This window comes from Protopterus annectens, chromosome 10.part0, assembly GCF_019279795.1.
Source record: "Protopterus annectens isolate FY-2018-M chromosome 10.part0, PAN1.0, whole genome shotgun sequence".
Lineage (NCBI taxonomy): Eukaryota > Metazoa > Chordata > Ceratodontiformes > Protopteridae > Protopterus > Protopterus annectens.
In genome coordinates this window covers 162,228,967-162,301,055 of record NC_056744.1, presented here as the reverse complement: position 1 = coordinate 162,301,055, position 72,089 = coordinate 162,228,967, and positions in this window count along the sequence as shown.

Genomic DNA, 72,089 nt, shown 5'->3' with positions numbered 1-72,089 from the left:
GTGCCAGAGCCATGGCTTGAAGTTAAACGCCAAAAATGCATAGTCATACCCTTCGGGAAAAACAAGGTTACCCCTAGCTACCATATAGGTGACAATCCACTGAGCACAGAAAAAGTCATCAGGGATCTGGGGACCCAAGTTGACAGTAGTCTTTCGTTTGACACTCATGTTGCTAAAGTAGTTAGGAAAACCTTCTATATCGCCCACCTGATCATGAAGGGATTCACATCTAGATCAAGGGAGGTCATCGTCCCCTGTACTCATCACTCATTAGACCTATGATTGAGTACAATGCCCGTTCGAATGTATCTGACCAGACACCTGATGCAGCTTGAAAGGCCCCAAAAGTTCCTCACCAAAAGGATAAAGGGTCTCAAAAATATGTCTTATGCTGCCCGACTGAAAGAACTCCAGCTTTATTCAGTCTCATACCGCTTGCTCAGAGGTGACCTGTGCCTGACATATAAGGCCATGTCAAACCCAGATTTGATGAATATGCTTCACCTCAAAAATCTAGATCCCTCAGAACCACAAGGCGGGAGACTTAAACCTTGACACGGTTATAAATAGAACGTGCTGGAGGGACAGATTCATCACCCAGAGACTCCCTATGCTGTGGAACAAAATTCCGGTACATGTGAGGCAGAGCACCTCGCTGGCCTTGTTCAAGAGGAATCTTGACCAATGGATGGGAGATCACAGATATACCCCAGGGATTACTTCAGTGTCACTGCTTGACAGAGGCACAGAAAAATGATAGGCATAGTTTTTATTCAAACTAAAGGGGTGGCGAAAGCCACATAACTATGGGCTAGGCTTATAAATGCCCTTGGGCAGATAGCCTAGTATGAACCTATGAACCTATGAACCTATAAAGTGATAACTTCATGAATTTAGCCCTTCTGGCTACTCCTTACTATATTATAGTAACTGAAAATTAAGACCTTGTTATTTAGGTAATTATTGTGAGAATGTTCTCAAAGTTCATTGATTCTGAGAACACATTAAAAGGTACATACACATTTACCATAAACAACATGTTACAACAACCATCCTCCCAGAACAACACTAATGGGGTTGGAATCATAACAGTGGATTATAGGCCCTAGAAAAATCCATTAGCATTCTTGTTGACTTGGTGAGGTTTGTGTGTCACTATATACTAAAAGGGTTGGAAGGACAATGTCCTGTGTCATGACTTGGTTTTACCACCATTTTGCCTACTTAACCATTGCAAAGGGGCATGATATGTTACAAAGTGAAGTGCATGCCTACCAAATAGCACTTCAAGGCATGTAACTCACTCTCTGCCAGACACACTCTTTCGGTAGCTGAGTATCTCCATTTTACATGGCTCAGCTTTCAAATATAGCACAAAGGGTGTTCCCTTCCCCTTGTATGTCATACAATAGTACTACCCCAAAGGTACCTCTTATGCATATACAGGGTAAGTTCTTTAATAAAATCAGTCATTATTAGCAGGGGGTCAAAAGAAAGATTACTTTTGAGATCATTAATTACTTAACCTACCACAAGGAAGCATTCCACCTAAATTATAACTTTCCCTTTCATGAGATTATCAAAGGACAAGCAAAAGTCACAAAATGAGGGTCAAACTTTCCAAACCCAACTAGTCCATGAAAAGCCTTCACCTGTCACTAACTAGAAGGCACAGGTGAAATTTTATGGCTTTTCATGTTGTAGTTGTAGTCTTACCACTTCTCTTTCTATAAGCTTGCAAACAATCTGCAGCATTCTCTGCTTCCTTCCATTGATTCAGTACATTGATGTGGTACATTTGCTCTACCTCTCTCTTTCCTGGCTAACTTCTATTATATACAATTTACTGTTCATAGCCCTTACACTCAAACCTGCCTGCCTGCTTTATGGATGTTAATACAATGTCCACTTTAGGTAAGTAAGACTTAACGTGCTCTGAATGGACGACCACGTAATTCAAGGATTCTTTAGCACAGCAGGAGTGTGGCTTCAGTGTTTTTACATTAATCTTTGAAAGGTAGCTGGGTTCCATGTAAGCCACATGTTACTGCTGCATCCAGGATTAGATGGCCAAAGTTTGCAAAAGCTGTTTTTTTTCCCTTAGGGGGATACATGTTATCTGCCAGCTCTCTTTTGTCAAGTCGAATATCAACTCCACAGTTTTGCCTTTCTGGCAGTGTATCAGTTCTAGGCATGGAATAGTTATCAACTTTTTAAATACTGCTCAGTTTCCTGAAGTTGTTACAGCATCTGTTACTTTCATCTGATTTAGGAAAAAAAACCCTTCTGGGCTACTCTAGCCACTCTCTGACTCTTCAGTCATGTCTAAAATAAGTATCCAAACTTCTCATAATGACTGCTTTTGTGACTCTGGTAGTCTAAAAGGTCTTAGTCTTTCACTCCACATGTCTTTATGTTTATGCTAAGTTTTATCAGGTTAGGCGTCACAAGCATTTCTGGAAACACTCCTTTATTTCTTAACATATCTTCTCTTACTTCCTGCATTTGTACTTTTGATAAGGATTCCTCAACCGGTATTTCAAGAAGCGACTTCCTAGTTTGTCCCACAGGAAGTTCAGCTTCCTTCCATGGTTTTAGTACAGCAATGTGATAAATTGGGTCTAAATTTCTCTTTCTTTCCTGTTTAACTTTATACTGCACTGCATTTATACTTTCCACCAAATCAAATGTTCCCTGCCATTTGGTCACAAATGTGTTTCCCATAGAGGGCACAAGCACTATTTTATGGTTACCTGAAATTTTCTAAGACAAACATTTTTATCAAAAAGTGCTGTTACATTTCCTGTACTCTCTGCATGTGATCCCTTAATATGGACATTACTAGCTTTAATCTGTCCCTCAAAATAACGTAGTGTTCTTTTTCTTTCACCTTGTTTCCTTGGCAATGTCGAGCAGACCTCTTAGATGCCTGCCGTACAAATGTCCAAATGGGATTAACACAGCTAAAGTTTGCAGCACTGTTCCGATTGTAAATAATAGGGTAAAAGTATGTTGTAATTTTCACTATCTACATGTAGCATTTTATTAAACCTCTGCTCTACTAATTAATCAGTCTGTTGTTGGTAGACTGTTATATTAAACCTTTTGTTTTAAACCACTGACATAACTGATGTAGTACCCTTGATATACAGCGAGTTCCTAGGGCAGTAAGTATCTCCCGTCCTTGGGAACAACTAGAAGATAATAATACCCATTATTTGGAACTAGCCTTAAAGCATTAGGTTTGAACATTAACACTGTTTCAGCAAATTTGGTAGTATAGTCCTCAGGTTACACTCTGGATGCTAGTCCTAACTGAGTCCTCTCTTATCCCATACTTCAGGTCTACCTTTCAGATGATCCATCAGTGAGACACTAACATAGAAGTTTAGCCCACCAGGCTTCTCTTTTACATCCTTTCGTAACTAAGTCTTTGTTATTTAATTGTTGTGAGAATATTCTCAGACATACATTCTGAAATTTACATGTTACACAGCATAAAACATCACTGTATGTTCATTCGAATACATATAATTAAAACCAAAGAAAAAGTCAAGAATACCTTTTCTTGGTTTGCAAAGGAGCACTTTTCTTCTTTAATCTTGAATAATAGTATACAAGTAAGTTACAGATGTTAGGAAATGCTGCAAATAAACAAAAATAACATTCCCACTTTACAGTATGACACAGCAGTAAACTCTGAGATGGATGACTGCAAGACCTTTTAAAGGTATGCATTATATGCTTTGTTGACAGACAGCTGTACAACTGATTAGCAAATTTTCTCACTTCAGGTAGGCCACTTCTCTAACTTTGTCCTCAAGGTTATTTGAAAACGGAGCCTTTCTGTGATGGGATACACTGCTCAGTCATGACTGTCTGACAAGTAATATATGTTCTAGCTATGCCAGGGTCTGAGCTATGGAGTGAAACTGCAATCCAGGACAGGGATAATGTAGTTTCTAAAATGTATTTAAAATGCATGGCTCATGACCAGGGGCAGTACCCTCATTTATGAAAACGAATGTACCCAACGCTTCAGGAACTTCACAGCTAAACTGACATATATGCAGGCATCATCTATATAATTTGTTACAAAAGGGAACAAAAAGATTAAATGGACACTGCCACTCTCAGGGGGAGTCAGTACCATGATTTACAGTTAATGCATGAAGGACATTTCATTTGTATCTTCATTATTATTATAGTTTCAGTCTTTCCAAGGATAGATCCAGCACTATGCAGCTGCCTGAGGCCCAGTGCTAGCTGATGGGCCAAGCCACAACATTACATTGAAAAAAAAAAACTTTTCCTGCTCATTTCCAAATAGCAATTCTGCTACTTTAAGGAGGGTTTTCTTTTTCCTACTTTGTGTATGAGTGTGACAGCTCCAGACAGCATCTTTCATCAGCTTAACCACCAATAAGTAGCAGCACTTATGCCAAATAAATGAACTCTTGCATGATATTAAATCTTGCTGGGCATATTAACTGCTCAAACAGGGGAAATGGAGCAGCAAGAAAGTACAGTTGTATAAAATCTTGCCAAACAGTAGATGTCCTTGCCTTCACTGCTGTAGTATTCTTAACTATATGGGATTCCCTGCTGCCGAACCCCAACATCTGGCCAGTCTTCCAACGACTTCTGAATTCAAAAGGTATGCAAAACATCATCATATGCATCCTGCATAACACTGGATATAAAGGTGACGTTCAGGCTTACCAAAAACAGAACTGTTTGCCCCAGGAGGAACACCAGTCCAAGGAACCCAAGAGGTAATGTGTACATCCAGAAAGGCAAAGAAGTAGGGGGATGGAGGGAGGGAGGGAGTGAATACTGTAGCAGTTATGGTAAGATTTTACACAAATATACTATGTCCTTACATTCTCTGCTGCAGTATTTTTAATTAACTATATGAGAGAGTGCCAAAGCTCAAGAGGAAACTGGGGAGGAGGAAGGGGCAGAGGAATCCCCTAAAAACATGAAGAACTGAACTGGCAATACCAGCTCTAGCTCTGGAGATACCATCCAACTTGTAGTGTTTGATAAAGGTATGCAAAGAAGTCCAGATAGCTGCTTCAAGAATAGAATTAGTATCTAAACCTTTGGGAAAAGCACCAGAAGAAGCCACAGCTCTAGCAGAATGAGCCTTAATTGAAAAAGGAAGGATCTTGCACTGAAAAGTGTAACAAAAGGAAATAGCCTTATAAATCCAAGTAGAAATAGTCTGCATGGATACAGCAAGCCCCAAAGATCTAGGATGAAAAGAAACAAATAACTGATCAGATTTTCTGATAGCTTTGGTCATATCCAAATAAACTCTCTAAGCTGCCAATACGTGTCCAAAGTATGCAACACTATCTCACTGTCATTTTGTGGAGAGGGGAAAGAAGTAGGCAGATTAATAGACTGATTAATAAATAGCTCATTAACCACCTTTGTCGTAAAAGAATGGTTAATGCGTAAGGACACTCTGTTCTCATGAAAAATCAAAAAAGGAGGACAAGCCATAATGGCCTGCAACTCAGACGCCCATCTGGCAGAAGTAAGTACTAACAAAAAAACAATCTTCCAGTAACAATGTCGCAAGGAAGATGAAGCAGCAGGCTCAAAGGGAGCCTGAGTCAACTTCTCCAAAACAAATTCAAGATCTCAGGAAGAAGAACAGGCTTCCTGGGAGGTCTAATATTAAGGACACCTTTAAGCAATTATTTCACCTCAAATTTAGCCGCTAAAGTAGGAGAAAAAGGCAGGCAAGCAGAGATAGCTGATAGGTCTGCCTTTATAGAAGAATTGGACAAACCAGCATTGAGCACCCCACACAAATAAGACAGAAACAAAGGAGCATCCACAGTAAGTGGGTCCATGTTACAACAGAGACACCAAAAAGAAAACCTCTTCCATTTGGAAAAGTAGAATTTCATAGTCCTAGGTTTCCTGGCCTCCTGCAAGACTTACTGCACATCCTCAGAAAAAATGTGTCTATGAAGAATCAAAATGCTATCACCCACAGTGTGAGTTGAAGCTTGGACATTTGGGGATGGATAAGAGTCCCCTTTTCTTGTGTGATTAGATCCACCCTGTGAGGTAATTTGTGATGAGTGCCCTTGGATAGATGCAGAAGAGGGAATCAATGCTGTCGAGGCCGAAAGGGAGTTACTAATAAGATTTTAGGAGCATTCTGTTGAATTTTTGAAGAGGACATTTGGAATGAGAGAAAGGGGAGAGAATGCATAAAGAAACATCCCCTTCCAAGAGAATGAGATGGCATCCACCTTCCATATCAAAGGACCCGGAACTCTGGCACAAAACAGAGGAAGTTGTCTGCTCAGAGGGGAGACAAAATGATCCACTTGAGGAGTACCCCACTGATGCATAATGTCCAGAAACACATCCCTGTGAAGCATCCATTCATGGGACTGAGTTAAGGACGTGCTCAGAGTGTCTGCCACAAGGTTCTGACTGAAAGGGATATAAACTGCCTGAAGAGTCACTTGACACTTGACAGCAAGATCCCATACCAGAAGTGACAACTGGCAAAGAAGATAAGATCTCGCTCCTCTCTGTTTCTTGATATACCACATCACTGAGACATTGTCTGTGAATACCTTGAGAGGCCCTGGAGAAAAGAGAGACTGAAAGGCCTAAAGATCCAGCAGAAGAGCTCTCATCTCTTTGACATTGATGTACTCCTTCTGATGACAAGGTGACCATCCCCCTGTACCTTTAGGAGCCAAAAGACACCCCCCATCCTATGTCTGGGATGTCTTTGAACAGCTCCTGACAGGGATGAGAGGATGAAAAGAGATCACTGGATTCAGAGACAACTGCTGAATCCACCAGAGAAGTTCCTGTCTGAGGCAAGGAAGAAAAGGAACTACAAATTCTAGATGGTGAACATGTAAGAAACCATGGAAACTTAAGTTTGGCCAGAGGGAGCATTGGAATGGTGGAAGCCATGAAACCCAGAACTCTCAGAAACTCCCTGGTGGAAAAAGGAAGCCAGAGGAAGAAGAGTGTAAAAGAAAGAAATGAGAGTTACGGCCTTTGAAGGGGGCACTGATGCAAGCACTGGCACCACCTGAATCTTGCAACATGGAAAAACATGATCCTGAGAAGGAGTCAAAGAAGACATTTTGAAATTTATAGTGAACCCCAGGCTCTGAGAAGGGATACGACAAAATTAAGATTTTGAAAAAGGGTCTCTGAAGGGGATGCCTGAATCAACAGGTTGTCCAAGTAAGGAAATATTTGGATGCCTTGAAGTCAGTAAAAAGCAATCACAGGAGCAAGGCATTTGGTGAATGCCCTTGTGGCAGTAGAAAGACCAAAGGACAAAGCAGGGACTGAAAATGCCAGGAAGCTACAGAGAAACAAAAACTTCCTAAAAAGAGAACAGATTGGAATATGGAGATAAGCATCCTTGAGATCCAGAGACATCATATAGACCTGAGGGAGCAAGAGAGGAAACAGAATCTGAAAGGATAACATCCAAAAGGAAGGTACCTTTAGAAAAGTGTTTAGATGAGAAAGGTCTAGAATAGGTCTCCAAGTACCCTCTTTTCTGGGCACTAGAAACAGTCTGGAGTAGAACCCTCTCCCCCTTTGGGACACATGCATCTCTTGAATAGTACCCTGAGACAACAGATCTTGAAGAACCTCTGGTAAAAAGGGATGATGTTCCCAAGGAGGCTAAGGAATGCCCAGAAACAGATGATGGGATTTCCACACCATGAAGTACCATTGACAAATGACTGGCAAAGCCCAAGAATCCTGAGTGATCTGAAGCCAAACTGGAAAAGAAAGAGAAAGGCAAAGAGGAAGAGGAATGTGGATGGGAAGGGATGAATAGTTACACAGTGCCTGGTTTGTCCAGAAAGGAAGGCTTTGGAGTCCCCAAAAATTGAGTAGCCTTAGCAGGAGGAGTCCATTTGCTACTCTTCTTACCTTTAGCAGAAGGACATGATTGCCTATGAACAAAACTAGGCTTAGCAGGGTAGTTTCTCTGAAATTTAGGCACAGGAGAAACAAACAAATGTTTAGGTTCCGGTAAAACCTTACCCTTATCCTGAAGGGACTTAAACAAACCAGAAGCAGCTTCCCCAAACAAAAGTTTAGAATTCAGAGGAGCATCCATCAGCTTAGCTTTAATATCATCAGTTAGAGGTTGAAGCCTAAGCCAAGAATACCTCCTCATAATTGAACCAAAAACAGCATCCCTAGAATAGGCATCCATTGCATCATAACTACATTTAATAGAATGATGAATGACTTGAGAGGAAATCCCTAGCAAGGAAAGAACAGAAGTTTTACCCTCAGAGTCTGGAAAATCAGAAATAAGTTGACTGGCTTGAGAAAGAAGAATCAACACATACCTAGACATTTGGGTCTGATAATAGTCCTAAAAGCGAAGGTAGTAGAAGTGTAAACCTTTTTGCCCAGCCTGTCCATAGTTCTGCTGTCCTTGTCAGAAGGCAATAACTTGGACGAAGGAAGCAATTGAGATGGTTTATTAGAGGCTACATACACTAATGAAGGGTCAGCAGCAGGACTTTTACATAAAAAAGAACAATCCTCAGGAACCCCATAAAACCTATCAGGCTTTTTGGGAGCAGGGGGAAGAGAATCAGGGGTCTGAGACACATTGGAAAAAGCATCCAGTAAAGCAGCCAAGACAGGAGGAATAGCTTTAGGTTTAAGAGAGTCCAACTACAACAACTCATAGTACCGCTTATGGATATCAGAGACCTGAATACAGTCCCACTAAAACAAAATCCATCATCCTAGAGAGTGTGTCCCCAAAGAAAATTCCTCCAAAGGAACATCAGGACTAATAGATTCCTCCTCCTCTGACCCATAGCACAAAGGAGAAGGAATTTGAGTAGAATATGTTAAGGATTAATCAGCAGAATCTGACTCATCCTCAGAAGAATCCTGGTCTCTAGGCCTTTTAAGTGGAGGAGAGGATTAAGCAGGAGTAACAACTGAAAACCCACGAGGAGGCTTTAAGAATATTAAGGCATAAAATGACCTCTGAGTAAAAGTCTGCCACTCACTTTGTGGATCCCTAGAAGCAGAAGAAACATGTTTATTTTTTGTTTCTTTTTTAAGGGAACATCCTGAGAAGGCTCAGATCCAGGATGACAGTTGAGAACTGTAGCAAGAACTTCTTCCCCAACTAGAAACTGAGGAACTCCCCTAGGCCCCTCAGAAAGAAATCAACCTTAGTTCCCTCTGAATGTCCAAGACACATGCCTGCAACGCCTTTTCAGACATGCCGTATGCATTTTCAATGAATGTGGGATTGAATGTCTTTTCAATGAATGTGAGTTTTAATGCATTTTCAATTAATGTGAATTTCAAAGGGAGCAGAAGTTTATTGTAGCTCACTCTAAGTCTGTTTTCAATCTACAACTGTTTCATTTTGTTTACCAAATCGCCATCAGTGTTTGTGCTACAAACCTTTAAATAAAAGTTTTAAATCAAGTAATGGGACACTAGAATGGCAGGGTGGCTTGGTCTATCACCCTGCCTTGGGCAACATTTGACTACAATATGGCTATAAGTCTTTCAATGACTTTGAGAGCTAACATATTTTGCCATTTAATGTTTTGCAGAGTTACATAATGCTTTGCATTATGGGAGTAGTCCTTTTTTTAGTTTAACCATTAGTCTAGCTGAATTATACAGTTTGACTCTGCTGCTGAATGGATACCCTTTTATGCCCTAAAATGTGATATGTATCTGATGCATATAGCACTATTTGTCATGATTAACTTTGACAGGTATTGATTGATTTCAGGTATCCCTGGCTTTGAAGTGTTTTTTCTGGTTAGCAAACTAAAAACAAAGTCACTGCAAAGTCACCACATAAATATAATTCCATTGTATGGTGACCTTGGAGTTGTAGCTGATCACACTAAGTAGGATATGGGTTTCCCACACAGAATGTTGGGGCGCAGAAGGTGGACAATTTTATCTAGCCGTCTCCAGAAAACTTTAGACTTTTTTTATTTAATGCAAGTCTAACATTCTGGTAGGTAGTTTTGGCATTGATTCCATGGCAAGATACCTATGTTAAACAGGTAAGTCACACCTCCTCCTCAATCCCAAATCTCCCAGTTATGTATTCCTTAGACCAAGTAAGCTGCTAAAATGTCAGATCCCAGACATATCAGCAATACAGTTGGGCTTTATATAGAAACTAATGATACAGAGAGAAATGGCTTTCTGAACACCAAAAGTGCTGTAGTACAGAGGTCAGTGGGCTGTTTATGCTGATATATCCTAATTTGTCTGAAATACTGAGTAGCTACCTAAAGGAGACTGTACATATAGGTGTTGTAAAGAATCCACCCACTCCTGTGGAGATGCACCTCTCTGTGCCCTCTCCACCATCTACTGGAGCCTCCCATTCATGGTGCCAGTCTATACCAATGTGCACCATGGAAATGCCCTCAGCTTGTCCTCCAAATATACCACATGGTACAGTTAAGCAGGCTACACCTCAACATTCCTCTCCAAACCTCATTGGATCCTCCACCTCTGTGGTTGTTAAATGAACTAGGCCATTTGAGTTGTAGTCAAGGCTCTATCCAGTTTTATGCCACAAAGCAAGTTCAAGCATGCATTAAATAAAATGCAAGTCTGTTCAGCAAGATCAGCAAATAGCAGGAAGCTGTTATGTTACATTATGCTTTTGCTGTATCACTTGTCATGTTGTGTTACATTCCATTAACCTCATTTCACTTGCATTACGTTTTGTTGTATTATTAGTAGTTACAAGTGCAAAACAAAATAATACTTAAACAGGTTACGAATAAATTATACATCTGGTCTGTTCCCTCATTTCCTTCTCACTCATAAGTGCAAACCATACAATACACAAACATTGTCATAAATGATAACTTCTTATATCTTGAGAACTGTGGAGTTCTTCTTTACATGTTATTATTGTTGCATTTATTTGTGGAATATTGTGATTTATGTCTTCTGTACTGCATGACCTTCCAAATTCTCCAAGAAAGAAAACAATGAAGTCAAGGGGGTTTATCCATAATAAATAAATATATAACACTCAATATCCATATAAACTACATTTGCAAAACAAACAATAGCAAATAATAATAATAATATTAATAGTAATATTTACAGTAACAATTCTAAGGATATTAAAAGCCTGAGAAAAAAGAATACATTCATTTAGAATAAAAATGGTTAAATAATTGCTGATTTTGTGTGTGCATGTATGTGAATTTTGCATACAGGGAAAAAATTAAATTAACAGAGTGATACATATGCATATATGTATATAAATTAATATATCTCGTCTTTGCCTTATGCCTGACTCAAGCAGTTCTAAAAAGATTTTATGTTGTGGGAATTGTATTAGCTGAAACTTAGACAGTTCTGCATAATAATCAGTTTTTAGAAAGAGATTAGCACAGAACGTTTATGTAATTTAAGGAATGAGACAACATTAGAGCAGCAACACTAAAAGGAATACCATTTCACTGTGACCTTAGCAGCATTTGCTGATGTTGTATATTTGCTTGTAGACATTTCACTGCTATTTATTACTGAGTGGCACCATTAAGGAAAGTTTCTAAACTACATTTCACAGACTAAAACTTCAAAGAAATTTGTTTTAAGATTCATCTGCTGAACAAGTGCATTTGTCACTTGCTAACAGCCAAAATTACATTTTACATCTAGCATGTGAAATATATCTTGCACAGAATTATAAGGAGTGTGGTGGATGACAAAAATACTATATATACATATGTAAGCACATAAATGCATTCCAATATTAATAAACAAATCTCTGATTTTTCAAAGTTGTGCAATGCTGAACAGAATTTTTCTCAGTTGAGTACTTGTAGTAAGTAAAACTGCATTTAGAAGGTATTGAACTACTTTCAGTTATTAAATGACGCCAGGAATGTATGTTTAAGTAATCAACATAAAAAGAAAAAGAATGCTATTCAGTTTTATAAAAGCCCAATGGTAGGTCTTAGGGCATTGTACACAATACATGGGGGGAGTACAAAGTCCTTTTAAATTCATAAACCATTTAGCTCAATGAGGCATGACTGCCAAGATCTCTTGTGGCCATACTCCATTGTGTAGCAGGTATTTACTGACAGTGATAAGAGCCCATCCCTGATCGTGCTTTATTTTCCTTTGAAGCCACAGTGCAGCCACTACTGGTTTCAGTATCGTATCCTGCTGGACAGTAGTAATAGACAACATAGTAATTCTGCACTGATAAGAATAGTTTTTCCATTCCTCAGTATTTAATTCTGAGCAACCCTTACAATGTCAAAAAAAAAATGCTCTTTACCACCAATGGAGTCCCACACATTGAAGGCAGACCTGCTACCACACATTAACCTGTCCCATTTCCACACTTTGATGCCATCGTGTTTTCACCAGGGAAAGCTCACAGAACACTACATCCAACCGCCTAAGCTGAGGGGGATTGGAATTCAAGATGGGAATACAGGTAATTGATGTGCCTGATTTGGTTGAATTCCTCTCCATTCCTTGGGTTGAATTAAGCTGTTTCAATATCAAGTTTGTCAAAAATAAAAGCATCTAAACTTTAGAATAACAAAATGGCACAGTAAGACTATTTTTGACACTATTTTACTATGATTGTTTGTCTAACCTTAAATGAACGTCTTTTTCTCTGTGTCTAGGTTCTAATGAAGTCTCTTGGTGGGATGAAAGCACTTAACCTATCTTCCATTTGCCTAGAATAAAATTGCATGTCCTAGAAGTTTTGCTACAGTCACTCCTCTTAGATTATGTGTGCTTTTTTATAAATGTGAAGGTTTGTGTGATTATTTTTCCTCCATCACCATGTACCAAGATTTGTTCCAGGATAAAAACAAGACTATCACAGTTTAGTGATACTTTAGCACTGTTAAAACAGCAAGTGATACAGCAGATTATTCATAGATTCATAGATTAGTACTAGGATAACTGCCCTTGTAGACTATTTTAAGCCTAGCCAATTACCCCATGTGAGAATCAAACCCTGCACCTTGTGCCTGTAAGGTAAACACCTTAAATATTATGCCAATCTCCCACCCACTCCCAGCAGATTAATTCATTGCAGCACAAGACATCTTCCATTGATACCTCTTTGAATAATGCATGTTGTGTAGATCAGCCTGTAGTCCTACCTGGGTTGCTGACACTAAGGACAGACATGTGAGGCACATTTCCAATGGATGTGATGCTAGTTCAGCATGTGGAAACAACACTGAAGGAACTATAAAATGGAATGGGTAGAGGTGTGAATATTGATGCTTAATTAAATAAATGTTTCTTTAATGAATAATGTTACCACAAGGTACTGTTAAACAACAGATGAATCAGTTGGAACATAAATGATTAAACTTTAAAAATGTACCACTCCATAGTTTATTTCCAGCATTGTATCACTTTAAGACAGGTACCTAAGAGATTGAGAATATGGAAATTTTCAAATGGGACTGTGCAGAGCACTATTATGCCCAAAGAGTTATTAGTTTATTTGATGTGACTGGATATAAGATTATGCAGATAATGATATGTGACCATGAGAAGCAAGTGTTTTTGATGCGGAAGGCAACTGCAACTTTGTCAGAGTCTGTCACGAAAGGTTTGGTGTTGCCAAACATTACAGTGTCCTATGATAAAGTTTTTAACAAGGATGAGAAACATTTTTTTTTATAATTTGTGATTTGGGAAAGGAAGGATAAGAAAATTGAGGGGGGCAATTTAGATTATGTTAATAAGAGGTCCTACCTGACTGCATCTACTAGTCATTCAATATTTGATGATTTTAAATCACAAGTGAAATCAGGTTCCAGGAATTCTTCTGAGTAGGGAAATAAATTTTAAACAGCTTAACAACTAGATTCAAACTTCTTACAATGTATAGTTTACCCACTGCTTTGGAGCTCAGAACAGTTAGTGAATAACTACAGTAGGACAGATTATATAACATCATCACATCTAACCATGAAATCGATGCAGGGTCCAGAAAGCGGGAGAGGATGGCAGTGGTATTTGAGACCCTGGTTGGGCAACAATTCCAACAAATAGAATAAAGTTTCAAATTAATAATTCTTATGATTTATCCATCCATCAATCCATCCACAATCCTTTTTCCCATTTTTGCACATGGGGTCAGGGTATCACTTCAACAGTGACATTCATCTACAGCCAGTTATGATTTATATGCTATGTCATTTTTGTCTGATATTAACATGGCGAATAAACAGGTTGGTTTGGTTCCTGAATTTGAACTTGTCATAACTAGTATGCTAAATATAGAAGTTAAGCAAGTGTGCCAACCACAACAAGGTTTTGCAATATATAATTACACCAACACCAAGATAACTGATATGCATAGCTTTAATTCTATTCATCTAAAAAAACTGATGTTGAAAAACTTATTGGTGATATTACATTATTTTCTAGAACTTTGAATTTTGGTTTAATGTTTTCTAATAACACTGTGAGTACAGAAAGCAAAACAACAACTGACAGGCATCAATTTGTTTTTAACCCACTCCTACATCCTATTATTTAAATGCTTGAAAAGTTGTGTTAGACTGATATTAGGAATCCCAATAGGATAAATTACAGGTATTATAATTTAACACAAGAAGAAGCTGAGTTACTAAAATCAATCACCACTGATAAGTTATTACAGGTAATGAAGGCAACCATTTGAAATGTTGGGACCACTACAGTGAGTCCCAAAACATGAAGACCGAATGGTTGAAAGAACAGGCTTACATATATTAAGTGTGAGATGAACATTTCCTGAAATGTTTCCTTCTCGCCAATGTATGCCGATCTTGGAGTTGGTATATGTAAGTTCATGGTATGTGGGGGGCTTGACCCTTCATCGCAGGGTGTATGGGCACTTGTACCCCTGCAAAAAAGAAGTTGAAAGGAGGAGAGTGGTGCTCAAGATTTGTTCTTCTAGGATTCTGACCTTGTTTCCTGCTTGTCAGTACCTGGGAGTTTGAGTGCTGGCATTTCAATAGGGAGGCTTAATGAAGCTAGATAAAGAGAGTGTGATTGCTTTGACTGACCATACTGACTGTTATGAAAGAATTTTAATATTTTAATGGATGACAACATTTATGTGACAATTTCTAGAAATGAAATTAACATTTCACAGGGGAGCATCAATTATTTTTAAACAAGTTATTATCACAGTTGACTGATGCTAATGAAATTAAAGTTTAAGAGGTAAAAAAATAGTAATAGACATAAATCCGGACATTCTGTAAAAATCTAGACAGATAGGTGCTATGGAAGCCATAAAAAAAAAAAAAATTACAGTAAAACTTACTAATGTGCGATGGACGACTACAGAAATACACTAGGAAATCAACATAATAGATAAGGCCTGGCATAAATGCAAAATGGGAAGCTACAGAAAATACAGAATGAATGGGTACATGTCCTATGGAGTAAGGTGAATATTAATACTTGCAGAGGCCATAAATTAGATTGAAGTGAGGAGCTAATAATGATTACATTTTTTTCTTAACTTGCAAATAGTTGTTCATGACAGAGTATGCTAGGTAAGAAGCTGCTCTAATGGTGAAGGAATATACTTTATGTTAAATAAAAACCATTGTGTTCATGTATAGATTAGTTAATAAATAATAGTAGTAATAATACATAATAGTAATAATAGATGTCTTTAAACCCAGTGTATCTGCTGTTCCGGCCCCATATGGTAATTTGGCAACATAATTCCCTCCCTTTCCCTATTTATTGGTTGTTGACAATAAGCGCATCAGTATCATTTTGCAAAGCCTCTCCCTTTAAACTACTCAAAAGGCTAAAAGACATTTGACACAATTGCTTAAAATTGACTGTAGTGATATTGCTTGTATCTATTTTAGTATCAAATTAGTGATTTTTATTTACTAAAATTAGTTTACTGGTTCTTGCTGCTGTCAGAAAGTTTCCATGATAGTAATTCCTTCTAGATTCAGAATTCCAACGATCCAAACAAATATGGTATCTCTACCACTGAGGCCAACAGTGGCAGCTAATGGCTCAAAGATAGAACCACTGGCAATTTACAGTGATAGAAAACTTAAATCATTATTTATTGATAAAAACTACATTTTGGAAGACACATGCATTTTTTTAAGTTTATTATCTTCATGTTATTTTAGTAGAAATAAATTATTAGTTACTTTGGACGTAAAATATTTGTTTGTAATTATACTATGCACTCTTGGCTTGCAATGGTTCAACAGAGCTATTTCTTCCCATTTTGCACTGAATAGCCAGGAAATCTATTTGGTCCTTGAAGTTTGTGGAAATTGCACTGAATAATAATTTTATATATTTTGGGGGTGAATATTACAAAAAAAAGCATGTGTTCCCATGGAGGTGTCTTGTGTCCCACTATTTATTAATATTATTTTATGGTTTTCAGAAAAGTCTTATGTTTTTAATTTGATTTTTTTATGGACAAGATTCAGTTATAGATCCGATTTGTGGATGATATTTTTGTTATATGGACAGAGGATAGATAGGATTTATAAGAATTTAATGATCTACATAACGCTATACAGTTTTTGCACTTTACTTTGAATGTTAGTCTTAATAATATTATTTTTAGATAGTTTGACAGTTAAAGATGATGTAATCAGACATTTGAATCTTCTATCTACAGGAAACATACTTTCAACAACTCTTATTTATATTTTTCTAGTTATCACCTCTTGACCCAAAAGGGTGGTTTGGCAAAGGGGCAAATGGTTAGAATTTCATGACTGACATCTAATGATGCAACATTTTAAAAGGGAATTGAGGAATTAAAAGGAATGCTGAAAGAAAGGGGTTGCCCATACGATATTCTGAATGACATGAAGTGGGAACTTGCATAAGGAAGAAATGAGAGGTTTTGACCTACTATGAAAATGGGAGATAACTCTTAGTTTATGAGGAATATTTATGATCACAACAAGCCGCGGTGGTACAGCAGTAGCATTGTTGCCTCACAGCAAGAGGTTCTCCTGTTCGATTCTCGGCTGGAGTGCCTTCTGTGTGGAGTTTGCATGTCCTCCACCCGGTCGAGTAGCCTCCGAAAGACATGCGTGAATGGGCATGCCTTCGCTGAAGATTGGGCATCAGGCTGGCAACTCAGCACCATAAAAATTGACTGCCAATCATTAGCAGACCATAGTTCCGCTGTGGCAACCCCTAACCGGGAAAAGCCAAAAAGTCAAACAAAACACTGTAGTGCCCACCTTTAGAATATTATCCATCTTTTCTATATACTTATACAAATATATACTTATAACAATATTTATATACTTATAAAAATGTTGATGCACCAATTATTAATGATATAGTAAGGAAAATTAATTTTAATAATAAAAGTAGGATTAAGTTGGGGTGCCCCTTTGTTTTCATATTGGAAAGGATGAAACCTGAAACAATTTTTGTAAATAACTAGTAATTATAATTGTAAAAAAAAGTGTACAAAGAAATTATCAAAATATAGCCATTGCAAGGCATGTAAATATATACACAATTCTTCGTTCGCACAAGTTGCTAGTCATGCAAAGATTATTCATCATCAAGACAGTTTAATTATCAAACAGCAGAGTATTTTATATTGCTACTTGCCTGTTATATGATTGTTTTTATATAGGAAAGACATAAAAAGGCCTGAACAAAAGAATCCTCCAACATGTGGGAGTTATTGGTGGAATTTTAAAGCAAATACTTTAGCTGAACATGTTACTTTATGTGGGTCTTTCAATAATTTTTATTTTGGAAAAGTACCTATTACACAACAAGGGGACTGAAAATCAAAATTCAGATACAGGGAACTGATGTAGCAAATTTAGTTGAGGGTGACCCAGTCCCCTGAGCTAAATGAAGCTGTATTAAAATCAAGTGTATTAAAAATAAAATCCTCTAAATTTGAAAATTACATATAAGAGTATTTAGGATGGACAATTTTATGCAATAATATTATTTCTTTTTTTGCTTTTAACATTTTAATTATGTATAATTGTATTAGGTACTATTTACATTTTTTTTATATTATATTACTATCTATTTCACACATTACATAGATATATTTTTTTAGAATTTATGTGATGTGCTCAGGCTGAATGCAATGATTATATAAATATTTGATTTAGTTAGTGTCACATGGTGCATGTTTCTAGTCATGTGACTGCCTAATTTTAAATAAGTGTTTTTTGTATTTAGCTTCTGATGAAGTCCCTTCATGGAATGAAAGCACATCACTGATTTTATGTTTGTCTGAAATAAAACTGCATCTCCTGAGAGTTTTGCTGCAATCTGCTGCTTTTTGGTTATTTGTTCTTTTTTTCTGACTCCAAAGGCACTTTCTTGGTTTACGTCATCATGATACTCAGATGACTTCTTAGAATGAATGACCTTAGATATTCCACCTTGGAAGATATGAAGAGAGAGTTGGTTGAGTTTTCAATATATGTTTCATAGGCCAGAAGGAAACTAGTACTGAATAATATCTTGCTATCCCTGTGGATGATGATACAATATAGACAAAAGTAAGTGACTATGACAACTGTTTCAACAATCCAACGCATTGAAGATTTTCTTGACAAGATTATCAAAAAAGCACAGAGGACAAATTCTGACAAATGCAAACCGTACATGGCAATGATGCTGTATTCTTGGGAGCTGACTGTATATCACATGCCCAAAAGCAATGAAATCCACATTGTAATACATAAAGAACCGCATAGTCTGACAGTGAGAAAGTTGGAATAGTAAGTGTATTGTCATCATTCAAAGGAATAGATGAGAAATCATGTCACAGCCTTGAAATTCACTCACACCATATGTTGAGCAAAAGTCCTTGTATAGTAACTTATTTAGCAAATGATATTTCAAAATACTTAAGCCTGATTGGTCAAATCTCAGAAACACTGGACTGTTAATACAGCATAATGCCTAATAATGACAACAACATATGAGCTAGACTCCTTATCAAGTAAATAACACCATTGTAAGCCTCCATTTCTGTAATCCAGTAAGTAAACTACCACACTAGAGTTCAATGGTCTGATAGATATTTTGGCAGCAGACAAAATATCTGTTAAACTGCTACAGTTCAATCTTCAAGAAAAAACTCCATGTATGCTATATTTTCCACCACCCCCCCCCACCCCAAATGAGAACAAATTAGGTAATTTCTTCATCTAGGGGAATCTGGCCTGTTTGTCTGAATGCAATAATAAAGTACTTTGGGTCATCGTGTATTAAAAGCCAAGTGTTCTGGAATACTTTTTATATCCCTAAAAGCTCATTTGGATTTTATGGGGGTGATTATAAATGTTTTTTTTTCAGAGTTGGTAATCTGTTTTGCCAGCATTTTTCTGGTTGGGAACAATATGTATTAATTATGTGAACATATTGCACTTTGCTGTGGAACTTTTTAGGACTAACTCTTAATTTAATAGACAGAGATTTTTCATAAGCTGTACTTCAGAGCATAGCTCAATTCTTAACTTGTGTTATACTGAAAAGACCCAGAAAGGGTGATCTGTGTCATGGTGACTTGTTAATGTAGCCTTGCCGATTAGCCAATATGTTGGTCACTTATATATCCATAAATATTAATCTATATATCTCCCATTAGGCCTTCTACGCCTTCATCAAGGGAGGTTTATAACTGTTCTTAAAAGAAAAGAAAAAATGTTTAAAAGGCAGTTTCAGTTTTATCAGTTAGCATGTAACTAAGACCCTTTTCATGTTTGTGTGTGACAGACACTGATGCACCAAATATCTGTTTAGCAAAGAAGAAAGAAAAGAAGTGCTAGTTAGAACAGGGTTGTAAAGCTGTGCTAAGAGTTTGGTTGCTGATTATGTTTTCAATTTACTACACATTTTAAGAAATATTTTAATGTAAATAACAAGACAAGAAAATAAAACAAAAGCATCACTGTAGTCATTAATCAAAATGGGAGACCTTCTGTCTGTCACTAGGTAGTTGATCATCAAACCTAAAAGCTCACAGTTTTCTTGTCATGAGGGCTAGACTTGCAGAAGAGCAAAAAGGTGATTGTTGTATTTTCCTCAACTTTTTTACTCTTCCCCTCTTCCCTGAGTTTGTATAGTTTCGGAGATAGTGTGTATGTATACACACACAAACACACACACACATATTTATCTGTCTGTCTCTCTCTCTCTCTCTCTCTATATATATATATATATATATATATATATATATATATATATATTATATATATATATATATATACATACATATATGTGGGCTTGGTCATTTGGCCAAAATGTAACCATAAAAAGCAGACGAATGTAACTAAGAACAAAAAATGGAATTAATGAGAAGACGTCTCCCTCATTTAAATTTAACTTCTGATGAAGACCTTTTAGTGTTTAGTCTGGTAGTTGTGTTTTAATAAATTTAAGTGTGGGAGATGTCTTCTCGTTAATTCCACATCTGTTCAATTAACTATATTTGGCCATGAAATGCTGATGTTAAACATGTGTGCTAGATCAACTGTCACCAGGTGGGAAAATATTCCCTTAACCCTCCCCCCCATGATTGTGTGATCTTGGCCTTAGTATATAATTAGCAGATGATGTTGGGGTGTGCCACAAGGTGGGTCTGTGGAGCAGGCCAGTTGGTTATTGACACTTGCACTATTGACATTTTTGCCAACTACCAAGGTGATTATTATACCCGTGGTGGTGGTGCTGTGGTAATGTTGTCGCCTCACAGTAAGACGATGTCCGGTTCAATTCTCAGCTAGAGCGTCTTCTGCATGGAGACATGCGTGAATGGGTGCACCTTCGTTGAAGGTTGTGCATCAGGCCTGGCAAGCCGGTACGTAAAATCAACTGCCAATCATTAGCGGACTGGAGTTCCGCTGTGGTGACCCCTAACTGGGAAAAGCCGAAAGAAACAAACAAACCAAGGTGATTTTATATATATATATATATATATATATATATATATACATATAAACCCCACACACACACATCATATATAGTGTGTGTGTCTGTAAATATAGATGTGTACATGCACACACACACACACACACACACACACACACACACACACACACACACACACACACACACACACACACACACACACACACACACACACAGGCTGACAATCACTTAGTAAAGTATTGCAATGTTGAATCCTGAAGTCAATAGTCCAAATATTGTGCCTGACCGAGATTTACAATATCGGACACTGGGAGCAATTTTGTTATGAATAATTGCCTCTGATGATTTTAGATGTTTTGGGGTCAATTCATCTTATGTCCGTTAAATCAGATTTGATTATTCATAATGGATTCCATCAAAATATTATTTCTTTTTTAACTTCTCATTTTGACTGGAAAGATTTATTAGAATCCATTGCAGTTTAATCTGGAACAATAGACATGGGAATAAACTTGGTGGCGGTGGTGTTCTTTTGTTAAATAATAAAAAGTATGAGTCTTCAAAATCCTAAAGTGAAATATTACTTCATATAATGATTTAATTTCAAATTGATTCAGTAGAGTGGGTTCTCCCTTCCAACTAATATAAAAATCATAGAAGAAGCAATACAAAATATAATTGTACCAAGTCAAAGAATGACTATGATTTCAAAAGATGCCTTAGTACTAATTTTCCTACAGTTAATTTATTTCATTTTAATAGATTTATTTTGCCAACAGCTTATTGCAGCTTATTAAAATGGTACTTGGCCTAATCCAGAAACAAGTACAACTGTGCTTCTGTATTTACTAATTATAAATATACTTTACATGTGCAAATTTGTTTTTGTGATTCTTAGCACCCTAAATTATCATTTTTTATTCAAATACTTTAAAGCCACAAATATTCCTTTTAATGGCTCAAAGCACAAAGATCCCTATGAAGCTTTCAGACCTCTCAACATCTTAGTGCAAGAAATCTGGACTAAGCCTAAAATAATAGTGGGACAAAGGTCCAAAAATAGGGATAGATTTTTAAATATTGCTCCAATAAACCTTGAAAGTTGCTAGAATTACAGGGTTTCTATTAGAATACATTTTCTAAAGAATATGAAGTCTGAAAAGGTATATCATTATTTAGTGACTTCAATCCTCAGTGATTTGTCAGAAAACCTCACATTTTATGAAGAACAGATCAAAAACATCAGACATAAATCCGGACATTCTGTAAAAATCTAGACAGATAGGTGCTATGGAAGCCATAAAAAAAATTAACAGTAAAACTTACTAATGTGCGATGGACGACTACAGAAATACGCAAGGAAATCAACGTAATAGATAAGGCCTGGCATAAATGCAAAATGGGAAGCTACAGAAAATACAGAATGAATGGGTACATGTCATATGGAGTAAGGTGAATATTAATACTTGCAGGGGCCATAAATTAGATTGAAGTGAGGAGCAAATAATGATCAGTTTTTTTCTTAACTTGCAAATAGTTGTTCATGACAGAGTATGCTAGGTAAGAAGCTGCTCTAATGGTGAAGGAATATACTTTATGTTAAATAAGAACCATTGTGTTCATGTATAGATTAGTTAATAAATAATAGTAGTAATAATACATAATAGTAATAATAGACGTCTTTAAACCCAGTGTATCTGCTGTTCCGGCCCCATATGGTAATTTGACAACATAATTCCCTCCCTTTCCCTGTTTATTGGTTGTTGACAATAAGCGCATCAGTATCATTTTGCAAAGCCTCTCCCTTTAAACTACTCAAAAGGCTAAAAGACATTTGACACAATTGCTTAAAATTGACTGTAGTGATATTGCTTGTATTGATTTTAGTATCAAATTAGTGATTTTTATTTACTACAATTAGTTTACTGGTTCTTGCTGTTGTCAGAAAGTTTCCATGATAATTGTTTTGTATTGAACTTTAAGTACTCAGTAGTAAATCCTCCCAAACATCATTCTAAAACTAACTTCCAACCAGTTATAGATACCCTTGCCCCGAGAGTCATTCCTTTTTATTCCAAGGACCAGTAGTTCCCCACAACTCCTCTAACAAGCCTGATTGAGATGGATATTTTCAGACAGTGTAAGAACTGTTTCATGCTGTCTGACTATCCTCTATTACGCAAACAATATAACACAGTGTGTGAGAGATGTACATATATAATATCCTTGGGGGCAAAAATCTCACACACAGAAAACTCAGACACCAAAATCAACAGCAGTACACCACATTTCATACCTCTACAAGACTATCACAATATACAAAATCCATAATACGCTGAAGTTCTAAAGATTAACTTGCCTAAACCTCAAAGACCTCCAAAACACAACACAAGCACATAGCACGCTCAACATATTGAGCCTACTTCCACACATAGCACAAGGAGTGCAAAAGTCACAGATTCTGAGTCCGCAAGGCAGGCATCGTCCCAATCAAACATTCTTGTTATAGGTGACTCCATTGTAACACATACAGGTGTGCCTCTTACCAGGCTGAGCAAGGAAAGTGTGATGGTTAGTAGCTTGTCTGGTGCCAGGACCCCCCCGTAATGCATACACTCATGTCCTTGAACAACAAGTACCAGTATGGCTCTGTGATAGTTCATATCAATATCAATGACTTGAGGTGTACTTCCTGGTATTATACGAAGAGAGGCATGATAAAGCTCTCAGACTATGTGTCCAAGGCAAGTATAAGCCCAGCACTGAGCAGGATTCTACCTTCTCCATGGATTATGCTGCAATATGAGAAGAAAATAATTGACTTCAATAAGTGGCTTCATTTTTGATGTCATTCAAAGGCAGGCCAATATTAGTCAGCCTGGTAGGTTATGATTGACAGGCCATGCTGCTTCACCAAGGATAGCCAATATCTGTCCGCTCTAAAGTTTTGATTACTGGCAAAGACATCATCCACCCCCATAGTGCCTTTTTTAGGCAATGCCAACCCAATAAACCTCCCATCAAAACTAAACTATTAAAGGAAATTATGAAGGTGCTACTGATCAATGCTATTAGCATGAACAAGAACCTCCACTCCCTACAAACCCTCCTCACCCTTGTAGACATTAACATCTATGCAGTGACTGAGACATGGTTTAAAATACCAGAGAGCACTCCAGCTGTGCAGTGCTATAATGATTTCCACGTTTCACAAGCTACTGTGAAGGAGAGGAAAAAAGGTGGAGGTGTATCAGTCAACATCCAGAAGAGACTCACATCAAGGTTGGTAAAGCAACATGATGCAATAGAACTTATTCATGTCCAAATAACCATCAGAAAGGTCCTGTGCCATATATTAGCTAGCTGTATAACTCCCACTATGACAAAAGAAAGCTACAATGCCGATCAACAGGAACTAGAATCTCTGAGTGTTAAACCCAATACTATTTTCCTAGATAATCTAAACTTTCCAACTATAGACTGGGAAATCTACACCACCAGTAGTGCACAAACACAAAGATTCCTGGACCTTGTCAATACAAATGCCCTTTAACAATTAGTCAGAGTACTCACTATGGGAAAAAAACATCTTGGATCTTGTCCTTACTAATATGGAAGCATCTTGGACCATTCTGTCTGTATCTTCATCACCTGTTAGGTCTGACTATAAGGCAGTTTCCTTCTAAATAAAACTAAAAACAGAGATCCTTTCCACCTAAGCAAGCTTCAAATTCCCACCAAACTCAGTTAACCCCACTGAATATGCAGAAATCTACACTACCACGCTATACCAGCATGTAAACAGTTTGGATGCAACTGTACCCCAGAGGAACACATACATGGCAAATCTCAAAAACAAATTCATATGGCGGAACCATAATATCAACCACCTTTATAATAAAAAAATATAATTTTGACAAAAATAAGAAAAGTCATTTCCAGAATGTTACAGCCCTTGTTCATAGCCTAGTACCTTCCTATGAACCTATCTGCCCAAAGGCATTTATAAGCCTAGCCAGAATGTGTTGGTTTTCACCACCTCCTTAGATTAGTTCCCTGTGCCTCTGTCCAGCAGAGCCACTGAAGTGATCCCCAGGGTAAACTTTCTGTTTCCCATCCACTCGTCAAGGTTTCTCTTGAAAAGTGTTAGCGAGGAGCTCTGCCTAATGTAGATTGGGATCTTGTTCCAAAGCATGGGAAGTCTCTGGGACAGGAATCTATCCCTCTAGCATGTCCTATTTATTGTTGTGGTGAGGTTTAGATCCCTGGAGTTTGTGGCTCGAGGGGATATGGTTTTCTTTAGGTGGAGCATGTCCATCAATTCTGGGTTGGACATGGCCTTGTATGTCAAGCAGAGATCACCTCTGAGTAGGCGGTAAGCAACCAAGTACAGCTGGAGTTTCTTCAGCCAAGCTGCATAGGGCATCTGTCTGAAGCAAGTGATCCTCTTGGTGAGGTACTTCTGTGGTCTTCCCAGCAGTTGCAGGTGTCTTGTAAGGTGCATCCCAAATGGGGAGTTGTACTCTATGATGAGTCTGATGAGTGATGAGTACAGGGGCACAATGACCTCTTTTGATCAGGATGTGAATCCTTTTGTGGTTAGGTGGGCCACATAGAAGGATTTTCTATCCACTTTGGCAATGTGATTATCAAAGGAGAGATTACTATCTACTTGGATCCCCAGATCCCTTATTACATCTTCTGTATTTAGGGGACTACCACCTATCTGATAGTTTGTGGGTACTTTGTTTTTTCCAAGGGGATCACTATGCACTTTTTGGCATTTAGCTTGAGGCCATGATTTTGACATCAGGTATTTGTCTCAGTGAGACCCTTTTGGAGGATGTCTGTGTCAGCCAGAGGGTCAATTATAGCCCCTAGTTGGAAGTGATCTGCGAACTTGGGCAGCCATAGTCCTCCTGTGCTTGCCTGTACCTCTGAGAAGTATATTCCAAACAAGAGGGGTCCTAGGACTGAGCCCTGGAGAATGCCACTTGTAACTGGTTTAGAGTTGGACCTAGCTCCCACAACTCTCACCATGTGGGTCCTGTCCATGAGCCAGTTGGCAACCCATCTTGTGACGTAGGGGTTTATGTTCAGGCTGGTGAGCTTGTCTATAATACCAGAATGGGGAATGGTGTTGAAGGCCTTTGTGAGGTCTAGGTAGGCTGTGTGCACCACCTTTCCCTCATCTATAGTCTTGGTAACTGTCTCTAAGAAGTCCACCAGGTTTAGGAGGCATGATCTGCCCTTAACAAAGCCGAACTGGGTAGGGTCCAGTGTTTGAAGTTTTCCAATGTCTCTGTTAATGAGTTCCATGATGATGCACTCCATAGCCTTGCAGACCAAGCTAGTCAGGCTTATTGGGCAATAGTTCCCAGGGTCTATTGTGGCTCCACCTTTGTGGAACAGCATAACCATTGCTGTGCACCACTCTATGGGTAGGTAGCCTGTGGAGAGGCTAAGTTTGAACAGTGTGTTTAGGTGAGGGGTTAGTTCATCTTTGAGCTCATGTAGGACACAGCCTGGGCACCATCCGGTCCCATTTATGCTGTGTTTTTGGCTTTGGAGAGGGCTGTTTTAACCTGAGTGTCTGTGATTTCAGGGGATCTACATTATTCTGATATGGTTATGGGCCCTTTTGGGGGTGAAAGGGTTCAGTTCAGTGTATTTTGTGCAATTCTGCACTAACTATGAGCAGATCTGAGCATTGCCACTTGGATTCTTAACATAGCTAAAGAATGCCTTGTGGTTATCATTGGAGTCCTTGGCAATTTTTCTTTTGAAGCTCGCCTTGGATGATTTTATAAGGGATCATAGTTTCTTGCTGATACTGATCATGGATATCTTCCCTTCTTGGGATTTTACTCTTTTCTGTACTAGTTTCCTCCTTCTATTGTGTAGTTTGTTTATGGCAGGGGTCCACCAGACTGGTTTCCTTTTCTTGGAGGAGTGAGTCTTGGTTTTGCTTGGGATAGCATGATCCATGCATTCTTGTAGGTGCCCGTAGAATACATTAGTAAAAGATTTTGCAGCTTGGACAGTGTTATCCTTTAGCATAGGGGCTTTGAAACTTTCCACCTCAGTCTTAAGTAACATGAAGTTTGCTTTTTGAAAAGTTTTTCACAGTGATTTCCTTGTCCAGAGGTGGGGGCGGAATGTGGATATCCAAAGTGATTTGTTCATCATCAGATCTAACCAGCGAGGGGTTGACCTATGGTGTGGAACACCGGTCGCCCATGTTGGTGATGACCAGGTCCAATATGTTGTCACCTCTGGTGGGAGTGTTGACCAGTTGATCCAGGGCGTTTGAGTTTATAAATTCTAGGAAATGTTGGGCAGGTGAGTTAGTACTTGAGTAGTTCTCCCAGTTAATGTTTGGGTAATTGAAATCACCCAATATTAGGGTGTTTGGAAGGACCTTTATGTTTCCCAGTGTTTCCAAAAATGTGGATTGGGGGTCCTGGGACATGGTTGGTGACCTGTAGCAAGCTACAATTTGAATTGCAGTTTTGCCCATTGTTAGTTGCACGTGGATGATCTCTAAAGCATTGTGCTGTGCCACTAACCTGGAGGTGTGGGTATCCTTGATGAATATGTATACGCCCCCACCTTTTGTATTTCGGTCCGGGTTCTGTGGCCAAAATGTATGGTATGAGTTGTAGCCTGGTAGTGCTGGGGTGCTCTCTGGAGCCTTAAACCAGGTTTCTGCTACTGCACATATATCGATTTTCGCCATAGTGAGGAGTGCCTTGAGCGCATGCATTTTGAGGTTTAGACGTCTGGCATTGAGTAGCATTGCCCTCAGTTTTTTATTACTTGTGCTGTTTACAGTGGTGGGTTTGTCTTTTGAGCCTTGCCTAAAAAAGGCACTATGGGGGTGGCAAGAGTCTTGGCCATTATTCGAAAGTCTAAGGGTGACAGGTGCAAGCCATCTCTAGTGAAGCAGCGTGGCTTGTCGAGCATGTCATCCCAGGCAGACAGACACTGGATTCTCTTTGAATGACACCAGAAACTTAGCCAATTGTTGAAATTTATATATTTTTTCTTTATACCATGGTATCATTCTTGGTCAGGGCAGGATGCTACTCAGGGTCAGGGTCATACTGGCCTGGGCTACGTGATCAGAGAGCTCTTCCATGTCTCTTTTCATGTAGTCCAGGGAGGTACTGCTCAGGTCATTCACACCAACATGGACAATGACAGAGTCGTATTTGTACTTGTTCTAAAGTGACCTGAGTGCTTGTGTTATGTGGCGGATCCTGGCACCCGACAGGCAGCTAACAGTAACCTTCTCCTTATTCAGCCTAGTGAGTGGGACATCAGTGTGCCTGACTATAAAGTCAGGTATTACTAGTATGTTGGGTATGTTATTTTGCCTTATGGGCTGTGATTGCATGGCACACTGGTTTTGTGAAGTATTTTTTTCATGATTTGTGCCTGGGGGTGGAGGTTGCTTGGATGTCTGCTTTGGAGGTCTCTGTTGTTTTTGCAGATTTTTATTTAGAGCCTCCGAGTATGTTTTTGTGTATTTATGTGTGTTTTTTGCCGGTACTGGTTTAATGGGTCTATGTGAGACTGGTGGTGTGATGTAAGTATTTCCTTTCTCTTCCTGACTGTCTGATCCAGTCTTGGGTTAAGAGAGCTTAGCCTCCAGTTTGGCTGTATAATTGCATCTCTTGCATATATTAATGTTTGGTGGTAGGAGGAGAGGGTTGTCTGTGTACATGAGGCAGTTGTAACATTGTCTCAAAATGCCCAGATTCACCAGTTGGACTGGAGAGTACCCCTGAAACTGTCCTTTGGACATTCCTGGATAGGTATAGTGAACTGTTTTACTGAATGGCTGGTAAGGTTGAATATAGAGCCTTGTCCTTCTGTACAGTATAGGGGGGTCTAGTGCTAGGGTTTATAAGTGCTTGCTATGAGTTTTGATCAAGTACCGGGCTGAGAAATTAATCGCTTGAGTGCTTAAGTTGAAAGTTTGTCTAGTTCCCAGGGAAAAATTGAAGAGAAGACTTTTTGGAGCCGGGAATAGTTATACCCTAGCCAACCGGTGCACAAAACTGGGCACATGCGGTTTTTATAGCAGGTAAATGAAAGAGATAGAAATTAGCTCGAAATGGCCAATAAAATACTAATTTCTAGGCTGAAACCACTCCTCCAGGGAGAGATAGGCTGCTCAAAGCTCCCCTCTCTCACAGGTGAACAGAGAAACTTCCTTCTATCCAAGTAAGGTATGGGCAAACACAGCGATTTGTAACACAGCCCTGAATTCATCACTAACCTGAAAACTGGACTATATTAGCTTAGAAAGGTGAAGTATTTTTTTTTTTTCAGAAAATAAAGCAGATACAATAAAAAAAAATACTTTAAATGCACAGAAAAGGCTACTTACTGTTATATATCTCAGATCGGAGTTGTAGTCAATGGCCCTAGTAATAAAGTAGGAAGAAACACAAATACAGTAAAAGCAAATAAATAAAGTGCAATTTTTTATATATATATAAAACAATAGAAAATGAACAAACTGATTTAAACAAGTTACCCAATTAACCAGAAAAAAAGCTCAAAACTGAGCCCTGTTGCAGCAGTCTTCAATCAGACAAGTTCTAACTGCACACTCCTGCCACTAGGGTGCAAGGGAACCTTCTCCAAAAAAAGATGGCCTGGATCAGTGCCCAAGTTATACAAACAAAGCTAGATTCAGCAGGCCTGAATCTGTTCTATACAGCAAAAAGGTGCACCAATTTCAGAAAGAAACAGTTCAAATAAGCAGGCACAATAAGGCTGTGAACAGAAATTCCCAGCTCAGAAGGGCAGAATCCAGCCTCTCCTCCCACAAGAGTGCAGACCACAAACCTTCTTAATGTAGAATAACTGACCTGAAGCCCAAGTGCTTAAACCAGAACTAATACACTTTTAGAATAGCAGACACTGAGCCTTCAATCAGCAGTTCCCAGCTTAGAAGGATGTAAGCTACCTGTCCTGCCACAACAGTGCAGACCACAAACCTTCTTAATGTAAAACAACTGGTATGAAGCCCAAGTGCTTAAACCAAAAGACTTAGAATAACAGTTACAATTTAAACAGGCTACTACAAAGCAGTAATAAATGCAGCAGAATAAATAAAATTGAGTACTTTTAAGAAGAGGCAAAAGCAAAATAAAGTAGGAGGAAACACAAATACAGTAAAAGCAGATGAATAAAGTGCAATTAATTTATTTTTTCTTAGTAAAGTGCAATGAGAGAGGAAGGAAGAACCTAAGTGGGTTGACCTTCTCAAATCTTCTCTCTGTATTAAGTAGAGTGAACACTAGACTCAGGATATGATCTCACTGTACTTGGTTAAGTGACCAAATGAGATGGACCCAGGAGGAGTGTTCAAATACAGACTTACAGGAGGGGTGGGCAATTCCAGAGCCACCAACACTAACACCAAGACAAGAACGGGGGGGGGGGGGTGGGGAGCTAACTGCAGAGAGACACACAGCACATTATTCAGTGAAAACAGGCAACAGAAAAAAATAAATGCAGTACTTTTAAAACTGCAAGTTTGTACTTAACAGGAGACTAAAATACAATACTGCAAGTTTGCACTTAACTTCAGCTTCTAAAGCAGGTGATTGTAGCCAATCAAGTATCTCAGAAGTTGAGCATAAAATGAATTTTCAAACTTTGTGGTGAGCACTTAAAGTACAGAGGAAGACCTCTAGGCTAACAGTTAAATATCACATAACAAAGAAGTGAGAAGACCACCACCCCCTCGTATAGCAGAGAGACACACAGCACACTATTCAGAGAAAACAATTAGGTAACAGAAAAAATGAAATGCAGTACATTTAAAACTGCAAAGTTGTACTTAACAGAAGACTAAAATACAATACTGCAAGTTTGCACTTAACTTCACTTCTAATGCAGGTGATTGTAGCCAACTAAGTCTCTCAGAAGTTGAGCATAAAATGAATTCTCAAACTTTGTGGCTAGCACTTAAAGTACAGAGAAAACCCTCTAGGCTAACAGTTTAATATCAGATAACAAAGAAGTGAGAAGACCACCACCCCCTCTTATAGCAGAGAGACATACAGCACACTATTCAGTGAAAACAATTAGGTAACAGAAAAAATGAAATACAGTACTTTTAAAACTGCAAGTTTGTACTTAACAGAAGACTAAAATGCAATACTGCAAGTTTGCACTTAACTTCAGCTTCTAATGCAGGTGATTGTAGCCAACCAAGTCACTGAAATAAGCAAACAGGAGATTAATAAAATCTACCAATGTCATATATGAGGATAAAATAACTACCCGAGCCAAAGGCAGTCACAAGGCATTTTTTAATTATGTTCATAATCTCAAAAGCACAATGCAGTAATGCACCGAGCTCATTGTGAACAATGTTTCCTATGCTGAGAATAAAGATTTAGTGAACCTACTGGTCAATAAATTTAGTTCTAACCTTACATTGTTTTCCCCTCTGTCTGTCCTTCAAGATACACCTGAAACTGCCTCACCTCCAGCTATCACACAAGACCAAGTCCTAAAAGTGCTTTGAAAAGCTAAAAATACTGCATTGATGGGTCCTGACAATATCCTTGGATGCATCTTAAATAGCATGAAGCAGGATTTAGCCACACCCCTAACAACACTGTATAATCTTATCCTCCAAACAGATTTTGATTCAAGCAAATGAAAAATAGCTATAGTCACTCACCTGCATAAAGAAGGACCTTCCACAGACCCAGACAATTGCCCGTACATTTGACCAGCCTCATATGCAGAGTCATGGAGAGACTGATTATTAAATTTATCAATCAGAACATAGGGAATCTCCAAAATCTGGACCAATCTCAGTTTGGATTCCTCAGGGGCAGGTCATGCTTACTCAATCTGGTGGATTTTTTTTTAAAAGTTCACCAGAGCAATGGATATAGGCAAAATGGTATACACTGCATACCTTGACCAGGCCAAAGCTTTTGATGCAATCCCCCACTCAAGCATAATAGAAGAGGTAAATAAAGTATGAATAAACCCCCCTGTGTCACCCTCTGGGTGGCCTACTGGTTGACAGATAGGACACATATAATCAAAACTAGGGAAATTGCCTCCACAAAGATTTTAGTCACCAGTGGAATTCCCAAGGTTCTGAGCTGGGACCTTTCCTGTTTGGCATATAATTTTATGAAGTAAATGCCAGTAGCAAAGGGCTCTGGCTGGCTAAGTTTGAAGATGACTGTAAGCTTAGAACAGTAATTGAATCTCCATATGACTTAACCATCCTGCAGGAAGGTTTGTCTCAGATAAATAACTGCTGTCAAAATCATGGTCAGAAACTAAATCCCAAAAAAATGTATTATTGTATCCTTTTGGAAGTCATCTACACCAAGGAACTACTGCAATAACAATACTCCCCTAAGACCTGACCAGTGATTCAGACTTTAGGAAATTATGCAGACAGTGACCTAACCTTTGACAAATATGTGTCTATTGTTGTAGATTAGTCCTTCTATATTGTACAGCTTATAAACAAAGGGATTGTGTCTAGATCTGAGCATGTCATTGTCCCCCTTTACTCAGCCCTCATTAGGCCAGTTATTGAATGTAACAACTGGAACACCCACAGAAATATTTTGCTAAAAGGATACAAGGCCTAAATAACATGTCCCACGTAGACTGACTCAAAGCCCTGTCACTGTAATCCTACAAACTGCTATGAGGTGACCCGTATCTGGTATATAAGGCATCACCGACCCATTACTGATGGATTTACTGCACATCAGCAAGTCAAATGGCATCAGAAATACTCAATCTAGGGATCTAAACCTCTTCTGCAACATCAACAGAATGCTTTGGGGGGAGAGGTGTATTTCGCAGAGGACACAACCGTTGAGTAACTGTTTCCCCATTCTCATAAAAGAAAGTTCAGCCCTGTCTGTTTTCAACTTGGATATATGGATGGGAAACAGAAAATCTACCCCAGGACTGCCCTCGGTATTACTAATGGACAGAGGAAGCTCCTAAATGTTTTATCCATTGCATGGGTTCCCTGAAATTATATATGATATGATCCCAGTTATTGTTATTAGGGATAATATGCAATTATCAACCATGGGATAGGAAAGGCTAGTCTATAACCAAATAGGATAGGTTATTTTGAGCACACAAAGAGAAACTGACTAGGCTTAAAATGGTCCACAAGGGATGCTGACCTAGTACTTATCTATAAACCTATAATGGTGAAGATATGCTGTGCATGTAACTAGGAATGCACATGTATGTATTTGTTCCATCTTTGCTTCTGATAATTAATAAAAACATATCAACAAATTCAGTCTCGATTTAATGTATCAGATAATGACATTCCATGCATCATATTCATTGGCATTATAGATGAGATGTTACACAGTGAGTAAACCCAGTGTACGGAAACACAACATAAAGAGAAGTTGCACAATTCAGTAACAACCATGTATATCACGGATATCATGTAGACCATACAGACAGCTGGTATGCCATAGCACAACAACAAACACAGGATTACAAATGCAGACATTTTACCTGTTATAAGTCAGAACCTCAGTTCAAAATGGATGGACCATGCACAACAAGACATACTGAAGAGCAACAGAAATACTTAATGCGGTGCAATTACTGAGGCTGACAAACTGAACAATTGATGCAGCACTACTAACAGCCTGGAGCATGACAGCCATTGCAGTATGTCAGCAATTATCATCAGCTGCACGGAGCACCACAGCAGTGATACTTCAGGCCAAGAATCACGTTACTGCAATGAGCTTCTACAAGCACACTGACCTGTACTGTATGTATGTGGGAACTGTGGACCAGATCTGCAGTACATGCTAGACTATGGAGCTGTAGCTGCTATGGTGATAGACCATGAAGAACCTTGGTTGTCACAGCAGTGGGCATTCTAGTGCCACTACAAACTGTGGGCATCCCAGAAGTGTGCATTATACTATAAGGAACCTGCCAATGGCCATCAGGGGGCACAGTAGGCATATTCTAAGTCTCAGCAAACTGAATCCTCAACCATCTCCTTTTATGCATGATTTAGCAACTAATCTAACACATCTATATGCTTTTACTACCCAGGCTGACCAGGTGCCAATATTTATCACCACTTCCTTACATTATAGTGGCAATATTTTGCCTTCAGGACACCAGGCACCAAAAGATATGTGCTTATGTCAACCAATCCACATGCCAATATCTGGCACAGCTGTTCCTCAAACCATGCTTTTAGACAGATGCCATACCACAAAAATGGACTGTTGGATATGCAGGATGCTATCAGGTGCCATGTTTAATAAATATAGTGTGCATACCAATATCCCAAAGCCCGGAAGCATCGAAAAGTGCACAACAGAAGATGAAAAAACATAATATATTGTGTGTTTATACCTCAGAGTGGAGCTTAGGCATCTGTAGCACAGCGAAGATGTGTATTCATCCCTGTCATGATGTGCTTCATATAGGTAGCTTACTACATGTCGCATAACCTCATCCTGCATATCATGCCCACAGTTCTCTCACAGCAATTAATACTAAACCAACATGATGATAAAAAGCATGTGATACCACCCAAGCAACTGGGCTATAGCCATGACACACATGCACCAGACAAATGTAGTCACTCTAACCAAGGAACTGTTTGACAAGGATGTGGTGCTAACTGGGATTCTATTTAGAATAGCATGATCCTGTAGAACTAATGACAGGTGAGTTCTTGCTATGCTTGGAGAAGTTAATTATCTGCAGCTTTCTCTCCAGTAATATTTTTATTTGGTGTTTACTTAGTAATTAAAGCTAATCAGCAAATGTCTGTTCAATGATACTGTTGAAGTTAATACTGGTGAATATGTTGATGATTAAAAATAATGTCTAAATGGAGAAAAAAATTACATGAGGCATTTTATTTCCCTCACAGTTAGTGTAACTATACTGAAATAATGCAGTGTGCATTTCTTATGTGCCAAAAGGAAGAACACAAGATAAAAACTGGTTATGTTTCTTCTACAACCATGACTTTTACCCATGAAAAAAAGACAGTATTGACTTTGAATATCAATGCAATGTTATGATTACATATTTTATTGTACTATATTCAGGGGCAGCTCATGCTATAGGACTGCAGCCCCCTCCCCCACCTGTAGAAAGGAGTCCCAGAACTCCATGCTTGGAGTTCTTGGAACTCACAGAACTCCAGACTGCTGTGTCAGCAGTCTGGATAGGGGGAAAGGCATCTCTACCCTGCAGGTGCCCAGAAGTCTTTGCAGTGACGACCGGGACAAGACTGAGGAAACTGAATTCAGGGTGTGTGTGTGTGTGTGTGTTTGAATGGGACTGAGAACACCCACTGAAGTCTGTGTGTGTGTGTTTGAATGGGACTAAGAACATTCACTGAATTCAGGGTGTGTGAGTGTGAAATGCCCCAGTTGCTTTATACTGGTGGCTAGAGAGAACACATGGTGGTGGGTAGAGAATACCTCAGGCTTGAACCCTGTACCTTGGGTGCAGGGGGCAATGGCCTGAATTCCCTAGCCACCACCATTTGTAAAAAATGTGCAGATTTTTGCCTCGTATTTGTTCTGTTCTGTTCCTCTTAAAATATGTAGTTTCTGTACTTTTGTTTCCTTACACAGTCAGTAGTGTAGTGGTAGTATTGTTGGCTGATAGCTGCAGGTTCCCTGGTTTGATTCTTAGCTGGGGTGCCTTCTGTGTGAAGTCTGCATGTCCTCCCATCTTACGACATGTGTCTGGAGTGTTTCTCCCTGGGCCTCTGCTGAAAATTGGCTTTTGTTCCAAGTCAGACTTTCCTGGTTAACAAATGTTAAATATAAATGGCAGGCATTTGAATTTCAGACTTCACATTCTTCATAAAGTACATGGTAACACAAAACCTTTTATTCTAGCAATTTTCTAAGTTTATAAGATGGATATTTGAATTTTGTCCCTATTTTTAGGACTGTATTCCCCCATTATTGGCTTCATTCAGTTTGTTTGTGCTAAGGTTAAGAGCTATGGTGAGAACTGAATTCACTGAATATGTTTGGGGGCTGTATTCCCCCATTATTGGCTTTGTTCAGGTGTTTTTGCTAAGAGGTTGGCCGCTATGTTGAGAACTGAATTCACTAAATGGTAGCCATTTAAGTTTCAGTCTTTCACAAAACAGCTGATTTGGTATAGTGGTATGTTGCTTTGACTGTTTTGCAGAGGGTCCTGGGTTGAAGACTTGGCAGTAAAATGTATGATGGTAACACAGCATTTTATTCTAGCAACTTTCCAACATTATACAAGCAATCTGGTAATCCAAGCAAAACAGACACCAAGGATCCACAGGTACAAAGCGTATTTAATGACAGGAACCAGCACGAACATAAACCAAAATACAGCACACCAAGGCACACCAATACAATTAACGTTTCCTTAAAATCTCGTTTTCGTCACCAACTTCTTCAGATAACAGTTAGCATCCCATCAAACCCCTAAACTTATAGGGCTACCAATTAATTGTCATCCAATGAAATTGGATTTGGTTAAATGAATATTTGAAATTTATCCATTACAAATATAAGTAAAATCAATATAAAAAATAAGATAAAAAGGTGTGTTAGTGCTTGTTTAAAAAATGACTGCAGTTAAATCTAGGAGCATACAATATAAAACAAGTTTGAATTTAGTAAAATATGCATTTTATATGAAATAACACACATAATTGAAAATTGTGGTGCACATACACCCTCTACAGGTTGATATTAGAATGCGCCTGTTAGTATTTACAAATCAATATTATGATGAAAAAACATCTCAAACAATTTTAAAAAAGTATATATGTATAAATAAATGAGAAACAATCTAATGATATTACATACAATCAACAAACAGGTGTAATTGTTCTTTATAACTTGGCAGATCTTAATTTAAGTACTGGACCCAGGGAAATCATGTAATTCAAACCTGGGAACCTCGTAGATTCTAGTACAATTTGCCAAAACAATTCCCTGTATTCTACCCGTGTCTCCCACATTCCTCCCCTAGGGTCAATTTCCACCACTTCTAAAACAAAAAACTGGTATTTAGCTTTTGTACAAATACAAGAGTTTAAAATTGTTTGGTGTCTGTTTTGCTTGGATTACCAGTTTGCTTTGGGCACCTACCGCTTTTCTCTTGTTTCTTATTATACAAGCAATGTTTAAAATGTGTCCCTGGTTTTCGGGCTTTTGTACCCCCGCCCCCCCGGATAAATTTTGGCTTTTTCCAGATTTCTTGTGCTGCAAAGTTCAGAGATACAGGTGAGTGTCGAGTAGATTTTACAAGGAGCTGAGAGCTGCATAGGAACAAAAGTTTAGTGCTGCTTATGCTGAGTCTACTTGCATTGTTAATAGCACAGCAGGTAGTGTACTTGCTTCTGATGCAGAAGGCTGTAGGTTCTACTCCCACAGTTGGTAGATGCATTGCTGATACTGTACTGTGTTGTAAAGGGGGTGGATGCTGCAGTCCTTTTTGGCAAAGATACCTAGTAACTATGAATCTGTTATCAGTTTGCCATCCATTCCCTATTGCAATGTTGCTCGCTTATCATTTTTTCAATGCAACATAGGCAATTTATTCCTCAAGGGCAACAGGCATTTTATTTGTAGATGAAACAATGAAATATAACGTTGTTTGCTAGCAGCAACCTCTTCATTAGCTACAGATTTCTTTAATGTGAAATTATTTAGATGACATTTACTTCTTTAGAGATTGTGCATATTTACTGATACTGGTGGACTGTAGAAGTTTGAGTAGACTTTTATGATGGAAATGTTCTGAACTGGGCAGTTTTGTCATTACTGCTGCATGCATTTTATTTCATTGTTTACTGGAAAAATGTTCAAAACAATAAATTTAAAACATCCTCTAACAACTGTACTTTATTGTACAAGGACTATAATGTAATACAATCAGGAAGGTTTATCAAAGAGCACGTGTATGTTTCATGTGCAAGGGGCCTATGCTTTGAAAACAGCCCAAAGTTAATCTTTATCTGCCACTGGCAGCATGTATTTTCTTTGAATGTGTATTTTAATGCTGTTTCAATGAATGTCTGTTTCAAGGGCAGAGAAGTTTTAATGCTAAGTCTATTTTCATTGTGAGACTGCATTGCTTTGTTTAGCAGATATCTATTAGTGTTTGTGCTGTAAAATGCAAAATAAAACTTTCAAATGAAATCCAAATTATCGCAGCAGTATGCACATTACAGTGTTTATGGTAAATGGGGCAAAATAACCAAGGAATGGGACAGTGGAATGGCTGCAGGAGGGATGCTCCATTCGACCATGATTTTGTGAGGGGGAAAGGGCAACAAACTCAAAGAAAGCCCAGGCTGAACTATACCTCTCAACTGTCCAGATTTTTGCAGAATGAATAGATTTTTGCTTCTTATTATTGGTTTGTTCCTCATAAAATGTGTGGTTTTCTGGCAAATCATTTCAGAATGAAGTCACTAAATAATGACACACATTGAGTTTCAGACATCATAACCTTCAGAAAAATGCATGCTAAAGCAAGACCTGTTATTCTATCAACTGTCTTAAGTTTATACAAGATCAATTTTTAGTACTGTTTGTATGTTCCCCCAATATATTTGGTCTTGTCCAGATTTCCTGCATTAAGAGTTTGAGAGGTACGTGCAAATAAATTGCTTTATGGAATTAGGAATATCCAAACCTCTCAACTGTCCCCAATTTTGTCTCAAAATGTTGCTCTCCCCCTAATAATCCCTCCACAAAATGGCAATTTTGGAAGAAAACATAGAGGGTTTACAATTATAAATAACTGTAATGATCAGAGTTATAGATTACTTTTATTTCAGAAAAGCATGTAGATTCTCTTATTTTGTCAACTGCACAAGTTAACAGTACTAATATTGAAAATGTGCCCCTTCTTTGACAGGTTCCCATCTGTATTGCGTGGCAATGTTATACTTTTGCATCACATTTTTGGTCTTTTTTTCATAAAATTGTGGCTTTCTGGCAAATTAGTGCCAAATCATTAAAGATTGAAGGTAGAAAATAATGGCAAACATTTGACTTTCAGATTTCATACCCTTCAGAAAATTCATACTAATGCAAGACCTGCTACTATTCTATTATCTTTCTAAGTTTATAAGAGCAATATATAAAAATTGTCCTTATTTTTGGGCCTTTGTCCCACTTCTATGTATGGCTTTGTCCAGATTTCTTGTTCTGAGGTTGAGAGGTATGACAAATGTGTTAGGGCCATCACCATCAGCCAGAGACATTTCAAATTGTGACATACTTGTTGCACCTCACTCCCTCATGTGGTGACTCTTTGTCCAAGCAAAGCAAGGAGCAGTTATGCAGTGTAAGTGTACAGAGTATTCCCCCATCCAAGGTTGACAGAAGTATGGCAATGGCTTTTTATCTGTCCTTGATTTTGCAGACTGTTCTGGTTTTCTATTTTTTATACTGTTGATTTATGATTCTTATTATTCAGAAAATGCATGCTGTCGCAGTGCCCTGTTGGTCTGTGTTTAAGTTGCAATGCTTTAATGGCCATCAGATAAGCTTGTCAGAGATTGTAAGATGCAAGTAAGCTTTAATAAGCATACTGTTAAAGAATTACCAACACTGAAAGCCTTTTTGTTGTTGCTGCAGAGAATATTGACATAACTATATAACATGTAAGCCTTAGGTATTGAAATGCATATGACAGTATTTGTAATAAAGGACAGGATTACAGTATTTTTAGAAGCTCATTACATTTGTTGGATACTTGCTGTCATCTTTGCAGGCTTTACCAGTAAACTAAACAGAATGCCAATATATCATGTGTGCTCCATAACTTGTGCAGTAATCCTTTAAGCAATTTATGTTGAGCTTGTTTCTTGTTCATTTTTTACTTTGATCATGTCTTCCCCATGAAACAAGTAGATAGTTGTTGTCAGGAAGCAGGTCTTTTTTGGATAAGAAACATTTTTACAAGTGGGGATATCACAGAGATTGCTACTTTCAGCATGTCACTTGATAATTTTATAAGGCTGAATATAAATTATAATTAGAACTGCAGTGCATATAGAAGTGGTTTGAGTTTAGTGCTGCTTGTTTTTTTTTATACTTGATTTTGACTGGCATTCCAGTAATGTATTTAAAAAGTAATTTATTTTTTCATGCCTCACAACCTTTGTGTTTCCATCTAGATATTAAGTAAGCTGTCATGTAGCCAATGCATTGCAATATTTTTTTCTTCTACACTTCATTGTGACGGTTTTGCACCCAGGGCAGCGTATTTAATTAAAGTCCCAGTTTTTGTGGTTTTGAGCATAAACCCACCCCTTTATAGTTGTCCACACCCCTTCCCATTGGCCCCACCCATTCAGCTGTCTCCTGCAGCCTCCCTTTAATTTGAAGTCACCAGCCGCCACTGACTATATTTCTTTTTGGTATGGTTGCTTGCAGAGGAGAATTTTGTTGTATTGTTGGTTATACTAAATTATAGTACTCAAGTATGTGAAACGTATATATTAGCCATTGAAGAGTGAATGTAAGTAGCTAGGATTGTAATATTAATTCATAAGGTCTATCATGAAAAATAAGATGCTGAATGTGGAAGAGACAGATATTGGTCTTATTGTTTACACATGCATAATCCCAACTTCCCTAAAAAGAAAAAATATAATTCTTACTTTTACAATAGAGAATAATGACAGTGATTAATCATGCAATGTTAGAAATGCACATATTACGTGGCATGAGAAATTTCCTTTATCAAACAGTACATGGATGGATACACCTTAAGTAAGTGTATACCTCAAAATAAATTTTAAGAGACAAATGGTTGTATTACTTGCAAAAGCATACCTATCCTTTCAAAAACAAGAAAAAGACAATATTGACTGTGAATAATAGCATGACATTAAAACTGCATAAGTATGTGTATGGATAAAAAATAGACAGAGAGATAGAGAGATAGATATTGCACTGCATTTAGGTTGCAAATTTTTTTTTACCTTTTCTTATGGTTGTTTGCAGATAGGGGATATGTCATATTTTCTATACTAAATAAATGCCATTAATTATGAGAAAGGGTTAGTTAATACATTCAAGGAAAACATGATAATATATAATTATATTATTCATTTGCATGCCGAATTATCAAAGAAATGGAGGCTGATTTTTAAAGAGATGATGTTAGATTTGTTATCGATAAACACGTGCATCCAGCCTCTGTAAAAGAAGAAAAATATGATTCCAGTCCTTACAGCAAATAACTTTGACTATGAAATACAGCTCAGTATTAGGGGTGCATGTGTTGTTTACTGCAGTTTGGAAGACGATCCTTTATTTTCTGTCATGGTTATTAAGGGGGTTCTCAATTATTTTGACCATATCCAATTACCTCAGATTTTTTTTTCAAATATTTCTTTATTTTCTTTTAAAACATACATATAGAAAACTACTTGTTGTGATATGATAGAAACATACTTAATGTTTGTTAATAGAAAGCTTGAGCCAAAGCAGATTCACAATAAAATACAACAGAAAATAGCCAGAACATAACACAAAACATAATAAACTATATACACTATATATACAATAAGTGCCATATCGAGGTTCACTTATATGACCTACTCAACTACTACATGCATTTGTACTATAAAACAACTTGTCACTTGGACAATAAAGTTTGCACAGAAAATTAAAATGCACCGAGAAACTGCATTCTGCCAAACTTATAATAAAACAATATCAAGGAGAGCCTTCCAATATTTTAGAAAATACAGCCATTTATTAAAGTTGCTTGGATTCAACTTATGCGCTAGAATGTATTTGGACACCATTTGTCTGAAGCTTGACCATGAACACTGACTCCTGTCTAACCAAGTCTGAATGATGTATAATTTTAGCAATGAGAAAATGGTAACTAATACATGAAGTTTTAATTTTGGGAGTTTTCCAAAGTGATGGGCAATAGTGTGAATTCCCATAAAAAGGTGGATTTTTCATAACCCATTTTCTTAAGCCTAGCTCTCAGTGAACACCAGAGTTTATATGTACATTTACAGCACCAGACAATGTGAAATAAATCTGCTTTCTGGAACTGGCAATATGGACAATCAGGAAAAACTTTGAGTTGAACTTATTGATATTTACTGGAGTTAAATAGGCATTATTATAAATCATTAATTGGGTATAAGTAAGTTTTTTATAGGGGACTAATTTCAGAGTAGCTTTAATGGCTTGAAGTTTCTGACTATCAGTGATCCAGCTATTTGTTTGATCCAGTAATCTGACATTATAATGGAAGACTGGTACTTGAGTTGGGTAATCAATTTTTAAGAGATTGTTAATATTTCTTTAGAGAGTAGTAGCATCTATAAAAGTTTACATGTATTTAGATTATTATCCAGAATTTCAAAATATTTTGTCAATGAAATTGTTAATTCTCTACCTTGTTTTAAAATTATGTTGTAGCTCCTTGGAAAGTTTAAAGCCTTCCTTGACTCAACCAGAGACATATTCCTAAAAGCATAAATGTCCCATAGGATTTTTTCTCTTATAAGAGGGAACATGTTTAAGTTTAACATTTCATTATTCAGTCTAATGTTGTGGTTTAAATGAAATGGTTGCAGTATCCAGAATGATTTGTATAAGTCCAGGGAATCCAGCAGTTTAGGTAGTCTTAAGGTAGAGGCTTTTAACAAAGCATGTATTTTATACATTTAAAGACTATATTTATTGAGGAATGGTAGGGCTTTTGGGATAAATGTACATCATTTTCTATAATTATACCAAAAATATAACCAAAATGGTGCCCATTTCTTCTTTCTCGGATCGAAATCTGAAATTTTTATAACTCTGTTTGTACATATAATATCATAATGTAGACTAAAATCAGGTAATTTCAACCCTCCATCTACCTTAGTATGAATTATTTTCTGGTAACTTACTCTAGTTTATTTAGAGTGTCAAAAATAAATTTGATTAAAAGCACATTAACTTTCTTGAATAAGTTACTATTGATTATTATGTTAGAAACCCTGAGATGAACCAATATCCTTGGGAGTATGTTCATTTTGATAATTGCTACTTTTCAAAGGAAGGATAATTTTAGAACAGCCCATCTCTGAATTTCTTGATCTAAATGTAAAAGTAGTTTCAAAATATTATTTTGAAGAAGGATCCTTTTATTAAATTGAAAAGAAATCCCAAGGTATTTTAAGGAGTGATTAAGTTTTATTTCCAAATCCAGGAAAATTTGGTTTGTATAGAAAAAATTATTTATCGGGAAAATAGACGACTTATCCAGATTAATTTTATAATTTGAAAATTTTTAAAAGCTGTTAATCGAGTTTAATAACTTATTAGAGTCAATGTTTGGTAGAGAAAGGTAAATAATCAGGTCATCTGCGAAGGCTAAGAAAGTGATTTTATTGTTAAATTAATTTGGAACCAAATGATAGATTTTTTTTTTGTTTTATGAGGAGAAAAATGGGTTTTGTGTATAAATTGAAAAGGTAATGTGATACAGGGTAACCCTGTGTAGCCCCATTACAAATGTTTATTCTTCTGGAATTTGTTTTATTAATAAAGTTGTGCTTGGATTAAGGTAGAGGATTTTAATTTAATTTATAAAGCTTTTTGGCAAGTTAAAATAAGGTCAGACTGCAATTACCTCAGATTATTGTCAAATCTGTACAAGTATTAGTAGTGTCATCCATAGGTGCTTATTGTAAGCCAGTATTTTCATCTACCTTAAGCCCCCCCCCCAAGTAATGGTAAGGTTTGGTCCTTAAAGAGGTGGAGACTCTTACTTGTACTGAATGCTTCCTGGATATTTAGAGTTGATTATATTGTTGGCAGTTTTGCAGATGTGAGATAGCATGTTTTATTTATGGAAATATTTTGTGAAATGACTATATATTTGATCTGATTAGTGGAAAGTCTTATCTACTGGGGTTAATTGCATTTATTTCACTGGGTGTACTTCAAACTCATGAGAAACCACTAACAAGTGTTTAAATGAACAACTAGAATCATTCTGATTGTGTGATACATTATTACTGATGTGTGGAATGGAAATAGTTAGCTTCTGATATATTACTGACCCAAAACAATTATCTGCAAGATTTTTGTAGATGGCCATATTGAGGTAGTTCACAAAATCAGAATACCACCAGTGTGCAAATTTAAAAAATTCTGTTGTAGAGTTCAAAAATTCAGTAAACTTAATAAACATTCTGGTCCAACTGTCCATATCAACAATATATAATGTAAAAAGTGCAAATATATCTGCAAATGTTGAAACCACTCACTTATAAAAATATACTTTGTTTTGCATACATACATCAGCATGTTGGCATAGGCTGAGGCACAGCTTGCCCCCATAAAATACCAGTTCTCTGTTTAAAGTACTTGCCCTAGAAAAACAAATAATTGTTTTTTGTATGACCTCCAAAAATTCAATTAACATCCTTACATTATGGTGCGTGAAACATCAGGGCATCATTAAACCAATTGACTCCAACAGAGTGTGGAATACAAAAAAAGTTCAATTACATCAATTGTAACACAAATAACATACTGTGAACTGTGTTTGGCTTCATCTACTGCCTTGGACTGACATGTTTTCATCCAGATTTGTGTTTACTACACTTTTGAGGTGGGCTTCAAACATTGAACGTTTAGTATTGCTCACTTGTAATTTCAAGCCCTCATGTCTAACATAAATATCAAAGTGCAGCAACATGGTCAATGCTGCCACTTCTATATGTTTCTTCCAAATAACCATCAATATTACTTAGTCAAGCATCAGCAGAGATTGCTTATGTTATTGAAGAGCTTTTATTTAATAGCAAAGAGACATATAAATGACATTACATAGTCTCAAGTGCATGCAGCATCTCCAGCCAATTATTTTAAGGGATACAAAACACAAGGAACATGATTAATTCGTAAGTAACTTTACATTATGAATGTTTTTAGAATGAGGGTATCCACCTGACTTGTTAAGATATACCGAATTACAAATTTTGAATGAGAGGATTGGTCGATTTAAAACAATTTTCACTTAAGAGGTAGGTGAATAATCTAACTATGAGTAATGACAGAAATACAAAAGTTAAGGATGATAAAAAGTAATCAGGAACTTTTGTCTTACTCCCACCTGGCTTCTATACTGAGTGTATCCTAGTTTACAAAAACAAAATTGGAATCCCAATTAAGTTTGTTTTTTAAAAATGCAAAATGTTTAAAATTTGCTGAAAGTGCATGTCCCACAGTGAAAATAAAAAAAACTTAGTAGAATGTTTAAGTGTGCACAGTGCTAACTTATCTTTGAGGGGAATGAAGTTTGTGTGTCACATGATTTGTAGTAAATTGTAAAAGAAATTTTTCCTGTGGAACTCTGGGGGTTGTTTTTGTTGCAATATGTGATTCTTGCAGTGCATTCTACATTGGAAAGAGAATGTGCTTTGAGAAATTAATTTATCAGCATGTGTTTAGCATTAAGATGCATGAAGCAATAAATGCATTATATAAGCACTCTATTACTTGCCAAGATTTTGTGCAATTTAATTTTTCTTTATCTTAAAAATTGTAGTAAAGCAAGTAAACTTTTCTGGCAGATTAAATTTAATGCAGCAGTGTTTCCAGGATTAAATGACTCAAGTTTCAATCAGCAGTCTAGTAAAGGTGAGGGCTGCTATTTTATGAAAGAAAATAATTTGTTTTAACTATGTATTTTGTATAAATGTGCTTTTACCACTGTGTTTTAAAATAATCTCTTTTACATGTTTCTAAATGTATTTGATCAAGTGATGTTCTTACTAGCTGTCATGTGACTTTTCTATCATTTAAATGTCATGTGGTATTCAGTTGGTTTCATTCTATGGAAGTCTATCATTGTTTAGATGAAAGCATTAAATTAAAACAGTGCTCACCTTATTCTAATGCCTTCTACTGACACAAATTCATCTGAATTAATGTTTGAAAAAAAAACACATTTACACATGACTCTATGTCACTTGATCTAAATACTGAATATTTAAATGCATGTGACTGAAACAAAAGTGATTCAAATTACACTTTGTCTAAACCCAACATAACTCAAAAATATAAAACATAAAATATGTGCATAGCTGTAAAAGATAAATGCATATAAGTCTATTATGTCATTTGATCTAAAAATACAATACCTAAAAGCAACGGTTAAAGACAAAAGTAACAAGAAACAGTATATGTTTAGGCCCAACATAACTAAAAAAAAGAAACAGAAAAAATCTGATTTTGGTGGGGGGCAAGCCTCCTTGTATAACCCATGTGAGAATGAACCTTCCACCTAAGTTATATATGCCTATTCCTCAGTCACATTTCAGTGGAAAAAAGGGACAACACACTGAAAGTGCACCACCAACTCCAAAAATACACCACACTATGCTAAAGCAAACTTTGATGCTATTTATACATTTCTAAAAAACTAACTCTAGTTATCACAAAATGATAGCCTTTCCTTATAATCAGAGTTGCAGGTGATAGTGTGCAGTGTATGCTAGTATTGCTTGAAGGGTTATTGCGTACCCTTTTTATATCATTTGTGTTTAGGTGAACTAATAGTTAGAAAAGTTGAAGGAAACCTGCATATGCATACATTCTATCATACTTTACAGAACAGATACTAGTAGGCCTAACCTCATTTTGTGTAAAAAAACTTTGATTCTAAAAATACCTCTCTACCATAATTTTAACATTTGCTACAATAATTGTAAGCTATTCGCTATGGAATTGTTTTACTAGCTATCAATTCCAGAGTTGAATTGTCATTTCTATAAACCACTAAACTGGTTTACTATTTTTCTTAGGAAGCTATTTGCATTTTTTGAATATTGCTCAGACACATATCTCATCATCTATATATTTTAAGGCTAGACCCTCAAAGTGAGATTAATTCCCAGAACTTTTGAAGACCTTAGACATATTGCTGTCAGGACATCTATAATTTAGTGAATAAAAATGTATACCTATACCTATAGGTGTATTGCATCATTACTTGAAATTTCACTGTAGTTTCCAAATTATATTCTATTTGAATATACTTAAGATCTAAAGGATCCCAAACAGTGATTTTTCTGTACATTTCTACACTTGTATGTGTCCATATTCATGTGAATTCCATGCAGTTGTTAGGTGTTCCAGTTTAAAACTCACCAAAAGTTTCAAACGAGTTAAAAATAATCAGTAACTCTCAGGATACAGCTTATTAACTCATTAGACCTTTAGGAAAGTGTTATCAGTATAATCAAACATTCTGCACCCTAATCTCTCTATACTATGATATATCTGCAAATTGTTATGGTTTCTGTGTCTTTATAATTTGATGATTGACAGAGTCTCTTTTCCTAGCCCCAGAAATTGTTATTGTTTTGTCTTTATATGTAATATTGTTTTATAATTTTCACATGATTCAGTTTTACTGTTGTGGAAGTAAATGTAAGACCTTAACTTCCTCTTGGACTCGCCATCTTTATATCATGCCCATCATTTGTATGAAGTGTACTTATGTAATCAGTAAGGTCATAGGTACAGACAGTGATGCAATCAGTAAGGTCATAGGTACAGACAGTGATGTAATCAGTAAGGTCATAGGTACAGACAGTGAACAAAATAGATCCCATCACAGACCCTTCTGGAGCACACTAATGAATCACCAATGCTAGGCCTGTATTGTAGTTTATGTTAGCACCCCATGATAGGCCAAGTAACCTATTAATCTATCCATTCAGCAAGTATTTGATTTAAACTAGTCTAACTAGCTTTGTTGTGAGAATGTTGTGATTCATACTATCAAAAGTCTTTGTGTAATTTTGATATATGGCATCATCCCTTTTGCCCTTTTCTAAGGTTGCCACTATGTTGCTCATGAAGAAATGTGTCATTGTTAACAACTGATTTCTCTTTATTATAAGAGTGTTAGAAAATATCTGTCAGACGAGTTGTCAAGATTTCTTCTTCCAGACGTATCAGACATCTTTCCATCACCTCACTCACACTGCTGATTAAAAGAATGGATCATATGGTCATTGCTTTCTACTAATTTTCCTTATTACCTGTCATCTGATGCACGTTTCTACTCAGTGGTCATTATACCAGATAGTAGTGACTGATTTGTAAGATGCACCCGTAACTCATTTAGTTATTCCTATATTTATTTTATTTGTATGACTTTTATTTCATCAACTTCTCCAGCCTTACCTAATTTAAGTCTACATAATGCTTCCTGTACAATGACACTGTGTAGATGCTCATGTTCAGTCATCTCCATCACATTTAGCTGATTTTTATTTTGAATTTTGAACTGTTCCATATGAGTGCCTAAAAAAGCTTTGCCAAAAAATGTCGTCATTTAACCTACTAATGTGTTAACCTATTACATTGCTTCTGAATATAAATAAATGCTTTCTATTATACTCTTTGAATTATTACTCTGCATTTCATTATTCACTTGTTTTGATCTGTTTCTTTTTGATCCTTCTCAGAGTACTTTATACTATATTGTTTGTTTATGTTTCTTTTCTATGTCCTTCCTTTTTCCCTTTTTTCATTTCTTGTTTCACAGGCTTCTTTTCCTGTAGTTTCTGATTTTCAGTTTCTTACTTGAACCCATACCTGTCTACCTCTTAGCAAAAGAAATCTGGACAAAGCCAAAAAGAATGGGGGTACAAAGGTCCAAAATAGGAACAAATTTTAAATATTAATCCTACAAACTTAGAAAGTTGCTAGAATAAAAGGTTTTGTGTTAGCATGCATTTTATGGATTACAGGAGATCTGAAATTCAAATGTCTGTCATTATTAAGTGGTGTCAATCTTGAATGATTTTCCAGAAAACCACAAATTTTATGAGGAACAGATCAAAAAACTCTAAACATTCTGTGAAAATCTGGACAGTTGAGAAGTATATGTGAACCATTTCAATATCTATTATTACAATTTTTAAAGGGTTTAATGATTGTAAAGGCAATCAAATTTCCCTTTGTGGTGCTTGGTACCTTTTCAATATTTTTTTCATTTTGTGACTGACAACTACACTCATTGTTCCAACAACTCAGTAGCATCTTCATAATCAGTGATTGTATGTTTGGTTTGTAAATTTGTTCCATTTCACTGTCATTTATGAGGTTTCCTTTAGCACCTCTGCCTTGCAGAATGGTACAATTGCTACTGGTTTGTAAAGATGATCATTTATGTTGCCTCCATGTATTTTTAGCATATAAAATATGAAATCTTAGTACCTTGTGAAAGTTGTGTAGCTAGTTGTTTTACCGTTGCCTTAAATAAATAATATATGCATATAACTGAAGCAGTTTGGCTATTTTAGCTGCCATCATTTATATGCAGATGATTGAAATATCTTATCAGATACTTCAGATTGCCATTAGTTTCAACTCTATTAAAAAAAAAAAAAAAAACGTTATAGATCTCATATCACCTCCTTCAGGTTTAGTTGGTCTCTAAATTCCCATGATATTTATATCTACATCTATGATTGTTACACGCAAAAATCATACAATGTATTTTGTTCCCATTATTTTGAGTAACAGTTAATGTGGATGACCCAACCACCACCAATATTTGTTTTTAAATCAGATACCATCAAAACACACTCTTATTTCCAGATTTTGTCCTTAAACCATTTTTTTATCTCTGCAGTGTGTGCATTTCTCCCCTTAAGTGATTGTTTCATTAAGTCTCCTTATTTTGCAGGCCTCAGTATTAGAGTAGGACTTGCACCTTCTGTTGCAGACCACTTCTTTGCAGCTTGGTTGTAGATTTTACATTTTTCCAAGATCAGTGCACAAATTCCCCAAGTTGTGATAATCACAGTGTGTCATATAACAGGGGGTTTCCCCTGTAAAGGGAGAACATGCGCAGTAAATTTTCATCCTTACCCCCAACCTCCACCCCCACAGGGACCAGGGTTTCTTTTTGTGTGTACCCTTATCCTTTCTTAAAGCCACTGCTAGATGGACTGTGGTATATTAGTCCACAATCAAATATGCTGCATTTGATTAAGTAACAGTGAATCCACTGCTGTCCCCTAAGTCCTCTGGTATGATTATTCTTGCTTTAAAAATATGCACATTTCTACCTATGATCAGGTATCTTTTTCACTGTCAGAGGGGTATTAAAAATCTGCTATATCTGATATATTTTAAAGTGTTTGTGTCTAGAAAACCAAATAAATTATCAAGCTGTATATCATTGCAGCCTTAACTCACCCTCCTTCACCTAGGTTGTTAGACTCAGAGTTACAAAATATAAGTTGGGGGTAATGGGGTATGAAGCCCCCTCCCCAACACCTATGCAGAATGTCTTTAATGTTAAAAGTTCTGACTCACTGTTTTATTGAGTTAAAGCTGTAATAAATTGCAGCTTCACAATTCCTTAATGAGCCTGATATCAGTCCTAACAGAACTGCATACATAATCTTTTTAAGTCCAAGGGTTGTAGATATTCATAACAGTTAAGGTGTTTACCTTACAGACATAAGGTGCAGGGTTTGACTCTCAAATGAGATAATTGGCTAGACTTAAGATGGCCCTCAAGGGCAGTTAGACTAGTTCTAACCCATGAACCTATACTGAATTGGGGGGGTTGGAGTAATGGTTAAGGTTTTTACCTAACAAAATACAGGGTTTGATTGTCATCTTTGAGGGAAACCGACCAGGCTTACACTAGCCCACAAAGACAGCTAACCCAGTACCAAACCATGAACCTTATAAAGATCACTCATTTTTTATACTGTGTGACATACCTTCACATGCTTCTTATTTTAGGATAATTTTCTGCTGTTGTAATCCAGTCTTCTGTTTCTTGGCATTTCTGATATTTATATTCATTGTCACTGTCTGTAGATTATTTTTATTTACTAGCTTTAATCTCTTCATTTCTATTGCTTAGCATTTGTTTCATAATTTAGATGCTCTATCAAATCTCATCCTCTTTTTCACTATGTCTTGCTAGTTAGAATCCTTGTTTTCCAATTTGAATTTATGCATGTTGTTTTGCATACTTTTTTAATCCAAATATTTCAACTTTTTCCTGTTTTCAAATGGATATCTCTCAATTTGTTGAAAGTGAATTGTCTTTTCTTCATCCTCATCAGCAAGTCTTTACCTTCGTAACCCTGATGTGGTATATCTGACATAAGTGACATCACTCATGTCATTTGCATCTTCTACTATATTCTGATAGTTGTCTGTTAATATCATGTAGAACGTATATATCTTTGTACTCATTGTTAATATGGCCTGTGAGACCTTTCTGCAGCAATTCATTACATTTCATCAGAATATTGCTATGGCCTTAATCAACTAGATCTAATAGCCTTGTGAGGATGTATTACACAAATGTGACAAGTTTGTGAGATAAGATAAACTGTAGCTTACTATTACTTAGAACAACTTTAGAATAATCATAAGTAAACCATGAAATACATCTAACAAACATCTCCCCAACTTTATGAAATATAGGTTTATGTGCTCTGTGACAAATGGAGTTAGAGTGCCAGTACTTAAGCGTCATTCCATACATGGTAGGTTGTTGTTTGTCGATCAGGAAATTCCAGCAGTAGATATTTTTAATTTACACAGTTTCTCGAATAATGCACTTATAGTTTGTTACAGTAGCCCTAACATGACCTCTGAAAAACATTCAAGATTGTTAGACATTTTGTCTTCAGTATACTGTCCAGCTACACTGTTTGACACATTAAATTACTCAAACATAGATTGGGAAGACCTAAATGCTAACTCTCTTTATGTATCTGAATTTGTGGACCTCACATATAATTATAAATAATTATGAATAAGAATGCTTGACTTTCCTTTCTATGGTAATGGCATATTTTTTCTACTCCTAACAAGTCTGAACATTTATTTTTATTTATTTATTTATTTTTTTTTTTGTTAATGTGGTTCATTGGTGTATACTAAGCTAATGGCCACTGGGACCTTTATAAACCTAGTCAATCATCCCAATTGTATCCCACAATTGTATGTGCTTTAGAGGTTATTTTAATGGATATATGTAAGTTAGGGCAAGATTTGCAGGCAAGCTCTGTCCATTAGAGACATAGGTGCAAGACCCAGGATATATTTCTGATTTCCCATCCATCCACTGGTCCAGGTTTCTCTTGAAAATTGTTAAGTAAGAGCTCTGTTCCACATGGTGGCCAGACAGTTTCAGTGAAGGGGAACTCTCTGAGACACATACTTGTCTCGTCAATGTGTCTCATTTATGTCACAAGCAAAGTTAAATCCCTAGATTGAGTAGCTTTGGTTCTATTCACTTTGTGTATATGCAAACTGTCCATCACAGTGGGTTCCAAGGATGTCTTGTATGCCAGACATAGATCACTTCTCAACAGTCTGTGGGAAACAGAGTATAGAGACAGGACTTTCATGTGATCTGCACAAGACATGCTGTTTACTCAGTGGACATTCTAGCTGTTGCATGTGCCTGATCAGGTACACATTGAAGGGATGATGTATTTAATGATGGGTTTTAAGAAGTCTGAATAGAGTGGAACAATGACTTCCTTGGATCTAGATGCCCTGCCCTTCTTTATACGTTGCGCAACATAGAATGATTTCCTTACTACCTTGGACACTTGTTGGACGAAAGCCAGGTTATCTACATACATACCCAAATCCATAACTACTGCTAGAGATATTTGTACCACTGGGGAAATTTACTTGTTATGCAAAAGTTTTGAGTTACTTCATCAACAATTATACTAGTTCTTGTTAAGATATATGGTTAGAAGACTCTGCAATTTGTGAATGTTAGGAATCACATAATGTTAATGAACTGGAATATTGTAAGAAAAGGAGAGGAAGGAAGATGATGCTAGGCATTAAAACAAAGTTGACTCAACCCCTAGGATAAGTATTTTAGGGTGAAAAGTAACAAAATGTTAAATCAGTTGCTGTTTCCATGAAGGAATGATAGAAATGGGACAGTAGTAAAAAAAAAGAAAACATACATTTTTGAGCCTAATAGGAACTTTCTACTACTGGAAACAAGCTAAGTCTTAAAGAAATACGGTGAGAGAGCCAAAAGACAGCTCAGTACTGTAAAGCAAAATATGATTATAAAATGGCTTTTAAGCCAGGCAACAAAAAATTGCTTCCACAAATATGTTCACTGCCAGCTGAATCATACATACTAATTTGGCCCACTGGTATATAATAACATAAAATCAAAATACAAAATCAGTTGGACATGGCCAGTATTTTTAATGAGTGTTTTGCCATTAACTTGACAAGCCAAAATATTTCTAACACGTATTAGAACTTTGTTAGGGTAGATGGTGAGTTCTCCTATCATCACAAAATAAATGATAAAATGAGGACTTTATAGATTAAATCATTTAGGTTCATAGGCTCATAGGTAGGGACTAGGCTATCAGCCCAACAGCCTAAGTAAGCCTAGCCAACAAGGTTCCCTGGCTTAGTTTGCAGTATGATTCCAGATAACCTTCCTATATATGTAGCTTGTAAGATTCATGATGTACTAGATCAACCCCTGTTTACATTGGTTCAAACCCTAGTAAAACTAGTACAGTCCTAGAAGGCTGGAAACAATCATATGTTGTTCCTGCTCATAAAGGGGGTAATAATGAGCTTGAAGAAAACTGTAAAAGCTTGTTGTACCATAGAGTACCCCAAAAAGAAACAAGCAGACACATAGCCAGTGCATTCATTTATGCATGAGAGCACTGAGTATCTGAAAACCAAAAACAATGTCAATCAATAAAACAATATCATCTCTTTGTCCATAAAACATGTTAATACAATGCTTAGGCCTCAATGAGACAGACAGCTTTTTATCAATTAGTGTAACAGCACCTGTACCAGCCTGCTTCTCTAGCCCAAAGCCAAGGTGTGTGATCCAGTGCCCTCTTGGTTACCTTGAAACAATACTGGACTTTATTCTACATTACACATTCACCTCTCATAAACATGAACATGTGGCTCAGGAAAGTAAGGGAGGAATAAAAAGGGAGGAAGGTCACCCAATGACCGCCTATGCCTTAAGTTACTCCAGCAAGGGGTAAGAGTAAACTGAACTAGCTGTTTTACTGGAGTGGCAACCTGTTCTCTTGCCAGTGGTTAAATACTCCTAATTCATTAATCATGCCACTTCCCAACTTTCCTGGGACCGGACACAAGACAGCAAAATGGCATTTGTCCCATAACCCAACCCCACCCCAAAATGAGACAAGCAGACATATAGCCAGTGTGATCATTTATTTATAAAAACATTGAATAACTAAAAACCAGTAACAGTGCCAGCCAATATAACAGTCTCAGCTATTTCTCCATAAAGATTGTTAATGCAACTCTTTGTTCTCAGCAAGCCAGATAATTACTTGCCAGTTAGTGTAACAGTGTCCATACAGGCCATCTAATCTTGTCCCCAAAGTCAATTGGCCTGACTGAGTGCTTCTTTGACTACCTTATTAGCCACTCTTTGACATCATTATACTTGTTTATTTATTTATTTATTGACATTTGTTGACTGGGAAAGTCCACTGGGTTAGAAACCCATTTTCAGTGGAGGCCCGGCGATAAAAGCTCCATAGTTAATCAAATATTATACAGAACAAATACAAAGTGAAAGAGATATGTATGGATACTTAATAACATATTTTCAATCACAGAAGAATAATCATAGACTTTAGTATAGTATAACATACTTATAATCCACAACAGAGTAATCATAAAACTTAGTAAAATTGATACATATCATAGGTAGGAGAAACAGTGATTTAGAGGAGGAAAAAAAATTATATCAGAGAGGGTTAAAACCAGAATCTGAGTAGTTAAGTGTGTGAAGTTAAGGGGGCTTCACCTATTTGCTTGTCATAAACATCTCCAAGTAGACCAAGAAAGGAAGGCAGAAATAAAAAGGGGGAAGGCCACCCAGTGAATGCCCACCAGGCTGCTGTTGTAGCCTTCCTTCCACTTTTCTGGCCATACTGCACTTCTTGGTTTTTAATGGGCTGCCACCCTCAGCTGCCATCATATTCAACCCTTGGTCATCAATTTTATTCATCAATATTGTGTGTGTGTGTGTGTGTGTGTGTGTGTGTGTGTGTGTGTGTGTGTGTGTGTGTGTGTGTGTGTGTGTGTGGATATATATATATATATATATATATATATATATATATATATATATATATATAAAATGTTTCATTTATTCATATAATTCCAGTTAGGTACACTTCATAAATTCTAAGTTCTCCAACAAAATATTAGCTAAATCAAGCCCAACATCACATAAATGAACCCCACCCATACAATACCATACGTGGTTTCTGTCTGCAACCTCAGGATTTTCAATGACCTTAAAATGCAGCTGTAGAGCTGCCTTTGCAATTGTTTAGTTGATGAATCTCCTGGTCATTTCCAATGCCGCTGCCTTCACCACTCAGATACCTCAAGTTTTTGGAGTGAGGGATGACTAGATGACCTTCATGCCAGTGTGCACTTAAAAAAGAGATACCAAGACTGTAATTATCCTGGATAATAATGCCACTTGGGTACAAACCCAATATCAATCCCCCCAAAATGTATAATTACAGTACAAGTTGAGCCGTCCTGTGGTAAAACAAAATCCATAGCTGCACAAAGTTGGCCCTAGCACAGCCCTGGAAATCCTTTCCCAGGCACTTTTCAAACTGAGGGATTGAGCTCAAACTTAAAACAATTCTTTCACAAAAGTGATCTGCTAGTCACTTGAAAAATGAATGAATGCCCCAGTATTAATGCACATCTCACAGTAGAAAAAGAGTACAGAATTTAGCTCAACAATGTCTCAAGCACATTTTCTAATATAAGACAGAAGAGCTCTAGAAGACCATCTGCCTATGCATTTCATGACATCAACTAACTGACCTTCCTGGGCCAAGTCTGTTGCTGTCCCAATCCAAAATGAATGGGAACTATACCCTTGAATGAGCAAACCTCATGTACTTAATACTTTACTGAGGAGATAACCTAGATCCCATGGAGAAATGAGGTGACTCAACAGGAGTTCAAACACAAAATCTTGACAAGATCCACCTTTCTCTGTCTGCTGCAGGGTCCAAGCCCAATAAACAATTCATGTGAAAGGACATGTCATGTTCAGTGTAACCTGATGGCAAGACTCACATTGGTCACTTTTAAATTGAGAAATTCTAATCAGCAAAACACCTGGATCAAAATGACATCATCCAACCATAATGACTGCAAGAGTTCGATGACTCCTACATAAAGCCTTGAGAGCAGTGTCACTCATACTGCATAGGAGTAATAGTGCGTTGCTGTTGTACATACTTGTAATATAACAGAGTACAGCACAGATCTGACACAGCTTATCTGATATTTCATACTAGCCCATTCACCTTTACCCACCCTTTGGTGACTTCACGAATAATCCAGTGTTTCAGTCTGGCAATGCAAAAAATGCTAGACAACCAACTCAGTACTGCTAGCTGGATATCATTTAATAATCACATGGGTAATACATACTGCATAATGACAGAAAGGGACCAGAGCCTTTGTGTGTAGGGCAAGTTAGCATATATATATATTTATTTTTAAAGGAATGAAGAGTCATGGTGTAGGTCTTTCTTGTCCTACCTGCCCAGGAGTTACTTAGGATCCTGGTCATCATTCCTCTCCATCCAGACAGATTTTTGGAGGGATGGTAGTTGGACTTCTGTGTGCTTCTGGACCTAACTTGTGAAATCTGGAAAGCTACAATCAAGAAAGACTGTCAGCTATACCATTGCACCTGCAGGGGACCTATTTGGCTGAAAAAGTCAAGTTGAGCCTAGTAGAAACTAGCAGACAACTTCCACAACACTCTGACTAAGGCCTGGTTGTCTGACTTGAAAACAACTCTTTGATTCCTGAATCAGTCCTGCCAGACAGCAATAGCCACTGAGACTGGCATGATTTCTAGTGTGGTAATGACTCTCTTCCTGTCTACTGCCCACAGCCAAGACCACAGTGCAGCAAACCACTATCCATTTATATGAGCTTCCGTCCCATGACCCTGCTGCATCAGTAAAGAACTGAAGTCCCTCAGAAGACACCCAATTGTTTTGCCAAAGAGACACATCACTATAGTCAGACAGAAAGCCCACTAAAAATATAGATCCACTTTAACTCTTTTTTTAACTCTCATCTCAACTTGCACCCTCCTTTTAACAACTTGACTACCAATCTAAGAAAAGTCCTACCCAGAAACACTGCTCAGCAGCCAAAGATGAGTAAACCAAACAACTTAAGAACTTCTCATACCCTGAACTTTCCAGCAAAAATACCTTGGTGGCCTCCCTCAAATGATTCAGCTTTGTTTGTGAAAATTTAAATGTCAGTGAAGTTGTCACTGTCTAGACCCAGAAATACAAAGGACTACAGTGGGTCCTCTATCTTATCTTGCACAAGTGGGATCCCAAGTTATTGACATACACAAAGTAACTATTGCCTTCCATGCTGTCCTGCTCATAATTGCCTATGATCAGGAAATCACCAAAGAGTAAATGGCTGCCTGATGAGGAGCTCTATTATGCCAGCACCAATGAAGGGAGGTGCTGATCTTCTCAAAGGTGGCACAAGCCATCACATATAGCATATGCATGGCCATGTCAAAGTAAAATTGTTAACCAAAGTTCATACCCTAGAGAGGCCAATCCTTATCACAGATGGGCAACAAAGGAAGACAGACTCTATGTCCAATGTTGCTAATCTGGAGTCTCTAAGTTTCATAATAATGTTAAATGCCTAACCACTTCTTCTTCGACTGTGATGGATCATAAATTCCTGCAAATCCTACCACTAACGTGCCTCAGACTTAATAGAAAAAAAAATGAAACCACATAACAAAAATCTTGCCGTTTGGTAATCTGCATAATTTTGTAACTCCTTGGCCAATACTTTGACCTTGATGGGGGAATGCATGAGTCTATGGTTGAGTGCTATATTGAAAGGAGGTGGAATTCCCAAAACCCAATAAAGGATGCCGCTGCCTTTGACTGGCTGTTCTGGACTGTGCAACAGAAACTTGACTTTTCCACTCTGCCCAATGCTGATGGCTGTCTGTCCACCTTTTGACCAGTATCTAGAAATCCTCCCTAAACAGCTGATGAGTAATGACTCCCTAAGGGCAACTGAGGAAAGGCCACTAAAGGTGGAGCTGCTACATGTAAATTCTTCTCCACGGTATTACTACTGAGAGCTCACAAACTTTTTTTCAATTACTAAGTGGAAAGTGCTCTGAGCTCTGGTAAATTTCCCAAAAGATAGTAAAAGGAACAGCAGATATTTCAATATCTGTCAACATGACTTCTTGGAAGGTAGATCAACTCAAATGAGCCTTGTTAATTTCAATGAAATAAGCACAACTCTAGACAGTGGTGTATCTGTAATTATAGTGTAAAGCTAAGGCATTTGACTCTCTGCCTCATGTAGGAATTATCAACAGTTTCATAGTAAACACAATGAGCTCTTACATTAATAAATGCAGAGACAGCTGGTTAAGGAGGAATGAAGTTAAAGATACTCATACTAAATAAAAGCACAGACTAGCTCTTAATGAATAAGTGTGCTCTGTGGGTTCAATCTTGGGACCAGCTCTGTTTTACTTTATGTTTTTTTTTCCATTCCCGGCACCATCTGAATTCAGGATTTCTAAGTATGTGGACAACTGAAAACAGGGAGCATTTTTCAATTACCTGAAAACGTAAAGGAAGTTAACACTTATGTGAATAAAACTGACATTAAATAAATCAACGTAGTCTGAAATACGGGACAAAATAATATAACGTAATCACATTTGAAAGTTTAAGGGCAGGTAGCACACATATTAAACAAGGAGCACACAGCTGTGGCTAAAAATAAAGATGTTGGAATGACAGTTAAGAGCAAGCTTGTCTTTTAGAGAAAAAAGTACTGGCTATTAAGGCTAAAGCTCAAACAATGGCAGGCCTATCACTTTATTTAGGACACTGGGTAGTAGATACCCAGTAATCTTAAGCATTTTTAACAATAGTACTTACCTAGTACTGATACTGGAATACATTTCATCATTTTGTGCATACATTATATGTGAAATCAATTTGTATGTGCATAAGAAATTCACCTATGGAGCTAAAATAATCAATCAGGCTGCATTAACTTAGCATCTACAGTATAAGCACTAGATTAATTGGAGGTTAGCTATGTTTGCATAGAAAGCTTTTAGAGATTAGTTTCTGACACATTAGTCAGACTGGAAGTTTATAAGAGTGAAAGGACATATATGCATAGTTATACAAAGTTTGCAGTCACACCTAATAAATCTGGAAAGAATCTTAACTTTCTGATACAAATACATTCATGGTTATAGAATAGACTTGCTGGATGAAATCTGAGTATTTGCAAATGTAATCTAATTTAAGTCAAGTGTTGGCAGACAGATAGATATTGGGAAATTCATAAGCAGAAAGAGACCATTCTTGGATGGCCTAGATGTCTGAATGCAGGATAAACTGAATGTATGCATTTCTAAACTTCTGCACACATTTCTCCCCCATGTATGAAGCAGATATACAGCTCGGTGTTGGGCAATACAATAAGAGATACTAAGCTACTATATGATGTGCATATGCGGGTAATGCAACGTCACATGATGTGCTATAACATAAATATGTCAGTGTCATATAACATCCATTAGTCATACCTGCTGTTTGAGTGGTGCACTGAAGTAATGACTTTACAACAGGCTTTATAAAGACAAATCTCATATGCCTTCATCACTGCTCTGTACTTCATATCGATAAGCATTCCACAGGGATCTTCAGTTATCAGCCATGAACACCCATGAACACCCAGAGCATGACTTTGCCACAGCCAGTGGCCACCATCTATCTTACCAGTCTTTTTGTTCATTATCACTATACGCATTTAGGAATACTGTCACTAATATTTGATTAAAAGAAAAGATCCCAACTCAAGTTTAACATATGGATGACAGGAAATTAATGCTGTTCAGAATCTGCAATGCAGATCATGTACTGGGTGCTAGACATAAAATTACGCAGTAATATGTGTACGCATACAAGTGTGTATTATGAGCCACACATATAGCTGAGTGTGGGAGCTCGCATACAACAGTGAATAATGAGCCATGCACATATGTAAGCATGGGAGCTCTATTGCCTTAAAATGTATATTTGAATCAAAAAGCTCTTACACGCAGCTATATTGCATCACAGACCACGACAGAAGTACCAAAATACAAACCTGATCATATAACAGTACAGATATCTGTATGCAGAAGTGCAAGACTATATATGGGCCATCACAGTTATTCATTTGTGTGTGTGTGTGTGTGTGTGTGTGTGTGTGTGTGTGTGTGTGTGTGTGTGTATACATATATATATATATATATATATATATATATATATGTATATGTACTGACAGTCATGTAGAAAGTAGTGTTGTAGTGTTTCTAAATGTGGGTATGTCTCTTTACATTTTTATGGGAAGTATCTAAAGTAATATGGCAGATGTTTTGTGCGTTCCCAGCAGTAGTGGCAGCATGTAGAGTACTGTAAAGCAAGTAAAGGGTATATGCCCTTTCCCCCACTGTAGTGTGATACTGGAGTTAGTATATATTGTTAGGGGAAGTGTGGGGGTGTAGCCCCCCCCCCACCTAGTTTGGTTGCATATTGTCCAGTTTCTGTTAAGAGGCAAGTATGTAGTTTTTTAAGTTCTGGAAAGAGTTAGTCATTGGTGATGTAAGTGTGCATGTGTATGGTTTAAAATTTAGTATTTTGAAATTCAGCATTGTAAGCTTTCAGTGAAGTGAGATTCAGTCAAATGAGTTTTCAGTATTTTGAAAATTAGGTGATTTGGTCTCGGTCAAATGAAATTCTGTCAAATGAGTTTTAGGTCATGTGAAGTAGACATATATATATATGTATATATATATATATATATATATATATATATATATATGTGTGTGTGTGTGTGTGTGTGTGTGTGTGTGTGTGTGTGTGTGTGCGTGTGTGTGTGTGTGAGTGTGTGTGTGTGTGTGTGTGTGTGTGTGTGTGTGTGTGTATTTGTGTACATGTATTTATTTATTTAGATATTTGTTAACTGGGAAAGTCCATCTAAACAAAACCCCATACTGCAAAATGTTAGTCACTAAGTACCTCTTAGATGTATATCTTATCTATGGAAGTATCATGAAACTACATGCTCTAAATTGCCTACTGTAGTCAGTAATACTGAATATCAGAAAGTGGGTGATAGCAATGAATGACTCTGATAAGCAAAGCTATATTACTATGTGCTGTATAATGCACATGAGTAAACAATAAGGTAGCTAATGGTGCCTGTATTTCTGTTTATCCATGCCTATGTATGGAGTACTGGCCATTTTGAAGGTGCACATTAAAAAATATGAACCCAAAACAAAGTACAGCTGAATAGGTATGGGGCCAGGGTTTTGCCCAGGGTGATGGGAAGAGGCTGAAAGCACCATGTAAGGGCAAACGTGAAATACATTTGCTTCTAGTATATGTGCAACAAAGCAATGCAAGACTTCTGGAATGAGACCCTCAGAGAGAAAGAGAGAATAACATCAATATGAGCCTCAATAGACTGCTCAGTGGTAGCTGGCAATAGGAATCCTGCTATTTGAACCCCTTGTAGCAGAAGTGGAAAGATCTACCCAAGAGGCACAAATGACTATCTGAGCCAGCAGCACTACACTGTTCTGTGATACGTGTGCATGTTTTCTGCAGAGTTGGCATAGGGTCCATTAATACTGCTATGTTTTGAAATATGTTGTTGCTTTACACATCTATAGAAGCAATAGTGAAAAAATAGAGCTTCTGCCAGAAATAGAAACATAGGCAGTAAGGTATCTGCACAGCCTGCTTCCCCATTTGCAGTGCCGTCTGCTTGGTCATGCCAGGAATGGGGAGCAGGTATGGTATTTAATCATGTGTATACAGTTTGCTGCACCACACTGGAGTGAAATGGAAGGATAATATGGAGCTAAATAAAGTGCAGCATATGTATCCACTAAGCATAAGCTGCATTACTGAGCACAGTGCAATGTCTGATGACTGGTCAGGAGTGCATGGTGCATGTCATGTCTATCCATTGCCCTGTACTTCCACCACTGGGTGCAATGTTATCTGTATGGACAAACTAGATGTACATAACATGCATGCAACCTATCCATTGTGATCTGTTCAGGCAAGTTAAAGTTTAATACATGCACAGCGTATAACCAGACTGTATTTCCTACTGCGCAAGATGACATCATTTGTACGGGTAGCCACGATATACAAAGTGCATGACGTTTGTGCATTGTACATAGGTTGCTATGTAAAATGTTGTGGTATCCATATGAATGGGCATAGAGGACTTAGCATTAAAGGCAAGGCATGTATGCTTTGCATTCAAGTTGGCATGACTGCTGCATTATTATCAGCATGGATAGACTGGGAGTGATGTGCATAAAGTGCGTGATATACCATTATTATGCATTGCCTACTGCAATGGCTGATATGCTGCTTGTTTGTCAGGGGAAGGGCTATGTGAAGTGTACAATATCCAATGGGGGAACAATTTCTGTTGCACTGAGTGTGATGTTGGCAACCATTTGAAATTTCTGGACATACATGAGTTACTCCCATAATATGGAGACTCTATGGACAAAAAAGCATACTCACATATAAGTCTGAGATGACCATTTCTTAGAATATTCCCTTTTCTCTGAGGAATGGCAATCTCGGAGTTGTTTTTGTGTCTCTCTCTCTCTCTCTGTATATATATATATATATATATGTGTGTGTGTGTGTGTGTGTGTGTGTGTGTGTGTATATATATATATATATATATATATATATCTATATATATATATATATATATATATATATATATATATATATATATATATATATATATATATATATATATATATATATATATATATATATATATATATGGGTCTACCTGCAGAATGCTGACAACCATATGGCCGACAGCATATGATCGACATTCGGAATGCTGACAATGCGGAACCAGCATCTCACTATAGTGCGGAATGGAAAGATTTCAATTCTTGCACTATAGTGCGATCTCGGAGTTGGTATATTAAAGTTACGGGGGGTGGGCGGGCGGAACAGTTGAAAGGGAATTTTATGTTCCTTTTTCATGGTTTTCTTCCGATGTCGAAATTTTGGTTGTTGGTGATGTGGTTGTCGGTGTTGTGAGCTTTAGATCTTGTCAAGTAGATCCATATATATATATATATATGGTTCTACCTGACTTCGTCGACAGCGCAGAAGACCGACAGCGGAATTCGGAGCTCCAGAAGACCGAAAACGAAGAAGACCGACGCGAATCGCGAGTTGCAGAACATCGACAATGCAGAAGACCGACACGACGGATGACAACACCAACGCCGAGGATGCCGACATGGGGAAAGGCTGTGTGAGTATGCGGTAGTGACGGACGTTAGGGTGCGAGGCAGGTAAGTGTGGAGATTGCCGGTCTGTGGGGATAGGGGTGGGTTAAGTGAGTTAGGGTTAGGGAGCGATAGGGGTGGGTTAAGTGAGTTAGGGTTAGGGAGCGATAGGGGTGGGTTAAGTGAGTTAGGGTTAGGGAGCGATAGGGGTGGGTTAAGTGAGTTAGGGTTAGGGAGGCGGGTTAAGTGAGTTAGGGTTAGGGAGCGGGTAGGTAAGTGTGCGATAGTGACGGACCTTAGGGTTAGGGTAAGGTTTAGTGTGGGCTTGTAAGGATTTTGGTGTGCTTGTGTTGTGTGTGTGGTTTGTGGAATGGGGATGTGTTTTGTTTTTAATAATTGTTATTGTGGTGTGTGCAGTGTATGGGGTTTCGTGTTTGTGTACCGTCGGTTATTTCGTTGTCGGTTATGTGTGGTTTCGTGTTTATGGACTGTCGAATATGTGGTGTCGGTGATGTGGTTGTCGGTGTTGTGTGGTTTCGGCTATGTCAGGTAGAACCATATATATATATATATATATATATGTGTGTGTGTGTGTGTGTGTGTGTGTGTGTGTGTGTGTGTGTGTGGGTGTATGTATATATATATATATATATATATATATATATATATATATATATATATATATATATATATATATATATGGGTCCCCTTCTAGAATGTATAATATGTAATAGTGTATCAGGAGATATGTAAATGTTATAGTTTAATCTGTTAATCTTGTGGTATCACTATGAGATGTAGTTTTCATTTCTATAATTATTATTTATATAGTGTAGGAATTAATACTCTTTATATAGTGTTTATTTTGTCATTCTGTATGTGTTTTTTAGGCCATACAGGTAAGTGATATAGACATTATGTGTATATTCTTTATGATGATTGTGATATAGTGGGGTTGGGAAATTAACTTTTCCCCACTGTAGTGCGATCCCGGAGTTGGTAAATTTAATTTACGGGGGGGGGGAGGTTGAGGGGCGGAGCATCCCACATGGGGGGGGGTGCAGGAGGGCTTGCCCCTCTGCAGAAACATAGTAAAAAGTATGTTTGGTAGTTTGGTGTTGTTATATGTGGAGGGAATGTTATTTTTGTGTGATTTGTAGCGTTCAATGTTCTGATGCACATTTTCGATGTTATGAAATTCGATGTTATGGGTTTTAGATGTTCTGGTCTCGATGTCATGAAATTAGATGTTATGGGTTTTAGATGTTTTGAAGGAGACCCATATATATATATATATATATATATATCTGTATATATGGTTCCCCTTCATATGATCAAATTTCTCTAAACTCGAAAGTCATAAACTCGAAACCAGAATCTCGAATTTAGAGAAACTCGAACATATGAAAGGGACAAAAAAAAATTAACACCTTTAAAATGTTTTCGCAGGGGGGGCCTTCGCCCCCCTGCACCCCCCACACCTCCCTACTTAAATATACCTACTTTGAGATCGCACTATAGTGAAGGAAAGGGAAATCTCCCATTCCACCCTATATGCGTAAGCACAAAATGGAAGATTTTCCATTCCTCCTCTATAGTGCAGTCACAGAACATTCACATTTAAACTGCTAGGGTACAGGGGACCTGGCCCCCTGCAATAAGGTAAGTTAACTTTTCTTTTAATTTTTTTTTAAACGTAAGGCTCCCATTCACAATTTGGAGTGAATGGAAATTTGAGATTCTGGTCTCGAGATTATGAATTTCGAGCTTCCATCCATTCGATCTTGTGAAGGGGAACTATATATATATATATATATATATATATATATATATATATGTGTGTGTGTGTGTGTGTGTGTGTGTGTATGTTTGTGTGTGTGTGTGTGTGTGTGTGTGTGCATGTGTACAGAAGCTCAGTGGTTGTGGGGGACTTGCCCCCTCCAAAATTAGGAGTTGCAGGGTGCTTGTTCCCTGTATAAAAGAAATTTAAAGTAGATTTAAAGTAGACTCACTCTTCTCCCAGATTTTCAGTTATTTTTTTTGGCATGTCAGCTCTCGATGTCACAAATGTTGATTTTTCAATGGGGAGCCATGTAATGTTACTTCTCTCTACCGGGAAGCTGCACATAAAGTGGAATGTGACTTGCATTATAACACACTGCAAGCTGTGCAAGGCATGATGTTAATATGTTGTATAGGCTGAATGCACATAACATACGTTCAGTCTTTCCAAGATACATTCACTGCAGTGACAGGCATTGTGTTATTTTTTCATTCAAGCTAAGAGTACATGTCTGTACATCCTTTGAGAACACACTACCTGCTGTGCAAAGCATGGTGTTATTTATCTGTGCAAAGTCGGAGGGCATAATGTTTCCCATATTTGAGAAAGGCATACTATCTACTGTACTGCATATCAAAGCCAGATTCCACAACAGTGTACTGTAAATCCAAAGATGCAAAATGAAAGCTGCAGGGGTAAATCCAAACCTTTTTAATGTCTTAAAACCAGAAGTCTTAGCTCTTTCATTCACCACCATTGAACTTAAAAGGTTTTGAAAGTAATCACAATACATTTATTTATCAAACTCTCCTAGAAAAAAATAGTTGTTTTGGCAAATTTTGTTGAATGCCACTAACCTGCCTGGCATCAACGATGTGGTTTCTTTGAAACCTACTCCAAAGATCAGAGCATCTTGCATTTCATAAATGTATTGTGATTATTTTTACAACCTTTTAAGTTTTATTTTAAATAAGATTTATTTCAATTCATAGCTGTATTTTTTACATAACTGAATGGTCTGTGTTTTAAAGTGATGGGTTTGTGAATGTTTATTTGATGCATGTCACCTTAAAATTTTTGCTGCAATTTTCAAAAGGTTATATAACGGGACTTAGTTTATTTTTAACCAGTTTCTGATGAACTTCAGTGGTGGTGAACGAAAGCACTAAGTCTTCTCGTTTTAAGACATTAAAAAGGTTTGGATTTACCCTTGCAGCGTGCATTTTGCTTTACTGTACTACATATGATTTTCTTCTCTGCACAAAGTAGGAAGTCACAAACTGTATTGTATTTTGCCAGGGTGCATTGTCTGCTGTGTTATATAAATTGCCTTGTCCATTTGTAATATAATTACATAAAGTGTTGGTATGTCGTTATATCTCAAAAAGAACATGTAAGAACATATATATATAAATATATTACCCCTTCACAACCGCTATTATTTACTTACTTCATAATTAAACTTTTTTCTATAATTCACATTCATTTTTTCCCCACCAAAACTGTATTTCCTGCAAAGTATCTTTAATTTAAATATTTTGTTGTACAGAACCTTTTAGACACTTACCAGCTCAAATATCCCATAAACTTTTTACCAGTGATCTATACAACTGTTCTGCCTTTTTTATCTTTCATTTCAACTAATCCTGTTTAGTGATTTACTTGTCTATACTACTCCATATTAAATATGGTGAGGACTCAATAAAGTCCATGTAGGCTCTGCGCACAGCCTACACAGAATGCATCCATGTACACAGCCACGTTCTTCCTCGGCAGCAAGCAATGCATATTAAGGGTGCGACACACCTAAGGGAGGTTTTGTGGCATGAAACCTCACAGAACAACACAGATAATGAATCTGTGTTGCACCAATGGCACATCCACATACCTGTCAACCTGTTAACCTGACTAAGGGGAGTCAGGGTATAAGAAAAATTTCTGGAACTGTGTATTCAATTATTTCACTAATTTGGATGTTTTTTTTTTTTCTTTTTATGTGCATGTTTTCGCACTGTGCCTCATTATTTAACTATGCTTAGCTCTGCTCACCCATGCATTAGGCATGCACCAGACATCTAAAAATAAAAAACAGATTCTTTCAATTGTTTTAGCTGTGCTATGCCAAGCACCGCGCAAACCTGTGAAGTGAAGCTGCACTATGCTTACACTAGCACCTTCACATTATATGTGAAAATAGATGAGTTCCCTTCATTCCTCTTATGGTGAGATAGGTTGATTGATGAATTCTTGTGTAGTAGGTACTGGGTTCAATTCCTCAGTTGTGATACCTTTTTATATATACTGCTGTGAAACTGTATTAGGTCACCAAAACATCGGTACACGTTAAATTCACTTATTGCTATGTTTAACTGTATGACACTGTGTTAGGTCATTGAAACATCTGTTCACTTTAAATTCACTTATTGCTATGTTTAAAAAAGCTGTGCAGTGCTAAGTATTGCTTAAACTGCTTTTCCATGTTTACATGTCGCAAAGTGGAGCATTTTTATAAATTTCAGTATGATGCGCAAAGGTGGGAATGCATCCTATTTAAAGGGGAATTGGCAGGAATTGCTCAGTATTCCTTGGCGCTTAATCTTGTGTGCAGGTATGGCGGTCATGGGGAATGAATGCACTTTTGGGCACAGTGTTGAGGTGTTCAGGAGTCTAGGATTTTTATTGGACTTCTAGTACAGTAACATGGACCCTGGCTGCTGCAGGTGAACTATGTTGACTCAGAATGACGTTTGAAGCCTGGGGTGATTTAGCCAGGGACCTTATTAGTGCAACTGGTATCCCTCGCACTGGGGAGCAGTGTCATCACCATTTTGATGACCTCTAACAAAGGAAGAGGAGGTACTTTGTAACAGTGGATCCAAGAGGCACAGGCGGGGAACACCCCACAGTTATGTACATTTTTTTTATTATTTTTTTAAGTATGAAAGCTGAATCTGTGCAAAACTGGTATGCAAAATGGTTTCCCTCTCTTACCACAGCCACAGAAGAGAGGGCTTGCAATGTGCGGTCCCATTCAAGGCATTTGGCCAGTATGACGCAATTATGTGGTATGTAAGAAAATCAATAAAGTACTAAATGAATGAATAAATTAATAATAAAATTAAAAAGTACAGATATCGCAGTCTTGACAGTCATGTATGATTTATTTGGGACATTACAGATTTTCTTTAACATGGCATTGCATATCTGAAGTGTAAAAGCAAGTAAGCATGCAGTACTGTCTAGCATAGCTATCAAGCATTACTTAATGTTGCTGAATACCCAGATTAAGAATCAATGTTGTGGCCTGCTCATTGTTAGAAATATGCTAAAGATTGCAGTCAATAGCTGATTAGGATAAACATGTATGTTAACAGAAGTACAGGGCAACTATCCATGTGTGTAAAAGTAAGATTTGAAACAACATGAATTCATAAAATGTAAAAGGAGACAGTGCTATGATAATATTGCATTTTAAATAAAAAGTTCTGTATTACTGTAGTCACTAGCCAACTGAAAAATTATGCTGTTTTCAATACTGTTTTTGCATTTCAATAAAACATAACCATGCTTGCATGTGAAGTGCATACCCATAGACCTGTGCCTTGAATGTCCAACTGTCAAGTGTAATCAGTGTACATGGGCATACCTCTCAACTGTCTAAATTTTTGCAGAAAGTATTAAATATTACCTCATATGTGCAGTCTGTTTGGTGTATAATCTTGTTTTACTGGCCAGTCTCTGGCAAATTGGTGAGGATCAATGCCATAAAAAAAATGTCAGCCCTCTGAATTGCAGATATTAGACATCTCAGACAATTATATCAGACAATCATATCAATCTCTGAAAATGCATTTTAATGCCAAATCTGTTATCCCATCACCTTGCTACTATTGTAGGAGCACTATGTAAGAATGTTCCCTATTGCTGTGCCTTTTTCCCACCATTATTTATGGCTTGGGTCAGAATGTCTTGTACTAAGAGTTTGAGAGGTATGTACATAGAACCTCATGTATCCAGTATCAGCAACACTGAATGATTGCTGGATGCAATATGATCTGAACTATAGTGTGTATGTGTAAGGAACAGGATAGTATTTCAAATAATAAATGTCACAGCAGTCAGCAGTGTTACAAGTAAAATCTAACATATATAAAAGTACTTATGTGTGGTATGTTTTGTTATAGTATCTGTGAAGTTAATAGTGTCCTCCTTTTTTCTCTCACCCCATCCCTTATCTTCATATTTATTTAATCAATATATTTTTGTATTATAGTATTTGGTATTACCTCTTACGTTGTCCTTATGTATAATTTAATATTGCTTTGATGTTAAATACATTTTCATTTACATTATTTACTGTTGTGCTCTTCATTATATTATTTTTCATTTTTTTCTATTATTCATTATTGTTTTGTTTTATCTTATTTATTACATTTGTTTGGGTTGTTGTTTTATTTCCTTTATGCTTCTATTTTATTTACCACAACGCAACATGGTAGGCCAGTTGCTATCGATCCACTTGGCTCCCCCGGTTGAGGCACCAGGGCCCAGCACATCTAGGCCACAGCCTGGCGGTAACCCCCCCATTCTGTCCCTGCACTACCTGGACCTTCAGGTAGTTCAGCCCCAGAGGCCAGGAGTGTGTTCTCATCTGCGAGTGGAGGCAGAGTGGATGCCTATGTCACCCCTGCAGAACTGCCAAGCATGATACTTAGGCTTGTGCAGCAGACTGTGGGCACATCCCTACACTGGGTAAAGAGTATGCTGTCCATCCTGGTGGGGCAGTCTGGCTGCAGGCGCCATTGTCTGCCACTGCCTCCACAGGATCAGTGAAGGTTCAGTGCTGACAGTCCCATGGGTGAGGACTTGAGTCACACTGTTACTGTGTCTGACATCCATGGATCCCCCCACCCCTCCCAACCAGCCCACGCTTGTGTCCCTCACCAATCCTGTCTGTTGTCTTTTATGTCTTGTCTATCTGCAAATGCTTCCTCACCTTGCCAACCTACCTTCCCCAAATATACCTGTGTCTTTTCTCCAACATTCCACTCTCTCCATAACAACAAAAAAGGGCACCTGTCCCCCAAAAAATAAATAAATATCACCCCATACATAGCTTTCCATTTTGCACACGTGTTCACTGGACACACTTAATTTGGTCCAATTGACTTCACAACACACTTATGTTGTCGTCACCCCTCTCTCTGGTGGTGACAGTCCAAATTCAGCTAAAAATCTTTGCAAGTGCACAGTTGCTGCTGTTGAAGAAATGGATAGCTATGTTTCTTTCCTACACCCTTCCTGCACATTCCTACCTGGCTTTCACTATGTTATTCCCCCTGCTTGCACCCCATTTCACCACTTTCCTATCCCCCAATTTTATTTTCTTTAAAGAAAATTAGCAATCTGCACAGCTTCGCTAAACTAAGCTAAATGGCAGTGTATTCTTAAATGTATGTGAAAGTATAATAACCACATCCAAAAAGTTTACCTACATCTTATTTTGAACCTAGTACCATATGACTTGAACAATAGTGCATCAACCCACATTGCACTGAATGACTCAGAAAATCTGCTAAAAGATTAATACAATAATAGGAATGTAACTGGGAATCTGGTAGAAAATACATCACTATAAAGCCATACAGATAGTAATAGATGTAAGTGAGGTACATAACAGCAGTTCAGTGTGCAATTATCTATATAACATGCAAAAACATACCAGCTAAATCACTGACTTTGTAGCTCAATCTGTTAAGTTCTTTGAAAACATTTATTTTTGGTTCACATGGTCTTGGGTTGAAATATAGCTGTGTCTAGCATTTAAAATATGTGCATGTGTACATCAGCATTATAAACCGGGATATGTATGACTGTGTCATCACCTATTTATTCACCCAATGCAGAACAGATGGAATGTCTACTTCTATGTGGTAATCAGGAGGATATCAGAATAACCACTCTAATTCAGTGTGTGTATAATGTGAAGGGAGACAACACTGTCAAAACAGATTTTTGCTGTATTAGCACCATGGACCTTATCTATGGAAGTCCTCCACTATCAGATTTTGCTACTATATAGATTAATGACCATGCATGTATGTGTACTTAAATTACTAGGTAATGCAAGGTCACAGTGTAAACATGCAAGTTCCAAGCTCTGTATCTAAACCCAGGTCCCTGTGAACTACAGGCCAAGACTTACCACCAGCAGCATTTTTCTTTCACAATATTGACATATAGACAGCTGATAACAGGCAGGATATTAAATCATACTGCTCAACTGTACAGGTGTTCCAAGAATGTCCAGATGTCTGCTTCATATGTTTGGAGTGCCCCTCATAAAATTCTTGATTTTCTGTTTTTTAGGAAAATCAGTGAGGCCTGAGTGCATTAAATAATGATAGTCATTTCAGTTTCAGACTTCCATATTCTTCAGAAAATCCATGATAACACAAAACCTTGTAGGCAAGCAATTTTTAACAGCAATATGTAAAGTGCATCCCTAGTTTATGGGCTTTGCACACCCAATATTTGTGCCTTGGACCAGATATTCTTTTGTGCTAAGAGGTTGAGAGATATGTCTAACATACATGTATCACATACGGGTCCATGTTACATGGACAAAAAGCCACATAAATGAAGACCAGTTCACCGAGACAAGATCACCGACAATGGAAATGTCCGACAAAGGTAAGTCCACAAATAACAGCACAGAACCTATTTTTGTCTCAGTAAAACAACAAAACACAATTACAAATACCTGTATAGCAGGGGACAAGCCCACCTGCACCCC